Consider the following 72,089-nt stretch of genomic DNA (forward strand, 5'->3'; position numbering starts at 1 on the left):
TATGTCATTTCCCATGTGAAATCCTTTATCATTATTCGTAAAATTTTCCCATGTCATTTCCCAAGTAAAATCCTTTATCATTTTTTCGAAAAATTTTCCAATGTCATTTCCTATGTCATTTCCCATGTCATTTCCCATGTCATTTCCCATGTGAAATCTTTTATTATTTTTTTGAAAAATTTTCCCATATCAATTCCCACGTCAAACCCCATGTCATTTCCCATGTGAAATCCTTCCTCATTTTTTTGACAAATTTTCCAATGTCAAATCCTCTTTCGCCCTATCGAAAATCCCGACATGGGAAAGCATATGGGAATCCACAGAGGAAATGGAATACGATAAAGGATTTCACATGGCAAATGACGTGGGAAATGACATAGGAAATGACATTGGAAAATTTTTCGAAAAAATGATAAAAGATTTCACATGGGAAATGACATGGGAAAATTTTACGAAAAATTATAAAGGATTTCATAGGGAAAGGACATGGGAAATGACATAGGAAATTTCAATATAGATGTTGATCGTCATTATAGTTTCATTGTTTCGCCACCAGATGGTGAAAATATTTTCTCTCACAGTTGAGATCAGTCTGGAATACTATAAAAGCTGAGAGTCTAAGGCAGAAGTAAAGTAAATTTTTTTTTATTTTCAGATGAGTTGCATTATTATTAGGGTAAAAGTGGGTATTACCACGATTTTGACTGCAAGGCAGACTTTGATAAAGCAATAAAATCATACTTTACAGGATATCGGTGTAATTATTTTTTTAAATTGATCTTAAACATTACTTTTTGTTAATAAAAAATTGGCAATGTCGTACAATGTACGTTGTAATGATAGTTAGAAATCGGCCGGTAAATATTTGTACTAAATATTATCGCGCGTCGATAAACAAGTTACCGACCGCGGAGCTCAAAGACGTAGTACCCGATTTCGCCGCGCGGGCCGCATCGACAAAGCTCACTCGCGTGCGCTCAGCCCACCCAGCGGCTATATAAGCTGCGCTCTCGGTGAGGACCGTCACTCTCGTGCTACACGGAGTCCGGGTGGGTCTTACCCACCTGACTTGGAGTTTTACTCCAAGAATCTTTGAAGAGAGTTTTACTCTCGTTCGTCGGGTTTTACTCGTCGAACATATATCGGCTTTCAATGTATATAGTGTAAAGTAAAGTAACAAGTGTATAGTAAAAAATTTTAATTGTAACGTATCAACCTGTAAAGTAATGTAACGAAATGTATAGTAAAGTAACGCAACGAAATGTATAGTAACGTAAATTTGAATTCTTGATGTTTAATAGTAGATTCTCTGTTTTATTACCGTTTTAATCTCCGTTTTTAGATATACTTAGAGTGTTACTCTTTGTATAATTGGAACACGAGTTTTACTCGTGGTTCACCGGTGTATCGCGAATTTTTAGGCAGTAAAGTAACTGATTTATGGCTCATCATAGCGAGTTGAAGCCGATTTTGTTAATGCGCGGCTCAAATATACGACGTTCCCGATTGATGCCGATTTTCAATTTCCGCGGCTCAACATTTATTTTGATAGACGCCGAAAAATTGTTACTCGAAACCGACTTTCGCGATTTACTTGTAATCTCCGTATAACTTTGACATTGTAAATACCGTTGTAAATAAATAATTTGTTATCAGTTTGTAATTAACCAGTTGCTATTGTTATTATTTTTTTGGAATCAAAACGAACCCTGGCTCGGCGAGCTAAAACATTGATTCTTTAAATTACAAACGTTACAACGTTTTACTAAATACAAAACATTTTAAATATTACTGCAGGTGCGTGTATTGCCGCGATACTAAAAACGACAGGAGCCAAATGCCGTGTTCCAAATGCCGCGATGAGTCAATTACCGTATACCGATTGCCGCGATAATTTAAACTTTCTGGTTGTAGAAGCGGTTTGAAGTAATCAAATATAAATGGTTTAAACAATTGTTTATTAATTTATTTATTAAAATTTTTAATAATAATACATAACACTTTTCAGGTTGTAGGATACTTATACTGAATCAGGTACAAATATCAATCACAGAGTATACATTACAAAAGAAATAACAACCTTTAAATTTTTTTATCTCTTTTTATGTTTTTAATTAAAATTTTAAAACGTTATTTATCACTTTTCACATTCTAACTTGGTTAGATGTCAACAACTTATTGGTTAGGTAGGCAGCCATATTGGAATGGGAAACAGTCGCGACAATTGGTGCGCCCTTTTGAAAGCGTATACAATTACCGTGTTGGAAATATAAAAAAGAAAAAAAGTTGAATCTTCATTAATCAAGAAATTTTAATAAGCAGAAACATTATTACATCGAATACAAAAAAAATAACCAGTTTTGAAACATTTATAACAATAAAAAAGACGTTTCATGGAGACCCTTTTATCACACTACAGTGAGCATTTTATTAAACTTTCTGCTCTAACGAGATTTAATAATCGCGGTAATACATGCCATCGCGGTAATACCCACTTTTACCCTATTTGATATTTAATCAAATAATTAAATTTTTTTGTAAACTGCCGCCTGCATAAAGCAGCCAACTAAAAAATTCCCGTTTCCTATATGTAAATCCATGTGAAATCTTAGGTTGAGATTTCAGAGTCTATATGAAATCTTATATGATTTCCTATGCTTAAATCTATTTGTTTTATCATTTGGAAGAATGCACATGAAATCGTATTCCATTTCCCATGTGGATTCCCATATGCTTTCCCATGTGGGTATTTTCGATAAGGCGAAAGAGGATTTGACATGGGAAAATTTTTCAAAAAAATGATAAAGGATTTCACATGGGAAATGATATGGGAAATGACATGGGAAAATTTTTCAAAAAAATGATAAAGGATCTCAATTAGTATTTAACATGATATTTGACGTGGGATTTGACATAGGAAATGACATGGGAAATGAGGAACCTTTTTTTGATATTTTCCTATGCCAATTCCTGTCCCAATTTATATGGGATCCCATATGGGATTTAATGGGATTTTACATAGGATCCCATGTGGTTTCCCATGTGGGGATTTTCAATAGGGATTACTGTAATATTACAACGTTATATTACGAATCTTACATGTAATATTACCTTGATATTGAGGTTATATTACGTGCTTCTTGGGAAGTGTTTTGAGCATGTGTGGTAACAAATAATTTATAATATATTATAACGAAATTATTAAATTAATTAATATTATTAATTAATAACCCCTTTTAATTGTTACAAAAGAAACCCAACATGATAATTGTCAGACGCCAGCCAATTTTTAGATGGAATTGGCAAACCAGAGAAAACACCAAAATAACCCCAGAACTCAAATCAATCAAATGAAATCTCAGAGGAGATTCTGTTGAAAACGAAAGTCGCAAAAAGGGACACGACCCTTGAGACACGACACAACCAAAATTGGACTTACCCACGACGATCAAATATCAGCACCAGCTTCCTCTCGGCAGGTCCTCGTGGTCGATGAAACTCGCCGGTGTCGAGAAAAAGGGCTGATAAATAAAACACTAATTAACACTTCTTTTCTATTTTATTTGAGTCGAACTCAGCTTCGACTCCCTCTCAACACACTACAATTTTTCTCTGAAAACACACAATAGTACTCGAAAACTCAAACGTGGACACACTACAGTACCCCTGTACTCGCTATCGCGTCCATTGACAAAAATCTATTGATTCTCTCTCTCGATCCCTTCGTCTACGCCTCGTTCCATGAGTGGCCGCCGCGATGGCGCCACCTCCTGGACTCCTGCGTTGTCTCTGCTCCAAATCCCCAAAACGCGTGAAACCCAACCCCAGTCAAAAATTGCCTTGTGACGAATTACTTCGTCACAAACACCCCTCCCCTAGGCCGTTACTACTCCCAGCAGTAACGCCTAACCACAACACCAAATCCAAGTCGAAAACATTCTGTCTCTCCGTCGACGAAGCCTCTGTCGTTGATCTCGTTCCCTTTGTCTCATATTACCCTTGTCGAAATTCCTCCTCGAATCTAAAATTATATTATCATTAGTAAAAATTAATGACCTCGTGGGGGAATGTATCGTTTAAGGTCTGAGACATGGATTTTAGGAATACGACGACTCTCGTTATCGCTTAAGACAAAAACCGTAGGTGATAATTTCTCCACGATCTCGAAAGGGCCTTCATATTTCGGTGCGAGTTTTGTCGCGAAATTCTTGGTACCACTCGACAATTTGTGTGATTTACGAAGTACTAAGTCACCCACGTTAAACAACCCCTCACGTCGATTACGGTTATAGTACTCGGTCTGTCGATCACGTTCTTTGTCGATAAATTTCGCTACCAAGTCTCGCAACGCATCCAACCTCTTTACTCTGTCTACCCAATCTTCTGGCGCAATTCTTTTAACCTGATCTCGTGGTTCTACCTCCCGTCGCAAACTTTTAACCGGTCGAGGATGTCTTCCGTAATTCAAAAATGCGGGAGACGTTTTAGTCGCCACCTGTGTCGCAGTATTCATAGCATGGCGAAACTCGTGAACATGAAGATCCCAGTCGCGATGATCATTCCCTATGAAAGTCGCAATCATGGTCTTCAATGTCCGATTACTCCTCTCCACAGGATTAGCTTGCGGGTGGTAGGGTGGTGTGGTGATGTGTTTGACACCATATTCCTGAAGCGTTTCCTTGAGGAACTTGTTGTCGAACTCCTTCCCATTGTCTGTTAATAAAAAGTCAGGGGTTTCCCAGCGAAAGAGGACCAATTCTTCAAATGCTTTGGCCACCGACTTTCCATCAGCTGATCGCAACGGTTTCACCTCAACCCACCTCGAGAAAAGATCTTGGAACACGACAAGATATTTACACCTACTCTTGCTTGGTGGAAACTCCATCGTGTCCGCTGCCACTACAGCCCAAGGTCGCTCAACTATCCTCTGTCCCATTAGTCCTGCCGGTCCTGCTTGTGATGCCTTGTGAAGCTGGCACTGGGGACATCGAATGACATAATGGTGGACATCATTCCAGATTCCTTGCCAGTAATATTCTCTCGCCACTCGATTGTACGTTTTCTCCACCCCCAAATGACCTGCCGACGCCAATCCATGGCCGTCGTGGAGAACTCTCTCTCTGTACTCCTCAGGTACCACCAGTTTCCAACCATCCTCGTCGCCAACAATCGGAAGGAGTAACGGGTCACTCCTATGTCGATAAAGATGATCGTTCTCAATTTTCCATCCAGGAAAACGCTCCGGGAATTGTCGAACCAAATCTCGTCGCTTAAGGTACCATTGATCCATAATGGTATCAAAGGCATCGATCATTTCTTCGTCATCCTCACTCATCCTGGACAATGCATCTGGGACTTGGTTCAATGCACCTCTCCTGTGAATGATTTCAAAGTCCCACACCTGCATTTCCAGGGCCCATCTCGCTAGTCGACCACTCGGGTCTTTCAAGTTTCTGAGCCACTTTAGGGCACTGTGATCTGTGATCACCTTAAACTTGTATCCCTCGATGTACGGTCGCAACTTCTTAATCGCCCACAACAACGCTAAACACTCCTTCTCCGTGACGCTATAATTCCGTTCTGCCCCTGTCAGAACACGGCTGATATACATCACCGGATGTTCACCGTCGTCAAACTCCTGAGTCAACACAGCTCCAATAGCAAAATTACTCGCATCACATTGGATGGTGAATGTCTTACTAAAGTCAGGACGGGCCAACACTGGCGCTGTCGTAAGTTTGTCCTTCAACTTGTCGAAAGCCTCTTGTTGCTCCTCGCCCCATTCCCAGTCTCGACTCTTCTTGAGCAATTTAAGAAGAGGTATCTTGATTTCGCTATCGTTTTGGATAAATCTCGAATACCACCCCACCATGCCCAAAAATCTTCGGAGTTGTTTGACGTTCTTTGGTGCTGGATAGTTTCTCACTGGCTCGGTTTTTTCGGGGTCTGGTCGCAATCCTTCATTGTCGAGAAGATACCCCAAGTAGGTAACCCTAGAGCACCCAAACTCACATTTCTCTGGGTTAACCACAAATCCCGCGTCTGCCAGCTTCTTTAAAACTATCTCCAGCCATTTCACGTGTTCGTCGAAAGTATCTGTCACAATTATTATATCGTCGAGATAACCAAACAGGTGAGGTTCAAATTCCGGTCCGAAAAGAGCATCAATTACTCGTTGAAAAGTCATCGGCGCGTTAGTCAAGCCGAATGGCATTCGTCGATATTGCCACAGTCCTGAGCCGGGGATGGCAAAGGCCGTGTACTTTCTGCTCTCTTCTGCCATTGGAATTTGGTGATATGCCAGTTTCAAATCGATCTTCGACAAGTATCGCGCCTTCCTCAACTTGTCGAGTATGGAGTCTATCGTCGGAATTAAATAGGCTTCCTTGACGGTAACCTTGTTGACATCCCTATAGTCCATACACATTCGAAAATCTCCATTCCCTTTTCTGGCAATCACCGGTGCACTCCTCCAGTCGCTACTTGATGGTTCGATCACGCCTTGCCCATGTAGTTGAATCATGTGTCCTTGAGCCCACGTGATCATAATAGGTGACATGCGTCTCTGTCGATGCTGTACTGGTGTCTCGTCTGTAACCCTTATATGATGTTCTGTCAGATTTGTCACCCCCAGTACGTCAGATTCTGGAAGAACCAATCGGTTCACCATTTCTTGAATGATCTCTCTTTGTTTGTCCGTTAACGCAGAGATTCCAGCGCATTCAGCGTAGATCGACTCATCACTCTCAATCCCATCCTTGACGCCAAAAACATGCCAGTCGCCATTGAACACTCTCCATAACCCCAGTCACAATTGTACCTCCATATTCCAGGCTTTACAGAAATCCACACCCAAAATTATGTCTTGTACTACTGAACTAAGGACCTTGACGCTAAACGGTTGAGAATGGCCATCCACCTCGATGTTCAAATTCAACAATCCAGCTGTCTCAGTTACTCCTCCAATGGCGCTTCTTATCGATGTATTGCAAGGCTGGATGCGGCTCTTATAAGGCTCTGCCACTCTGTCGCTAATCACCGAGATCATCGCTCCAGGGTCGAAAAGTGCCTCATAAGATTTGTCGCCAATGGTCATTCGAAAGAAATAACGATTTTCCATACGACTTCCGTCTACATCCTTGTCGAATAAGGGTTCTGGGTCAGCTGTGCCCGTCACAGCCTCTCCCCTCCCCTGGACTATTGGTACTGACTCCATTTCAGTATCTTTAGTCCCATCTGTCACTAACACGTTTTTGAGTGAATGCTCTCCACTCATTTGGCTTTTTGGTACCTGCGTCACAAATTTAAATGAATTCTTTTCATTTAATTCGTCAGTACCAACACTCTCATCACACTGTGTGAGTGGTCTCTTCCCACTCTGTTGCCCACTACAGGATGCACCCTCGTTGATGGGGAAAAAATTTAACCCTCTTGGTTTACTCTCCTTTTCCCCTGAACCTTCTCCAACCCTGGTCGCTACCCCGTCGTTAAGAATCGGTTTTAAGGATTCTTCAGCGGGTTGGAGGGGGGTACAGACCCGCTCTGTGCCCCCCATTGTCCGTTTCCCAAAGCGGCCCTCACTTGGACGCAATTCGGACAATTAAGGAAATTCACGCCAGGCGCTCGACAAACAAGGCATGACTCGACCTGGACTCTAGCTGGGCACTGTGCCGCGAAATGACCACGCTGTTGACAGACAAAGCATGTCCTCATGGGACATTCCGAAACTTTGTGTCCGACCATTTGACATGTGAAACATGCCCCCACAAATGACTTCGACCCGCCCGTCGCAATTTGTGTTATATGTCCAGTATTTGCAACTCCTTGTTTTGGTGGAAATTGGCGCTTACCTTTCCCAGCGGCCACTGTCGCAAAAGTAGGGTTAGAAGCCCGTATCGGAGTCGCGGATGGCTGAGGACTTGATTGCTTAATTGCATTCACCTCTGTAGTCCCTTTCTCAGAATCGGTCTTCTTTGTCTTCTTCGACTTTTTCCCCTTACTCTTCTTGTCGACCACCTTCTCTACCTCGCTACCCGTCGCTGACTCGTCTTCTAAAGCCGCTATCTTCTTGGTCTCTTTAGAGGAAGATGGCTTTTTCTCATCCTTCTTCGCACCCTTATAAGCCGCGGCGGGAAAACGCATTTTCTCTTTAGGGGGAGGGGGAACGTATCTGTCGTCGAGGTCTTGAACCTTTTCGAACTGTCGCAAATTTCTCTCTAATTTCGAGAGTGATTCTAACCCCGATGAATCAACTTGTTTCCGATAAGTGGGGGTAAGTCCCTTATAAGCAATTTTAACCTGTTCCCTGGTCGACAATGGTTTCCTAAGGTGCCCCATTATCAGTCGCAAACTGGTTATGTAAGAGGATATTTTCTCCCCTTTCGCTTGGGTCCTACTCCTCATCTCGTCGATCACTTCGTCGTCATCAATGGTCGTTAAATACTCTCGTCGAAAAGCTTTTTTGAATGACCTCCACGAACTAATTTCATTACGAATTGTACGGAACCACCTACTCGCATTACCCTTAAAAATGCTGGGGAGTGTTTGGAGGAGATCTTCGTCGCTTATCATGGCGCAATCTCGGCAGTCTTCTATTCTCTCCAGGAATTCTTCGGGATCTTCTCGCTCTTCACCCGAGAACTTGATATCCCAATCTTTAAGAGTCCTATTGATTTGAGTTAATCGAGAAGCTACACGATAGTCACTTCGCCTCTGAGTCCTGTCGCTAACGTCAGTCTCGTTGTCAGTTGAAGAATTGTCGAAAAGTGTCCTCCTAGCATCAACCCGTGGTGTATTTTGGGGGGTATGCCTTCGGCTGGATTCCCTACGTTCTAGACGACTCCCTCCCCTAGTCGAGAATCTGTCACTAACTTCTGATCTCACTCTACTATTGCCGCTACCTAACTCACTGGGTTCACTCTTTACTCCAGAACCCCTTTCTCTCTTTATGTATGTGCGCCTACTGTCACATACTTCCCCACTCCTAATCCTGTTTTCACCTACTGTCCGGGGGGTTGGGTTAGGGATGGTGTTGGGACTCTCTCCTCCTGATTGGTCCTGATTAACAGAAGTTATTTCATCCCCTTCCCCTGTCGCAAATTCTACCGGGTTTTAAGATGGCCGGTGGAAATTGCTATTATCCCCCACATTCTGACCCATTCTAGCCATTAAATGGTTATTAATACGGATCAGCTGTTGTAGTTCTGGACTCAGGGTAAACTTGGCTACAGACTGTCGCAAGCTAATCACCCCGGGCGACATCGTCGCTGAAACCCTCATTGACGGGGCAGAATTCACGGTGGTCGTTGGCGCAGAGTTCATCGAATGAACGGCTGACATTCGTGGTGGGGAATTCGTGGGGATCGACGCTGTGGACATCACCGGTGGTGATTGTGGAAGGGGCGGTGGAGGGGTTGGAAAGTCATCGGTGGTCGGACTTGGTCTGCTGTGCGATGATTCACTTCCCCCCCTTTTTCTAATGGCTCCTTGACTTTGTCGGTCTCCTAAATATCCCAAGTCACGAATCGACCGTGAATTTTTCTCCTCGTCGCTACTCGGATAAAACTCGCCTCCTCTTTTAAGATTTACGTTAGGCAATAAACTCTCTTCCGTGAATGCCTCAAACTGAAAAACTTTGACTGAGTTCCCTTATCGTACTCGTCGCAAAAGGGCACGTCAGTTTCTGGGGGAAGCGCGAGTTTTAATTCTGCCCGAAACAGTCGTTCGCGCAGAACTTGTAAAGAGCCACTAATACATAATTGATTAGTCAACAGGCTCGTTACCACTTGTCCTACCGGCATTCCTAAAATCACTTGCCACAATTCCTTCGCCTGTGGAATTGTTAACAAGAGACGCATTCTTTCTTTGTAGAAATGCATTCGTTCAATTGCCTCTGCCATCTTGAACGCTCGAAAAAAATTTAATTGTCGTAAAACACAAAAAAAATTTTTTTTTTTTTAAAGGGGGCCCGTTCCCTACTAGATACGGCACTGGTCAATAAATAGAAATTCCACTAAATAATCGAGTCGCCACAAAGAAAATTTTTCTCCCTTAAAAATTTTCACGCAATATTGTAAATTAATTTTTGAAGGGCCCGTCGCTCCGTTGACACGGCCCTGGTCAATAATTTTTATACACTTGCTTGACTAGTCGCAAAGGAAAATTTTACTCCCTAAAATTTTTCAGTTATTTTGGAATTCTAGAAATAGGGGTGCCAATTTTATAGGTACGGCCCTGACAATTAAATTCAAGTTAACACAACTTGACTTTTCACAAAAATAAATTGTCGCAAAAATTAAATTAAATAAAATTTATAATTTTTGGGGCCCGCTAACTATTAGTCACGGCACTGGTCACTCGTAAAAATTTACTTTTATAACCGGGTCGTCATTAAGAGAATTTTTCCCATTAAAAATTCTCACGTAAAATGTCAATTAATTTTTGATAGGGCCCGTCGGTCCGTTGACACGGCCCTGGTAAACAAAAAGAAAATTCAACAATTACTTGACTTGTCGTTAAGGAAATTTTACCCACTAAAATTTCCAATTATAATTAAAGAAATTTTTTTTAAGATGACCGTCGCGATAATAATACGGTCCTGGATTAATTTTTGTTTATTTAACAATTCTCTTTTTTAAAAGTCACACTAATCGACACTCAAATTTATTCCACGCGTTTCATTTAAAATTTTCAATTTCTCCACTCATTGAAAATTTTACAAGTCGCAAGATTCCCTACTGCGCAAGTCACAAGTGTTTGAAATTTCTATCTTCTTCCAAGTCGAGAAGCATGGGTCTCAAATTCAAACACCGAGATATCACGTAATACGCATGCGCGACGAATCATATGCTATGGTATAATTAATACGCCGGCCACGTGGGAAGCAATTATTAATAATAAATAAATTTTTCAAAATTTAATCACGCACAAAAATCCAGAAAAATTCACTGATTCCGAGAAAAATCGATTCGTCAAAATCGGTCGAGAAATGTCTCTGAAATTAATTCTTGAAAATTTCTACACGTGACTATGGCGGACGCTATGCATATTAAATTTTCCTGGGAACACTCGAGAAATTTTCTCACTTTATTTGCCCGAACACAACTCCTCAACCATGTCGCAAATTATAAATTTCAGGGCAGAAACAATAAAATTCATTACATGAAAAATTACAATCAGCAACAAAATATTTTCTGTCGAAAATATCAGGTCGAGAAAGTCACAAAAATCAAGTCACAAAAATTTTGTCGTGTCTCAAAGTTTCTCAACGAGGCCCCACGTTGGGCGCCAATTTTTATAACGAAATTATTAAATTAATTAATATTATTAATTAATAACCCCTTTTAATTGTTACAAAAGAAACCCAACATGATAATTGTCAGACGCCAGCCAATTTTTAGATGGAATTGGCAAACCAGAGAAAACACCAAAATAACCCCAGAACTCAAATCAATCAAATGAAATCTCAGAGGAGATTCTGTTGAAAACGAAAGTCGCAAAAAGGGACACGACCCTTGAGACACGACACAACCAAAATTGGACTTACCCACGACGATCAAATATCAGCACCAGCTTCCTCTCGGCAGGTCCTCGTGGTCGATGAAACTCGCCGGTGTCGAGAAAAAGGGCTGATAAATAAAACACTAATTAACACTTCTTTTCTATTTTATTTGAGTCGAACTCAGCTTCGACTCCCTCTCAACACACTACAATTTTTCTCTGAAAACACACAATAGTACTCGAAAACTCAAACGTGGACACACTACAGTACCCCTGTACTCGCTATCGCGTCCATTGACAAAAATCTATTGATTCTCTCTCTCGATCCCTTCGTCTACGCCTCGTTCCATGAGTGGCCGCCGCGATGGCGCCACCTCCTGGACTCCTGCGTTGTCTCTGCTCCAAATCCCCAAAACGCGTGAAACCCAACCCCAGTCAAAAATTGCCTTGTGACGAATTACTTCGTCACAATATATAATATATATAATTTATATACATATATGTCTATATAAATATATGAATATTATTTATTCATATGACTAAAAGATAATAAGCAATATACTTACCTTTCAAAATAGTTTCCATTAATTCAATAGTTAAAAAAACACAATTATCAATTAAGAAACACACTTGGATTAATGAGATGTTCTTTACACTTTTGACAATAATAATGATCTATTTTATAGAAATATCTATTTTTATAGAAAAATAGATATTTCAATACCCAGACAGTAGTTTCGTTAATAGCATAAAACAATGAAAATAATATTTTCTCAATATAAGCCCATTAATACAGCTTAAATTGTTAAGCCGATGTTTAGAATTAAAAGTTCAATTATACCAATTGGAAACATGGTGTCACTAATTCAGTATTTTTACTAGAGCATTTTTAAAACTTGTTAAAACTTGTTGAATTTTATCAGCTTTCCAAACATCTAAATTAGAAACCTCTAACTTTTTTCTAAAATAAAATATCTTCCTTTAAATTCCGTACCGAATTTCCACTTCTCGCACGATAATCGTACCGACATTTTCCGACGATAAGGTAGAATAAAATTTAATTTTATCTAGTTAAAAATTGTTCAAAAAATATAAAAAACATAATTTTTATAGAAAATTTTCTGTAGAATTGGAAGGCAGAAGAATCCTGGAGAATATTTTAACTTTGTAATTTTTTCATGATCAACATTTTAATTCTATATTAAAAAATTTATGTATAATTTTTAAATTGTTACTATACATTATCATTATTTAAAAATTATGCTTAATTTTTCTGTGCTAATAATTCTTTTATCATTTTTTAGTGTTCCGTACCCCAAGGGGGAACCCTATTAATGAGACTAGTGAAGCAAGGCAAGTAACCCCCCCCCCTAGCGGCCACACGAATTTATCTAGAGGGCTGAAATTTGGTACACATATGTATTTTGGCGTGTAGATTACAGGAAAAATATAGCGAATCTTATAGGAATTGATTATCATAGCGTTGTCAACGAAAAACCATGAATTTTTACGAAAAATCCCTAAAAATGACTATGTACCCCCCCCTGGAAACCACATCTTTTCACATAGAGAGCTCTAATTTGGTACATTTATGTATTTTTACTTGAAAATTACAGGAAAAATATAGCGAACATGATTAATAGTACCAACAAATCCATTTGAATATGTTATCTAGCTAATAATTATCTATTAATTTTTTACGTATCACGTTGTTATTCTATTGTAAATGAACATTTAAAATAATATAAATAATATTTCTTACTTCAATTATCCGAGTGCGATTTATTTATGATCATGATTTTTAAAGAAATGTTATTTTAATAAATTGTTTAAATTATTACTTATAAATTATTGTTCATTATAATGAAAAATATTTAAAATTTGTAAAAGAAGGATACTCTAAAACAAAACATTCATTTACTATTTTTTAGGTTACCAACACGTAAATAAAATTTGATTTTTTAAACTCTATTCTGTGCTACCGTAAATTATGTCCGATTGAGAACAATATTCGTATTTTTATAAGTATTATACTTAGAATCATTTTAATGCATAAAATTACTTTTGTTATAAATATTTATTTTTAAAACTTAAAGTGTCCTTCCGACAGTTGAATACTTTGTTTTAGCACACTCTTCAATTATTACAGGTTGCGAAATTACCTTTTTTCTCATTATCTTCTTTTAACCAAGTGCACAACTGTAAAATTTCTTGACGTTTTTCACCATAGTTCCACGTGAGTTCGGTACCAGGTTTTATATCTTTTAGAGCCTTAAAAAAAATTCTCGGTGTCTCATTTATTATCTTCAAAAAAGGTTTTACATTTGGGCAAATAGAATGGTTCATTAGACGCCCTTTATCTTTTGTTTCTTTGGTTGCATCTATAAAATGTTTTTTATTATTAAACATAAAGTCTAATACGTAGGAACCTAACGACTCTTTAATATAGATTTTTTCTCGCTCTTTCATTACTGCGGATGATTTTATTAATTCTCCGACATATTCGATAACAATATCTCCTTTTGCAATAAACATTTTATTAAATAAAGCTCTATTTTTCCCGGATACCTTAGTGTTCCGTACCCCAAGGGGGAACCCTATTAATGAGACTAGTGAAGCAAGGCAAGTAACCCCCCCCCCTAGCGGCCACACGAATTTATCTAGAGGGCTGAAATTTGGTACACATATGTATTTTGGCGTGTAGATTACAGGAAAAATATAGCGAATCTTATAGGAATTGATTATCATAGCGTTGTCAACGAAAAACCATGAATTTTTACGAAAAATCCCTAAAAATGACTATGTACCCCCCCCTGGAAACCACATCTTTTCACATAGAGAGCTCTAATTTGGTACATTTATGTATTTTTACTTGAAAATTACAGGAAAAATATAGCGAACATGATTCGGATCAATTTACATAGCATTGTCAAGGAAAAATCAAAAATTTTGAAAAAAAAGCGTTTAATCCTCCTAGCGCACACACTATTTGACCAAGACAGTTCATATTTGGTATACATACGTATTTTTGCGTATAGATTACAGAAAAAATATAGCGAGTACGATTGGAGTTGATGATCATATTGTTTTTAAGGAAAACTCATATTTTTAGAAAAAATCATGGTTTTTTCGAATAAAAAAAGAAGAAAATTTTATCTTAAGGGATTCAAATTTCTACATTTTTACGTATTTTTACGTGTAGATTACGAAAAAAATATAGCGAGAACGATTGGAGTTGATAATCATAACGTTTTCAAGGAAAAACTGATAATTTTCGTTATATGTGACTATGTGTCTATCTATGTGTTTTTATGCTCATATTACAGGAAAAATTAAGCAAAATTGGAATTTTCCACCTGCCTTCACACTTTAACCCTCTTAAATTTTAGGTTTAAGAGTACGAAACCCTCGGTTTTAATGCGAGTATTACTCGCACGTGTCCGATTTTTTCTATTATAGTGCAGTAGTTTTGCCAAATTGAAGATCGATAACATCGATAAATTCAAGATTTTAATTACTAAAATAAAATTTTAATTTTACAATATTCTGTATGGAAACTTTGAAAAAATAAATATTCTTAGGGTTTACCATCATGGAGCAGATATAGCGGAATACTCGGCGGAATATTTTTCAGCTCTCAGGTCCCGTTAGTGGCCTTTTACATTATATTGTGTTCCGATAATTGCCTTAATATAAAAGAAAATATTTTCGTTTATATTTGTAAGAAATGGATACTTAACGGTACGGTACCAATAAATCTACATAAAATAACTGTCATGTCCTGATAGTGACGTTTTAATGTGTAAAATGACCGAATAAATGCCTTAATATACACAGAATTGAGTAGAACATGTTAATGTTCTATAAGTGCATTTCACTGAGCTTTTCGTGAATTCCATTTAATACAAGTCAATCTGTTTTTTTGTTAGTAATTCATTCCTGTAAAATCTGATTCTTTTATTTTAACAAAAAAATTCGAACTTTACAAGATTGGTATATTTATACTTCCTCACAGTCAAAAATTGAATTTACTTAGAAACATCTACGAATAAAACTATTATTCAACCGTTTTTAGTGCGAAGAATTCGGGACATCAATTTTATCTATTATTTATCTTATTATTTATATACTTATAGGGCATGCCTGAAAGGCAACATTAAATATACGTACCTTTAATATCACTTTCTATTAATCTAACTTTAAATCAAACACTATCATCACTAAAATTACATCCATGTTATTTACACTATTGACAAATGTAATGAAGTTAGTTTTCTAAAACAAAAGAAGATAAACGTGCTTTTAATTTCAAATATTAAATTAAACTTAAATTAAGTACAGTATTATAATTAATACTGCGACCAACTTTCTGCTGAGACTTCACTTCTCCATTTCAATTGACTGTATAAAAAAACAAGTTGTAAATTCAGATGTTCATTACATAAACATTTTGCTTCCTCTTTACGATCAGCAAAAATATTTGCTTCCTCGTGGAGAAAGCATTCCCGAGGCGAAATTTAAGCCCTAATTTACAAGGAGTAAAGTAGAGTTAAACAGACCCTCTTTAGCTTCCTCAACTAGTCGCAAATTTCCCTTTCTTCCACGTTTGGATTTAAAGTAGGGTCTAAAAATTGATTAAAATATTGAAAATTTTGAAATTGCTCTAATTCTATTAATTTTTTGAAAACGCTTCAAAATATGTTAATTCCAGTTTTTAAAGGGTAATTAAAGAAATATTGTGTGAAGAAAAAATTCATTTTGCTTTAATCAAAATAATTAAAAGAGTTTTTTTTTGCATTTTTTTGTACTTTTTTAATCGAACTAGACCCTCTTTAGCTTCCTCAACCAGTCGCAAATTTACCTTTCTTCCACGTTTGGATTCAAAGGAGGGCCCTACGGGAGTCTACAAGATCGTAAAGAGGGCCTATTTAGGTTCTAAGGGAAGATAAAGAGGATTCAAATTTCGCCTCGGGTTAACATTGAAATAAACATACATAAATAATATAATAATATAAACATTTGAGTACCCATACATTTGAGTTAAATTAATAGAATTAATGGAAGTTAAAAAACCAAAAATTCACATTTTAGCTGATATTTCTAAAAATTAATGAAAAATAATATATAATTTATAATTATTTACAATTATATCGATTTGTTTCAATGCAAGGAACACAATTATTTTATATTTAAACTTGAATTTAAATAAATACAAAAATTTTCAGCTAAAATGTGAATTTTTTATTTCTTAACTTTTATTAATTTATTAAATTTACCTCAAGTGTAAACTTTATATATAATAATCGATTCGTTTTCATGCAAGGAATATAATTATTTCATCTATAATCTTAAATTGAAATAATCACAAAATTTTACAGCCAAAATGTGAATTTTTGATTTCTTAAATTTTATTAATTCTTAAAATTTAAATTAAAACTATACTTTATATATACCGATCGATTTGTTTTGACGTAAGGAAAAACTTTGTGCAAGAATCATTCCTAAATTTGTTCAGGAACTGAGGATATGAGAATAATTTAAGAAATCTTATTTATATTTTCTTTGAAAAATTCTAAGCAGTATTTCTATAAGAATTGTAGAGAAATTCAAGACAACTTCCTAAACTCACTACAGAAAGTCTTGAACTTGTTTTAGAATAAATTTTTACGTTTGCGAGAAAAAAAATTTACTCTGGGAGGATACGATCCCACGTCCTCGAGAGTCCAAAAACTCCTCTTTACATCTCTCAGCTACCTTAGCAGCTTATGGTATTATGCATTGGAAACATATTTGACGCAACCAATCCCTGCCTAGTGCTTGGTTACTGTACTGTGTCTTCTAAAACAGTTCAAAAAACTTTCAACACCCAGTGACTGAGATATTCCGATCGCGGCAGTAACAAGAAGTCTTCCAATGTCATAATAAAAATACAAGTATTTTCTTGAATAATTTTTGTATTTTTCTGTAAATTTTGCAGAATTTTTCTCATATCCTCAGTTCCTGAACAAATTTAGGAATGATTCTTGAACAAAGTTTTTCCGTGTGGCGAAAACTTCGATATTCCAAAACTGAATAGGAACAGATAAAACTTTGATAATACAGAAGAATATAACTACAAACATTTAAATTTCAATAATTCTGCAGATTTTTGGTATAATTGATCACAAATTCGATTTCAGATTTTAAATATTCAAAATGGCGGATCCAATATGCCGATTTTTTAAAAATCGATTGTATTTGCTTGTAATTTGTTACTCGAGGGATTTTGAGATCGCTGAACACGAATTCGATGACAGATTTTCAAAATTCAAAATGGATTTAATATGACGAACGATTTTTTTTAATATCGAAGAATTTAACATACTCAGAAAATTGAATGAACGATTACTCAGAGATAAATGAATAATTTTTAAATTTTTAAAATGGGATTTAAAGGGGAAGAATAGCAGTTTCAGACACAATATTGACCTTCTGGAAAAAAATTGTTTTTTGATGTTGCACGTCGAAAACCTTCAGAAAAATGTTGTCTGATTCTTGGAAAGTGAATTGAATCAAATTTTGTTGGCCTGTGTAATTGGAAAAACTTACTGATTATTTGGTAATGTCAAGATCGCAGAGTTCATCTTCCTTATTGTTAAGATGATCCCTGTTTGACTTAGAATAAGCATAACATTATTATTTAATAATTTACTGAAAAGAATAGATCAATCACTCATTAACTACAAAGTATTCCTTAATTCAATGTATTCAATTCAATATAAAAAATATTTACCTGCACATATCTGTACTTACCACTAAATTTTGTAGTCGAAGTGGTCTGTACAGATACTGACAGTAGATATTTATCAAGAACAATATATTCTATAATTATACTTGTTAAATATATTATAAGGAATTATTCCGAGATAATTCCTTAAGTTTATAAACATTATCTACATATATTCATAAAATTTAGATCTAATTATACCAATTCCGAACATACTTATAAAGTTTAGATATTGGTACTGTATCAAAAAATCTATTTAAAATAACTATCAGGTCTCGTTAGAGTAGCCTTTTACTTTATAATATGTTCCGATAAATACCTTGATATAATGCAAAATACTATCATATACATTTAAAACAAATAGACACTTAGTGGTACGGTACCAATAAATATATCTTAAATAACTATCATGTCTCTATAGTGACGTTTTAAAGTATACTATGTCCCAATAATTGTCCTAATATTAAGAAAAATATTTGATTTTCTATTTATAAAAAATGGGCACTTAGTAGTACGGTACCAATAAATCTATATAAAATAATTGTCATGATCCATTAGTGACCTTTTAATGTGTAATATGACCCATTAATTAACGTTGGATAAAAAAAATTGAACATGTCCTGTTAGCACTATTTAAGTCCCGCTAATTCCGATGTGCGAATTTTATCTATTAATTGTAAAATTAAACATTAATAATCAAAATTTTGTATTTTAATCACTTTCTGCCACTTTTTTATCTTATTTTTAACTTAAAAAAATGAGGTTCCATTAATGACCCTTTGCTAAACATATATATATATAATTAATAATGTGTAATTATTTGATGCCTAGAGATTAATTATTTTAGATTGATTAAAGGAAAAAGATATAAACAAAAAAAGTATTAAACATGCATAAACATTTTCAAAATAATACCAGATAACTCGATAATTAATAAATATGAATAAAATCTTCAATCACAAGTTAAGAATTAAAAAATAAATTTGCAGACTAGGAAGATAAAAACCTGAAAAAAACGATAGATTCCTATTTTAAAACCGAAATTATTTTCAAAATGGCGGAGTAATAGCGTGCGCAGAAGAATACGAAAACGCGACTTGCGCACTGTTACTCCTGATTAATATTCACCATTGGAACAAGTGCGAAAATATCGCAATCAAATTTAACCTAAAAACATATTTTATTAGTCTTTATAGCGTGTCATGTAAAAAAACAATTCTACGTTCTTATGCCATGTCAAATTTAGGAGCATTTAATTTCTGCTGCAACCCTTTTAAACTACAGAATCATAGAGTAAAGAATAGTCTCGATGAAAAAACTTCATTGAGCATGTTTAATACTTTTTTTGTTTATATCTTTTTCCTTTAATCAATCTAAAATAATTAATCTCTAGGCATCAAATAATTATACATTATTAATTATATATATATATATATATATATATATATATATATATATATAGTAAAATAGTTCTAAGAATAATTTTAAATACTTTTTAACGTGAATAATTAAAAACGTAAAATTTGAAAATTCGAAAAAAATAGTTCCCATCGTTTTCCCATTATCGGACTAGGCTCAAAATTCGTCAAATTTAGAGCAGTTTTTGTAAAAAAATTTTGAAAAAAATCGATCGATACACACAGGTTCAAAAATGAATTTTTAGTCTTAAATCTCAAAAATCTAATAGAAATTTTTTTCGAAAATACCTTTCAATATTTTTTTTGGAAAGTACGTTTAAAAACAAAAATTTTGATATAAGATTGATCCAATTTGGTCAATTTTTAGCGAAATTACAAGCATTTCAAAAAAAAGTGACGTAATTTTTCAAAAATTGATATCTCCTAAAGGGCTTGATGAAAAAATTTGAAAAAAATCATGAAAGCTAGTCTTCATGAGTACTAAAAGGAAAAAAATTTTCAAAAAGATCTGAGGTGCAAAAGCCAAATGGTCTCCGATTTGGCATGGAATACCTCATATACTTATAACCTATGCTATTTCAGCTTCATATGGCACAGAATGTTTATGTGACCTTGCATCAAGGGTAATCTTGCTGCTATGGACCACAGGATATTTGAGTCCATTACAGCGAGAGTTCAGTGTATATTGCAATATTAGTAATATTTTTATGTAATATTAATGCATTATTATGGTAACATGTGATATTTGAGATAATAAATAATGAATTGAACGGCTCGACTAAAAGCATAAAATATTTAAAAAATGATATACTTTAAGAAAATATGAAAAAATTGATTTTTTCAAAATTTATGACTGCATGCATCTTTTAAAACTAAATAATGTCTATAATAATGTTTTATAAAGAAACTAACATCCAATCATATATTTTTTTCTATATTAAAAATTATTGAGTTAATAAGATTGAAAATTCAGAAAATGTATAATTTTTCCCATTTTTTATAAAAGTTGAAAAAAATTTTTTTCTTTTCATATCTTTTTGCTGAGTTAGCAAAGACATTTCACGTTTAGGTACAAAACGAATGAAGATACATGAAGAAAAATTTTAGTTAGTAGCACTATTGAAGAAGTTAAGTTTATATATTATTACATCATATATTTAATTGTGTTCACACATCGCTTTTCCAATGGGATAGAAAAATTTGTTTCTATTGGCAACAAATTTTAAAAAAAAGATAAAATAAATACATAATACTGTATTCTTTAAAATATTTGGATTAGTAACACTTACAAAAATAAATAAAGTGAAATAATGTGATATAGAAAAAAATTAATGCGACCAACATAATACGTGAGTAAGGAAATAAATAATTATTTTCTTTCACGATGCTCATTACACAGGTAAATTCGTCATATAATTTCAAATAAATATTTACCATAATAATATGTATAAAAATGTGAAGAAATAAGCTGTTATCCAGGGTGTCTAATAAATTGACTAAAAAAAATTTCTTGACTTTTCCCTAACTTTTTCCATGACAATTACTAAAAAGTTATCTCGATTTTACTTTAATTATTAATAACAAAAAATGATTATTATTAAATATTTAATATATTTTTAAACTTGTTTAAACAATATGTTCAAAAATTATTAGTTCAAAAATTTATTATCAATATATTGATAATAATTTTAATTCCTAGGAGAAAAAATTTGCCGGGAAAATTGAGAATTTTTGTCCAGTTCGAGAAACTAAATAAATCAATCTTAGAATGTAATTACAAAAAATAAGATTAAAAAAGTCGGGGAAAATGTTTTAAAAAGTCAGAATTTAAAGAAAAATTGATAGGAGAAGAAAAGTAATAATAATACTAATAATAATTTGAAAAAAAATTTGATGATTTGAAAAATAATAAAAAGCACATAAGTTTTATGTAAAATGAGAGAATAGAAATTTATAGACATACAATGTGGAGAAATTAAGAGGAAATTCAAGAATTTTATAAAATTGTAAAATAGAAGGATAAATTGCGAGAAAAATTGAAAACTTTTGACCACTTTGTAAAAGTAAATAAATATATAAATTTTATAAACTACAAAGAATGAAAATTGAAAGGAAAATAAGCTTGAAATACAAAAAGTTTTTAAATTAAAGAAGAAAATTGAAGAAAACAAAGTTTTATAAGAAATTTAAAAAACAAAGTGTCTTGAACGTCTAAACTTCCGTCTATAGCCACCCGACTTTGTCCGCAGAATGCTTTTGGGCATTTCCGACCCCCCCCCTTCCTCCAAGGTTTCCTTAAAATTTACATGGACGGACAAAATTATCAAAAATTATTTTGTCCGTCTAGTCGGACGAATAGACGCAGGGTTTAAAAAATATTGAGAAATTTTGGAATTTAAAAACTACAAAACTAGTAATAATACTATTGCATTTTGGTAAACGAATCCGCACCCCCAAATTAGTAGAAAATGAATAATTGAGATTTAAAGAGAATTAATCAGAAAATTAATTACACGTGACTACATAACCTATACATATTATGTTTGTCACATTAATTTTTTCCAATTATTGTATTATTACACTTTATATATTTTTATTAATTATTATTTAATATTATTACTCTTGATATACCTAGCAATATATATTTCAACAAAGAATACTACTCTTTATTTCAACTTTTTCATTTTCACCCTATTCATAATTTGAAAGATTTTTTATTTTAATGGGTATTGATAAACGTGCATCATTTATTTAGCAAATATAATTAATTCATTATTATTTAAATGGCAACTTACATTTTGTCGTTCCAATTTTTGGTACCGAAACCACGTTGATAATGGAATTTCTGTTTTTGAATTACATCGCATGTAATTTTTATAGCTGTTAACCTGCAATAAAAAATAAGAAAAATTTTCCAATTTTTAAACTCAACACATTTTTTAAAGAAAAAAAGTGGAATTGCGAAGTATTGAAACTATGTGTTAATAGTTACAATTGAAGGTTATGTTACGAAGTAAATTTCATCTTACCTCGGTGCGATTAATATGCTCATCTTTGGACACTTGTTTCGGCATTTTTCACAGAAATATTAAAATAAAAAAACGTAATTTTAGAAATATTAATTAAAAATGTTAATTGTCAATTAATAGGCATCTCGTTCGCGAATCTATTGTGCGTTGGCCTTCATACCTCCTATTTCTAGTCTTCTTGGGATGAGCTGAGTGCACGTGCTCTGTCGCCATGACAGTCAGTCATTTTTGAAAATTCCATATATCGTTTAAGCACAATTAAAGGGCCGTTTCCTTTCTTCTTCTTCCTTGTTTAAAAGGGCCGTTTCCGAATTGAGTGGGTCAGTTTCCATTATCCCCAGGGTTGGGACCGTATATTACTACGGGTCATGTAGTGGTTTTCTAAGCGTGTATTACAGAGTTTTATACGTCACAAGTTTTATACGTATTTGACGTATATTACAACTTGTGTACTACGCATGAGTTATTCTATATTCTCGTTTGTTTTCATAACCTATACATTCTTACCGGAATGTGCCAACACTTTTTGTCCTTTTCTAACTCACATGTTGTCATGGAAACACGTGCGTTAGAAAAGAACAAAAAAATGTAGATATATCTGGCCACGAGTGTACATTTTATTTAAAATTTAAATATTTTAATATATTTTAACTTTTTATTGTATGGTTTAAAAATGAATAAAGTCGGAAGACCTAGAAGCAAGTTGTGGGAAGAATTAGGTTATCTTCTAAAAAAATTATTATGAATGGAAGAATGTAGCATTATGTGTTAAGTGCAATTCACTTCACATTTTTTTTGTATTAAAAAAATTTAAATATTATAACTAAAACGGCAAAGTTATTTGCAATTATTTTTTAAAAAATATTAAAAAAATAATTTTGTTGTCTACCTATGACCGTTTCCGAATTGGGATATTTAGCGCACTTTTGATAAAGTGTATACTTAAGAATTATGCAGTGTCCTTTTTTTCGCACAGAAAAACAAGGACACTGCATACTTTCCGAGTATACATTTTATCAAAAATGCGCTAAATATTCCAATTCGGAAACGGCCTAATGCATATGCAAAAAATATAAGTTAGACGCACTATTAGATTGTTTAATTTGGGTGGGGGAAATTCCAAAATAGCGATTAAGCTGTGCATAAACAAACATAAGAAATGTATGGGATGTAGTCGATTTTTTTTAATATCTCGCTTAAATGAAATTTTTGGAACCTAAGTGAATTACGATTTTAGTTTATATTTTTAATTTCCTATTTAATGCAATAATAAAGAACGATTTTATTTTTTTAATAAATTTTATTATTGCATTAAATAGGTAATTAAAAATAGAAACAAAAATCCTAATACACTTAGGTTCCAAAATTTCATTTAAGCGAAATATTAAAAAAATTTAACTTTATCCCGTACATTTCTTATGTTTGTTTGTGCACCGCTTTATCGCCATTTTAAATTTAACCCACCTAACTTGAACAACCTAATGAGATTTGTGTGTTTCCAAAAAGTCACTTGTTTTTTAGTACACTATTACACTTCAGTAGTTTAAATATGTTTTATATATTTTATGTTGATATTATATTCGACTAAATGATTTCATTAGTTTTACTAAAAAGCGTAAAGGCATGAGCAGAATAGAAACGTAACCGGAATCGTAACCGCAACTGAAAGAATGAGTTAGAGAATGATAGATATATTGTTTGTCCTTCTCCAACTCTTTATTCCGGTTGCGTTTATGGTTACGATTCCGGTTACGTTTCCATTCTGCTCAGGCCTTAACGCATAACGCTTTGGTCGAGTATGATAGGACCTTTTTATAATAGGAAAAAATCATTGGCAACCATTGCTAAGCAAAAAAAGTCTTTAGCAACCGTTGGTAGACAAAAAATGTTCGTAGATACTTTATGTAAATATTATAATATTAAAAAATTATATTCGTTTAATTGAGATTTATCTTCTTTTACGATTGATATAATATAAAGGCGCTTGTATACCTCACCGATCCCGAGTATACTTCTGTTGTGTACTATTGGAGTAAAAGAAACAAAAGATATTTCTGTCTCTTTTACTCCAATGGTACACGACACAAGTATACTCGAGATAGGTGAGGTATACAAACGCCTTAACGTATAAGAATGAGAGAAATAAAAAATGTTCTTATTTCTCACACTCTTATACGTTATATTATAGATAGGTAGCTTCGCTAACATACCCTCATACCCTGATGCTGACTCTACATTGGCTGCGCAAACGTGTACGTGAACGTGCTGACGTCACAATGTTATTCAAATGGGTGACGTCACACGTTTACGTTCACGTACACGTTTGCGCAGCCAATGTAAAGTCACCCTGAAAGTCTAATGCTGACTCTACATTGGCTGCGCAAACGTGTACGTGAACGTGAACGTGCTGACGTCACAATGTTATTCAAATGGGTGACGTCAGCACGTTCACGTTCACGTACACGTTTACGCAGCCAATGTAGAGTCAGCATAAGGCCCTTTCCAGAATGGAGCTAAACGCAACGCAGACGCGACGCAGCGCAATGCTAAGCAAATGTGGATGCGTCGCGTTTGCGTTGCGTTTAGCTCCATTTTGGAAAGGGCCTAAGCAAAATAGTTTCGTCAAAGACGTTCGTGAACATAAAACATGAGTTAGAAAAGGACAGAGATATATTCGTATCCTTTTCTATAGCATGCGTCTCGTTCGCGTATCTATTGTGCGTTGACCTTAACAATAAGTCGGGTACGCAAGTTTTTCAACGCACAATTAAAGACGGTTACGGGAACTTACATAACCCCTATACGACTTTTGTAACCGGCTTAGTTTTGCTTACGCCTATAGTTCCAATGTAAAGGCTAAGGCCGTCTCCGAATTGGGATTTTTAACAAATTTTTGATAAAGTGTATATTCGGAAAGTATGCAGTGTCTTTTTTTATTTTCATATTTCCCGAGTATACACTTTACTAAAAGTGCGCTAAAAATCCAAATTCAAAAACGGCCCTAAAAATTCCAATTTGGAAACGGCCTAAAGGCGCATTCAGACCTCTCGGCTGCCTGCCTGCTGCAGTGGCCATAGTAACATAATGGGAGTGAGTGAAACAGACGAAAAATTTAAATTTTCTGCTTTACTCACTCTTATCATGTTACCATAGTAACTATAGCAGGCAGGCAGCCGAGAGGTCTGAATACGCTTTAAGGCATAATAGAAACGTAACCGTAATCGCAATCGTAAAATGAAAAAATAGTTAGAGAAGGATAGTCATATATTATTGTTTTTCTTTTACTAATTCTTCCGTTTGCGATTACGATTCCGGTTACGTTTCTATTATGCTTACGCCTGAAAGCTGTAGCTCACAATCAGACAGTAAACCTCCATCTTGAATTTTCCCCCATCCATCTTGAATAACCTAAAATGTTTGCCTTGGTGAATCAAAATCACGTGACTGTGTCACATTGCCGCGAACCAAAGTAATACCTCTTGTTTAAAGTCGTAGCACGTGTTGTTTTTCAAAGAATTGATAAGAAAACTGGAACCTTCTCTGAGGTCGGCTTTTTATATTTTCGTGAGTTTTGTGGGCAAATTGCATTGGAAAATTATGTGGTAAGTTCAACTTTTATTTTAATACTATTCTGCCAGAATTTAAGTCATGTATGTAAATTTTCACATCGTTATGAGATTAAAATTAAAAGCGTTGGTGGAAATTTATGTCGATTCAAGATCAATATAAAAATATAAGTTTATTGTAAAATGGTTAATTGTGAATTTTGTTCGTTATTTTAAAACATCTTTATATGACCATTAGTGGTATTTGTTCATAAATTATAATCATCAATTTACAAGTGTAAAAACCGGTTCAGATTCACTTTATTTAAATAGCGAATTTTCAAATTCAAAAAATATTAATTTAAAGTTCACAAATAGTCTTATCTAATAAACACTTTGCTTTCTCATTGGAGGTTTCTTTACTTTTAAAACATACAAATTTAATAATAATATAAAGTTACCAGAAGCAAATATAATTTAATTAATAAAAGATAAACAAATCAATGTCGTCTCAAGGTGTATATATTATTTGTTTTTGTTCGGAAATTCTTTCAGATAATGGCTTCTTCAATGCGTCGTGACTCAATAAATAAAGAATTTACACACGCCTGTGTTTTATTTGCTAAAGATAATAGTATAAATACGATATCAATTTCAGATATTGAAGGATTACATCCTAAAGATAAAAATGATTTTGATAGGGAATTAAAATATAAATTATTTTTAAATTCGGAAGAGCAGTACACCTACGTTTATGTTCTACGCTTAGGTAGTAAGTATATTGATAAATTAATATATTTATTATCAGAAGAATTTACAAAATACAATATCAATATAATAATACATGTATACCTCTTTGTTATATCAGAAAACAGTTGACACTACTAGTGTGTTCTTTAGATAAATAGTGGTTCAAGGTGACATTCTGTATTTAAGTTTAAATTTGATTAAGGAAGAATGGGATGGACAGTCGGAACAAAAGTTAGTCCGACTGTGTTTTTTGTATTTTTACAGATTTTAATTTTAATCATAAATGTGCTCTGGTCAAAAGTTTCAGAATTTAATTTTGAATATTTTAAACAATTAAAAATTGCAATTAAATAAAAATTAAAAATTTTTTTTCATAGGTAAAGATTTTGGTAATATAACCTAAAAATGTAGAAACGTTTCCGATGAAAAAAAATTTGTAATTTTTATTTAATTGCAATTATTAATTGTTTAAAATATTCAAAATTAAATTCTGAAACTTTTGACCAGAGCACATTTATGATTAAAATTATCGTTTTCTGTAAAAATACAAAAAACACAGTCGGACTAACTTTTGTTCCGACTGTCCATCCCATTCTTCCTTAAGGAATCATAAATAAATATTTAAATTATAATAAAATTTACAGAATTTGCATAAATAAATTGAATTAAAACGGATGAATTGAATGTAATAAAATTTTAATTAAGTTATACTTAAATTAATTTATAAGTAAAAGGCAGTATTAAATTTTGTATATTTAGAGACATATAACAGAGCTTATATAAATTATTTTTTAAAATCTTTTAAAAATATATACTTTCATTGAGATCAGATTTTATTTGTTTAAATGAATTTTTTAAAATATTAATTTCTACATGTTTTATTTTTTAAGAAATATACACTTAAGCTATAATTTAATAGTAAAAGCATTGAATATTTATATTATTATTATTATTGTTATCGAGGAAATAGTAAATAATAGTGCATCGGGTTTAAAATAATTTAATCATAATTAAATGGGGGTATGTTAATTAAGTTTTATGTATTTTCATAATATAATTTTTTGATTTAAAAACAATTTTTTTATTCTATTTAAAAACTAATTAATATATTACATTAAAAAGATAAAAAAAGTTTATATAAACTCAAAGAAAATAATTTTACAACTTTTTCTGTCAATTGAAATATTAGTTTGCCTCAAAATAAAAAGAAATTGGTTTTTATTTTTAGAAATTGTTTTCATAAAATTAATTTAAACGATCATTTCATATAAATTACAGTTTTTTATGTAAAGGACAGAAATTTAAATTTCATTTATTCAAATGATTGTAACTCACAATAAAATCATGTGTAAAAAATTTTTTTAACTTAAAATAAATTCTTATAGGCAGCATTGAAGATTTGTCCGCTCAGAACAAAAAAAAAAGGTTAATCATCCCAAATGCAAGGAAAAGAAGCTTTCTAAAAGATTCATCAAAGAATAAATCGGTAATTCACATTCTAACTAATAATTACATTTAATACTGTTTATTTTTTTTTTTATAATTTGATATTATAAATTTACTCGAAAATCTACCCTTTTATAAAAAAATACAAAAACTGCACATTTATTTGTTATTAATATATTAATTATTATTATTTTGTATTTAATTAAAAAAAGCATTGTATGTAATTTTCTGCTGCTATTTTTTAAAAAAGTAAATCACTATTGAGTTATGTTACTTTGTTAAAAAACTTTTTCAGAACATATAATGCATATAATATAATGCATACTTTTTATAGTAACTTTCAATAGACAAATTAAGAAAAACGTGTAAGCTCTTTACAATTTTTGGTTGTTTACAAAAAATGAGGAATTTAAATAAATTCAAATAATATTCGTTGTAAAATATTAATCTTATATATTACTTCTTTGCGATATTACTTTTAAATAATTTTTAATTACTTTGCTTAAAAAAACGAAATTAGTAGAAAATTAAATGAAAATAGTTATTGACGATGTTTTCAACTATTGACATATTATACAATAATCCCTTATAACATTCGTTTTCAGATGTGCCAATTATTTGTGTCTAATTTATAAAGAACTTTTTTCTTCACTAAAGTCACTTAATTTTTGTTATTTAAAAAATAATTAATAAAATATGTAAATTTATATGAATATGAAAAATGAAATAATCCTAAAAAGTGCGATTTTTGTGAATTTCCATTTTTTATAAAGTAACTATTCTGCCGTGTTAAACAAAAAGGCGGATCTAATATGGCGGACAATATTTTAAAAATTACTTGTGTTTGCTTAAAAATTAGTACTTGTGGGTTTTTAGGGTAGTTGATTACGAATTCGATGTTAGTTTTTCGAAATTCAAAATGGTGGAACCAACCTGGTGGACTTTTTTTCAAAAATCGTTTGGATTCGCTTAATAGTTAGTATTCATGTGTTTTAGGGGTCGCTGATTACAGATTCAATGTTAGTTTTTCAAAATTCGAAATGGCAGATCCAATATGGCAAGCTTTTCAAAAATCATTCGGATTCGCTTAATAATTAGTATTCATGTGTTTTAGGGGTCGCTGATTACAAATTCAATGTTAGCTTTTCAAAATTCGAAATGGCAGATCCAATATGGCGAGCTTCTTTTCAAAAATCGTTCGGATTCGCTTAATAATTAGTATTCATGGGTTTTTGGGGTCGCTGATTACGAATCCGATCTTAGTTTTTCAAAATTCAAAATAGCGGATCCAATATGGCGATTATAAAAAGTTATTAATTTTTTATTTTATATACACCATGTTGAATTCTGAAAATTTGACATCATATTCGTCATCAGCGAATCAAAAAACCCCTAGATACCAAATTTTATAAAAAATTAATAACTTTTTAAAATTTTGACCGCCATATTGAATCCGCCATTTTTAATTTTGAAATATTATTATTATTATGTTATAAGATAGACATAAAGATAAGTAATTATTAGAACGGGTTCAACACAGAATGGCGTATCGCAGTATTTTAGTTCCTTGTAAATTAATAGTGATTTTTTAAGTAATTAAAAAAAAATTCAGTCTTATGGATGAACCTAATTGAGAGGCCGCGTTCAATTACAACCTCTACGCTCGTCCGGTCTTTTTCAAGTGAGTCAAACTGGTCAAAAAGTGTAAAAATGTTAATTTTTAAAATACATTACCTTACAGAAAATAAAAAAATATCTATTTTAATTAATTTTTTTGCAAAAAACAATAAAAATTTCATTCTCTAATTGAATTAATTTTTATAACATAAATAATAGTTTTTATTAACATTTTTCAAAAATCTTTTTACGAATGAATTTGAACATTTCTGGAAGACTTCTTTGATTAGTACACTGAAGACTTCATCCATCGGACATGTTGGTGTCACAAAGCGGTAAAACGTAAGGGGGAAGAAGTAGGCGTGGCAACACTCAGGAAATAATATTCAGGAGTGTCTGTTTTAAGTGTACCACCATAAGTGAAAACTATTTCCTTTATGTAATATACGTTCTGTGTGAGAGCCGCCATCGTCGCGTTAAGCACGAACTCCATCGACTGGACTAAGACTCGAGCCGTCCAGTGGATGGAGTCTCCAGTGTATATTAAGGGAAAGCACCACCCCCAATTTGGACCCACTTAAATTTAAATTATTAAATGAGGTAATATTTTTTTCTTGCATCATTTGGGTCCTGAAAACATATAATGTGGTCAAAAAAAGAAAAATTTAATTTTTAACCATTTTAGAATTTTTATTTTTTGAAAAAATTAATATTTTTGAAAATCCATGCAAGAGATTCTTAAGATTCATTAAAAAAATAGTGGAAAAAAATTGGCGATGAAAAATAGTCAAAATTGTAAAAAATGATAGATATTTAAAATATTAATTTTTTTAAGACTTTAATTTCTAAAATGTTCATAAATTAAAATGTTATTTTTTGGACCATACTGTATGTTTTTAAGAACCAAATAATGCAAGAAAAAAATAGAACCTCGTTTAATAATGTAAATTAAAGTGGGTCAAAATTGGGGGTGGTGCCTCCCCTTAAACTAATGCCTCAAGAAAAGTTCTAACAATTTTAAAACTCTCTGCAGACTTTTTTGTCATTGAAACTAGGAAAACCTAATTACCGACCACTATCAATTTGCAATTGACAATAATTAAACAATAAAAGTGTTTTTTAATTTTTTTATGATTTCATTGGCTTTATTAGACTGTAATACGTGGATATATTTAGTTTGAATCAAATAATTAATAATTATCGGAGATACGTTGTGAAAAAAGAAATGAAAAAGATGTTTTCCGATTTTTTTGTATTTATCAACAAAAATATTAGACAAAGAAGAAAAATTCATAATGAAAAAAGTTGTTCTTTTTAATTTTCTGTAAGGTAATACATTTTGAAAATTTAAATTTTGCGTTTAAAATTTTTACATTTTTAACTAACTTGTCTCGCTCGATAACGACCTGCCGAGCGTAGCGGTTATTGTTGTACGCGCCCTGGCGGATTCGATTTACCTAAAATCGACCCAGCTGGGTCGAATCTAAGTCGAATCTAAGTCGAATTTAGGTAATTATCAAAAAAAAGCTTTAAATTGATGAAAATTTATAAAAATTAGTATTGTGAGGTTAAATGAACATTCATAGAGTTAATTTTTGTAAGAATTTTAATTATTAACGTGATAAATAATAAATAATTACTTGATATGTGCAAGTGGTAACTGTAGATTTTAACTCGTTGTCAGTTTTCATAATATTTTCAGAAATTAGTGTAAAATGTGTGAAAAAATAATTTATATTTAATAGAAATTGCAAATTTTATTAAATTATTTTATTATTTAACAATCACATTTCATAATAATTGCAATTTAATTAAAAAATAACAGTTTTCTTAAAAGTGACAAGAACTCTATTATACCGACCACACACGGAACAGCGGAACGCGCGCCAAGATTTGAAAAGAGTTACAAATTTTAAACATTCATTAAATAGAAAATATGCAATTTTTTTCTTTATTTATAAAAAAAACTTTAGAATTTTGTTAAAATAATAAAAATTAAGCTGATATATTTTTCTTAAATTTTTACTTATAACTTTTTAAAAAATTCTTAAATAAAAGATCAAAAAATTTAGTTAAATTTGTATTTTGCCATCATAATTTTTTAACAAAAATATAATTTTTTAGACATAAAAATAAGAAAAATTTACATTAAAACTTATTTAAGAATTACATTTTTTTAACAAAATTCTTTTTTTTTTAAAAAAAAAAGTTGCAGATTTTTTATTTCATATTCACAATTCTTTAATGAAATTGTTTTTTAATACAAGTTATAAAAAAATTAATCATTTATTTATACTAATGCTAATAATCACTAATTTTAAGTAATAGGATAGCTGGAAATTTGTGCTCCCTGCATGCTGCTGCCATCTAACGGCGTCTGCAACTAATATAGGGCGATAGTTAAAAGTAAAGAAATAGTGATTATTAGTATTAATATAAGTAAATTGGTATAAATAAATGATTAATTCGGCATTTCTGAGAAAATTTTTATAAAATGATTATCTTTTATGGTTAATCAAATATATTTAATTAATGAAATTAAGATAATAATGAAATAGTTGTAATTAACAATTTGAATTTTCCCGCCAGAAGATCATGTGCATTCATATTCGCGCACTTTTACCGTGTGTGGTCGGTATAATAGAGTTCTTGTCACTTTTAAGAAAACTGTTATTTTTTAATTAAATTGCAATTATTATGAAATGTGATTGTTAAATAATAAAATAATTTAATAAAATTTGCAATTTCTATTAAATATAAATTATTTTTTCACACATTTTACACTAATTTCTGAAAATATTATGAAAACTGACAACGAGTTAAAATCTACAGTTACCACTTGCACATATCAAGTAATTATTTATTATTTATCACGTTAATAATTAAAATTCTTACAAAAATTAACTCTATGAATGTTCATTTAATCTCACAATACTAATTTTTATAAATTTTCATCAATTTAAAGCTTTTTTTTGATAATTACCTAAATTCGACTTAGATTCGACTTAGATTCGACCCAGCTGGGTCGATTTTAGGTAAATCGAATCCGCCAGGGATAGGGCTCGTTGCATGCGGAATTACGTTAGCTTTCAATTAGTAGCTCCTGAATTGCAATAACTTTATTTATTAATAAAATATTTTATATTTTATTAACTATAATTAATAAATTAATATCTCGAAAATAACAAAAAAGGATATCTCAATATTTTTTGTAGTGGAAATACACATGTATAATTTTGAAAAGAAATGTTTAAAAAAGACTGATTTTGAAAAAATGTCAAAAAAATTTTGATTTTCAAAAAAATGGTGAAATTTTGAATTTAGAAAAATTTTTTTTGCACCATTCGAAAGAGTAGGAAAAAACCTTTTGAAAACATATGGGTCAAAATTTCTTTCATCTTTCTGTTTAAATGTTACAAGTCGTCAAAAATTCATTGTTTAAATTTTTCCTACCTCTCCTACAGTTTTTAAAAAAACATTTCAATACTTCGTAGATAAAGTACTCATAGGACTAAACTATGTGCAAGTTACAGCCCAATCCGATTAACCTAATCTTTAATTTGTTTTAAGATTAAGAAATCTATACAAAAGAGTCTTAACTCGATAAAAATAATAATCGAAAGGGTAGGTAGAGCAACTCTAATCATTAGATTCTTAGAAATTCGTAAATAGGTAAGATTTAATCAAAAGAGAACATTTTTGTAATACCTAGTAAAAAATAAAAGATACCAGAAATGCGATACCAGAACGAATCTGTGAGCATCTCGGATACGAGCACTTTTGGTATCCGAAATGATCTGAAGATTGTAAACGCACTGAAACGGACGAATTTTGTAGGGCTTTTAATTAAGAAAAAGCAATTATATGGATGCAGAAACAATGGAAAATTAAATTAAAAACAAAAATGAATGATTATTTATTAATGAAACGTACATTTAAACAAAAAATAATTATTCTCATCAATTCAAATCTCTGCATTAAAAACATTGTAAAAACAGTGTAATATTGGTCATTTTACCATGATATTCGGAAAATGTGGTTTTCTACCTTACCGACACTAGATATTAATTTAACACTGGTTTTTCGATTTTTCAATTTTAAAAGCAATCCAAAAGTATTTAATTAAAAGGAGGAAAAAAAATTAAAAATAAGCACTAAATTATGTTTAATAATGTTTTAAATACTTTTGGATTGCTTTTAAAATTAAAAAATCAAAAAACCCGTGTTAAATTAATATCTAGTGTTGGTAAGGTAGAAAACAATATTTTTCGAATTGCATCGTAAAATCCCTGGCGGATTCGATTTACCTAAAATCGACCCAGCTGGGTCGAATCTAAGTCGAATCTAAGTCGAATTTAGGTAATTATCAAAAAAAAGCTTTAAATTGATGAAAATTTATAAAAATTAGTATTGTGAGGTTAAATGAACATTCATAGAGTTAATTTTTGTAAGAATTTTAATTATTAACGTGATAAATAATAAATAATTACTTGATATGTGCAAGTGGTATCTGTAGATTTTAACTCGTTGTCAGTTTTCATAATATTTTCAGAAATTAGTGTAAAATGTGTGAAAAAATAATTTATATTTAATAGAAATTGCAAATTTTATTAAATTATTTTATTATTTAACAATCACATTTCATAATAATTGCAATTTAATTAAAAAATAACAGTTTTCTTAAAAGTGACAAGAACTCTATTATACCGACCACACACGGTAAAAGTGCGCGAATATGAATGCACATGATCTTCTGGCGGGAAAATTCAAATTGTTAATTACAACTATTTCATTATTATCTTAATTTCATTAATTAAATATATTTGATTAACCATAAAAGATAATCATTTTATAAAAATTTTCTCAGAAATGCCGAATTAATCATTTATTTATACCAATTTACTTATATTAATACTAATAATCACTATTTCTTTACTTTTAACTATCGCCCTATATTAGTTGCAGACGCCGTTAGATGGCAGCAGCATGCAGGGAGCACAAATTTCCAGCTATCCTATTACTTAAAATTAGTGATTATTAGCATTAGTATAAATAAATGATTAATTTTTTTATAACTTGTATTAAAAAACAATTTCATTAAAGAATTGTGAATATGAAATAAAAAATCTGCAACTTTTTTTTTTAAAAAAAAAAGAATTTTGTTAAAAAAATGTAATTCTTAAATAAGTTTTAATGTAAATTTTTCTTATTTTTATGTCTAAAAAATTATATTTTTGTTAAAAAATTATGATGGCAAAATACAAATTTAACTAAATTTTTTGATCTTTTATTTAAGAATTTTTTAAAAAGTTATAAGTAAAAATTTAAGAAAAATATATCAGCTTAATTTTTATTATTTTAACAAAATTCTAAAGTTTTTTTTATAAATAAAGAAAAAAATTGCATATTTTCTATTTAATGAATGTTTAAAATTTGTAACTCTTTTCAAATCTTGGCGCGCGTTCCGCTGTTCCGTGTGTGGTCGGTATAATAGAGTTCTTGTCACTTTTAAGAAAACTGTTATTTTTTAATTAAATTGCAATTATTATGAAATGTGATTGTTAAATAATAAAATAATTTAATAAAATTTGCAATTTCTATTAAATATAAATTATTTTTTCACACATTTTACACTAATTTCTGAAAATATTATGAAAACTGACAACGAGTTAAAATCTACAGATACCACTTGCACATATCAAGTAATTATTTATTATTTATCACGTTAATAATTAAAATTCTTACAAAAATTAACTCTATGAATGTTCATTTAACCTCACAATACTAATTTTTATAAATTTTCATCAATTTAAAGCTTTTTTTTGATAATTACCTAAATTCGACTTAGATTCGACTTAGATTCGACCCAGCTGGGTCGATTTTAGGTAAATCGAATCCGCCAGGGCGGCCTCTCAATTGTGAAATAAAATTTTTAGTATTATTATATTTTTACTAGTCATAGTTTCTAGAGTAAAGATTATAGTGAAAAATCCATACTGAAAAAAACCCACACATGAAACATCAGATGTGCAATCTACGGTAAAACTGTTGTACTATGGGCTGAGGGCAACTGTTATCCTGATTTAGTGCGTCAGAAGCACTGAAAGGGACATTAGACCCACTGAAGGGGACATAGGTTGCACCAAACTGGGATAACTGATGTCCGTTTTTAAAGTAGAAATTTTTTTTAACTAACCAGTACAACCGGTGCACTAAAAAATTTTCCATGCAGGATTTCATGAAATGAAGTTCCCTTGTACGATCTAGCCTAATTATATTTTCAATTTATTTGCAGAAAAGCAGAAAGCAGTTATTTAAAGAAAAAGATGATTTCCCTGTGAGAGAAAAAATGTTAATAGAGGTCGAAAAATTATCATTTCTTCAGATGAATCTGATTCAGAATTAATAGGTACAATTCTTTTTAATTGAAAATAAATAGGGGACAGTGGGGTAAAGCGGGACGTCGTGTAAGGCGGAAAAAATCAAATATTTATTAGGCAATTTACATTTGGATAAGATTGCTTTAATTTTTGTGTAAATTTTTAAATATTTGAAAAGTTATTTTGTTATTAAAATTTTTAATTTATTTTATAAACATTACTCATGTTTATTCAATGAAGATAAAGGAAAATTTTATCCGCCTTACCCCTTGTTTCCCCTATAATTAGTTTGTGTAATAATTTTATATCATATCAGGAATGTTTTGATCGTCTGAAATATTTTGAATGTGAAATGTTCTAAAAAACTATAAAAACTTTATTTTATAATTTTAGTAAAAATAATGATGCACCCAAGAAAAAGTAATCTTAAATCTAGGGGATTCCTCTTAATTTGATACATATTTTCCTCTTTTATTTGATATCAAAAGTAATATTCATCAAATGATTGGATTTTCCTCTCGAAAAAATCCTCTCACAAGAAGAGTAATACTCATATTTTTACATGTCAAAAGAAACTGAAATACAGAAGTCTTTATTGTATTATGAGTAAATAATGGTTACGAATTAATAACAAAGCAAAGTTTTGACACATTGAATTAAATGTTAACATTAACAAAATCTTAAAAAAATTTCCTAGGTATTTCATATCAAAAACACCAATAAGAAGTATTTAATTTGAATCAATTAATAAATGTTATACCATAGATAAATATTTAAATTAAAAAAAAATTAAATCAATATAGATTACTGTAATATCAAATTATTTAATGCTTTTTAAGGAAACATTAACGAAAAAAATATTCCATGTTTTTGAGTTGTGCATTAATACATTAAATTTCATTGCAGTTGTAATAAACAAAAGAGCTCAATGAAATAATTTTAAAAAATTAGTATGTAACAATAATCATGAGTTAACATTTTTTATATTTATCTGCATAGAACGCATGATATATTCACATCTACTTCTTGGTAAAATCAAATTTTACTCACTATGCAATGAGGATCGATATATTTAAGGTAGTTTACATTTTCGCGTTTTACAATTGATAAAATTCATATAACTATTATTTTATGACAAAGGCACAACTATCAAACAGGAAAAGAGATTGATAGATACCATTATTTTTTTTCTTTTCCTTCCTTAAAATCTTTTAAATTTAATTCAAGAAAAAAACATTAAAGGAATCATTTTGTCATTCTTCCATTAAAATTTTACATTCTAATTGAATATTCTTTGTTTTGAGAGGAAATGTTGAGAAGATATTAGAAGAGGAAATTTCCTCTAAATATAAAATTACTTTTTTTGGGTGTGAAATTATTAAAATTGCAAATGGTTTTTATATATAATTGTGATCTGGACATTAAAAAGAGGGCATATGAGAACAAGAATAAGATTTCGAGAAAAACGCTCTTAAAGTTAACAAGTTAATATTGATACTCCTTCACACTTGTATGGCTTGAAACTCATTACTTGAGTGTTTTTTTAGTGGCTGATTACGCATACGGTGTTAGTTTTTCAGAATTGAAAATAGCGGACATAGAAATTTAAAACTTATAGAGTTCACTTAAAACTGTCTACACGTAGGTTTTCAGGGTTGTTTATTTCTAAACTGGCATCAGTTTTTTTATTCAAAATTCCGGACCAATATTGCAGATTTTTTTCAAATGTTAAGAATTTCTACTAATTTTTAGTAAAATATTACTATTTGATTTAGTAGTTTTAAATTTTTTGATTAAAGTTTTAGTAAAAGTGACTAAAAATTAGTGAAAATTCTTACTAATTAAAGTTAGTAGCTCATTTTTCACTAATTCAGATAGCAGATTTTTCAAAAATTTGTATTTTCCGTAAAAGTCCTCATTCTTAAATTTTATTTTTAGTATAATTTTTAAGAAATTATGACATTTTGGTACACACCATGTGAAAGAGCGTCTCAAAGTCTATGAGAATCGGCAAAAAAGTGGAAAATGATTTTTTGACACCTAAGCCTCCTTTTCACTGTCCAGGTAATAAATTTTATTTTTATTTTGCTTTATATATATATATCTTACTTATTTTCTAATTTTTTAAAGACGAAGAAATTTCTAATGGTGATACTACTGATGAGGAGAGTGATATTGTTCCATCACCTATAGAGAAGGAAAATAGTGGCAGAAGAAACAGACGTCTGAAAGGTTTAAGTAAGTTAAACCATAATATTTACGATTCTGTGAGTCAAAAAATATTTTATTTAATAATATATTTAAGGAATATTTCCGTTTAAACAATTGTTAAATAATTGATCGTGTTTTCTCACTAAAAAACATACCAAAATTCATTGCTCAATCCTTAACCAGAAATTTTCCTATATCAAATCATACATCAATTTTTTTTCGATTCTTGAATAAAAAATTATTACAAATAATCTGACATGAAATCATATTGAAAATCCTCACGTGAGATCATATATATGATTGATTTGAACATAAGAAATCATATAGGATTTCATGTAGATTCTGAAATATCTATATCTAAGATTTCACATAGAATTATATAAAGGAAACAATATAGGATTTCATATAGGAATTTTCAGTTGGCAGACGGCAGTTTATAAAAATTAAAAATTATTTAATTAAAAATCAAATAATATTACTGCAATTCATCTGAAAAGAATAGAAATTGTGCTTTGCAATACACCTTCTGAGTTAGAGTCTCAGCTTTTATAGTATTCAAGACTGATTTCAACTGTGAGAAAAAAAAATTAGCACCATCTGGCGGCGTAAAAGTGGAACTATGATGATATACATCTATATTTGAATTTCCCATATAATTTCCTATATAATTTCCGACATAATTTCTTATATAATTTCCGACTTGGTATCTTAGATGGACAATTAAAACAATGAAATCCACACATGACATCCCACATAAATTCCTATGTGATGAATTCTTACATGAAATCCTATATAGGATCCTATATAGGATTTTATATATGATCCTACATAGGATTTTACATGGATTTTTATATATATATTTCCATGTAAAATCTTATGTAGGATCATATATAAAATCCTATATAAGATCCTAGATAGGATTTCATGTAAGAATTCATCACATAGGAATTTATGTGGGATGTCATGTGTGAATTTCATTGTTTTAATTGTCCATCTAAGATACCAAGTCGGAAATTATATAAGAAATTATGTCGGAAATTATATAGGAAATTATATGGGAAATTCAAATATAGATGTATATCATCATAGTTCCACTTTTACGCCGCCAGATGGTGCTAATTTTTTTTTCTCACAGTTGAAATCAGTCTTGAATACTATAAAAGCTGAGACTCTAACTCAGAAGGTGTATTGCAAAGCACAATTTCTATTCTTTTCAGATGAATTGCAGTAATATTATTTGATTTTTAATTAAATAATTTTTAATTTTTATAAACTGCCGTCTGCCAACTGAAAATTCCTATATGAAATCCTATATTGTTTCCTTTATATAATTCTATGTGAAATCTTAGATATAGATATTTCAGAATCTACATGAAATCCTATATGATTTCTTATGTTCAAATCAATCATACATATGATCTCACGTGAGGATTTTCAATATGATTTCATGTCAGATTATTTGTAATAATTTTTTATTCAAGAATCGAAAAAAGATTTGATGTATGATTTGATATAGGAAAATTTTTTGGTTAAGGATTGAGCAATGAATTTTGGTATGTTTTTTAGTGAGAAAACACGAAGAAAATTGACATAAGAAATTGAAGGAAAAAATGTGACCAGAAAAAATTGTAGGATTTCACATAGGAATTTACATAATTTATTACCTAAGAATACGTTTATAAGAATTTACATCGAATCCTACTTCAAATCATGTCTCAATTTCCTATATGATTTTTCATAGGATCCTATATAGTTTCTTACATGACACATAGGATTTTTTGTGCATTTTAATATATGAATTTATGTGAGATCCTATATAAGATCCTATATGAGAATTTTCAGTAGGGGACAGATTTTGGGAAAAATATCACACGAAATATAGTATTATTTGCTCTTTCTTCGTTTGTATTTCGACCATCTTTTTTAAATAGGGATACTTTATAATTTATTTTTAAGGTCAACATAATCAGCGACAATTAACTACACCACTTGCAAGTGTAACTACAGGAAGTAATGATAGTAGTACAACACCAATGGGCAGTGAAACTACAGTAAACGGAGAAACTCCAAGAGGTGGAGAAACTTCAAGAGGTACGGAATCTCCAAGAAATAATGTAACTTTAAGAGGTACAGAAATTCCAAGAGTTACTGAAACCGAAACAGGTAGAGAAACTCCAACAGGTAGAATAACTCCAAGAGGTAGAATAACTCCAAGAGGTAGAATAACTCCAAGAGATAGAATAACTCCAAGAGGTAGAATAACTCCAAGAGGTAGAGTAACTCCAAGAGGTAGAGTAACTCCAAGAGGTAGAGTAACTACAAGAGGTAGAGTAACTCCAAGAGATAGAGTAACTACAAGAGGTAGACTAACTCCAAGAGGTAGAGTAACTCCAAGTGGTAGAGTAACTCCAAGTGGTAGAGATGCTACTATTCCAAAGCGTTATGTAGTAGACGAGAATGAAAAGGTATGATTTTCTTTTTTACTTTATACCCAAGTAGCACGATATATCAACCAGATGTCACGGTGATATCACCGGGGAATGTCACCGTGACATCAGGAAAATGTCAAAATGTCCGCCTTACGGTGATATCACACGGTGACATCGAGGTGATATCATGGTGATATCATGTTGATATTTTACAGGGACTTAAAATTTTTAATAATTTAAAAAATAATAATAAATAAAAAAAAATAAAAATAATAAAAAAAAAGAATAATAATTTTTTAAAAATTTTAAGTCTCTGTAAAATATCAACATGATATCACGGTGATATCACCATGATATCACCGTGATATGACTGTGATATCACCTTGATGTCACCATGATATCACCTCGATGTCACCGTGTGATATCACCGTAAGGCGGACATTTTGACATTTTCCTGATGTCACGGTGATATCACCGTGACATCTGGTTGATATATCGTGCTACTTGGGTAATTCCTACACTGAGAAAAGTTTTGCACAGATTCTGTACTAAACACACGTTCAGACGGTGTAACTAACCTTTCGAGCAACATCGGTTCCTAAATTATAACGCATCTGCGCTTTTTGTGAACCGATACTTTACTAAATCATTTGTTCCATAAGTTAGTTCAAAATCCGTACTCGATTGACGCTGCTGTTCATTTTTAGTACTGTGTCTGCAAATAATCGAGGTACAATATCTGTCCTTCAAAAAATTCAGATGCTGAGCTTAATTTCTCACAATGTGCATTTATTATAATGATGCCCTCTTAAAATTTTTAGTCGATCTGAGTGATAGTTTTCGAGATATATAAGTTATAGTGGGTGGCGCAACCACTGTAACGTATAGCGCTATCGTGGCTTTAAACGTGTATTTCTCAAAATAATGTTTTTTACGGTAGACACGCTACAAAAAAAAGAAAGATATTGCCTTAAATCTTTTTGCATATTGTTTGGCACACTTGTCCGCAGTTACTTAACTACGATGAACTGAATCGGTAACCCCCTTCCTTCCGACGCTAGATTTAAGTACGAAAAAACGTTGTTTTTTCGAATTTTTGATTAAAACGCCCGCCATTTTTTTATTTTTTAGTAAAAACCCTAGTTTAAAAAGTCACCACATATGTATATTTTAAGAATATTTTTGATTTTTTAATTTCCAATGATTAAAAATGGCGGAATCGTGTCTACCGCAAAACGCTTTTTTTGGTGTGAACTTCACCACACTATAAAAAACGTTTAATTCAATAATTTAAATGTAAGGAATTTTTTTTAAATACTTAAATTTTAATAATTAAAAAGATTTATACCGATATTTTAAAAAATAAAAAAAATATTGCAAAAAACAAAAATGTTCATTTTTTGCCTTTTTTGTGAGAAACCCCCCTTAAAAACATAGAACGGTACGCTATTTATTAGACGTGAAACATCCAAAACACGTTTTTTTAGTATCCCATGTATGACCCTTTACAGGGTCCTTTGAAGATGCGATTTATTTAATTATATATTACTTCCAGGTTTATCTTGGCGGTGGAAATTTTATAGATGAGGATACGTGGCAATTAATGCTTTTAAAAAATGATTCGAAATTTGTTCGAGATATTACTGAAATTTTGTGGGGCAAAAACGTCCTTCAAAAAAGGTGTTTAAAACAAAAAAAAAGTAGTAACCAAGATGCAGAAGGAGAAAATGAACTGAAAGTTTTAACTCCTGACAAGTATCAATTAGTGAAAGGTATATATGAATGTATATATATGGGCGATTTCAAGTGAGATTTCCGTCGACCCTTTAAATTAGGCCAAATATATTTTTTTCTTGTTCTGTAGTGAAAAAAAAGAGATAAGTATTTTTTTATTTTTTTCAATTTTCGAGTTATGAATTCTCAAAATTTCAGTTTTTTCAATGTAAACCTATTTTCAATGGGTAATAACTCGAAAAAAATGGATTTTTTTCATTTTTGCTAAGAGAAGAAAAGTTTCAGTTTTTCTTTTAATTTTCAAAAAACTTTTCAAAAACTTTTTTACAAAATGTTAGTTTTTCCAGGCATGTTTTAAAAAAAAATATTTAAAAAAATCATATCCAACTTAAAAAAAAAATTTGTTAAAAAAAATTGTTATTTTTTTAATAAAAAATAAAAAAAGAATTTTCGTTAACATTATTGAAAAGTAAAAGAAAAACTGAAACTTTTCTTCTCTTAGCAAAAATTGAAAAAATCCATTTTTTTCGAGTTATCAGCCATTGAAATTAGGTCTACATTGAAAAAACTGAAATTTTGAGAATGCATAAATCAAAAATTTTGCAGGAAAAAAAATAAAAATATACTTATCTCTTTTTTTCACTACAGAACAAAAAAAAAATATATTTGGCTGAATTTAAAAGGTCGACGGAAATCTCACGTGAAATCGCCCATATAAATCTATATCTATATCTATATTTTCAGTATATTTTTCTCCTTAACCTGATGTGATAGAGACTTTTATATAGACTTAAATTAAAGCTTATATCTTACACTTTAAGATTCATATGCGTAAGATAAAAGAATTTTAATTTTGAAAAAAATTATGTTCGAATCACTCAAAAAGATTATTGGGGTCATTATCTCCATTTTTCAAAAAAAAATTTATTATGCGCATATTGGTCTTAAAATGTATGTTTTACACTTTAATTTCAGCCTATATAGAAGTCTCTAGCACGTCAGGTTATGGATAAAAAAAAATAAAAACCCACAAACACACATTTTTTGTGATCTTTACCCAAATTTTTTGTTGTCTTGCGCATACGGGTCTTACAGTGATTAATTTAAGTTTTAATGTAGGCCTATATAGAAGTCTCTAGCACGTTAGGTTAAGGAGAAAAAAATACTAAAAAAAATTTAAGCCTATATAGAAGTATGTAGCACGTCGTGTTAATGAGTAAAAAATAATGAAAATCATCAAAAACACTGTTCTTGGAAATTTTACCCCCTCTTTACTTAAAATCCTGACGTGATACGAAACTTTGGAACCCGGGGTCGTGTTCAGCACACAAAAATACATTGGAAACCACTCCGACAACTGAAAAAAGTCTTATTTTGTAGATCTGTGATTATTAATTAAAGTTATATTATCAGTGCGTGTGAAAATTCAAATTACTCTCTCAAAGACCGTTTTCTGGTTAATAACGTTATATATTTAATTGATTAAAATATATTCTATACAGAGAAAATTTACTTTGTAAGTTTATTCAAAAAAGTTCAGTGAAACTCGAACAGAGATTATGTTTTTGAACTGTTCGTACAAATTTATCAAAATGTCACAATGTACCATTTTTGCTCAGCTTTTCCCTACTAGTAAATCATATATAAGTTCCAACAAGGAATTCTATAAGGATCCCACATGAATTCTTATAGGATTCTTCATAGAAACCTATGTAGATTAACATCCATGAACACTCCTATAAGAATAACATTGGCTGTTCTATATGATTACTGTATAGTATTCTATAAGAGTATAAATATATATGTATAGTAGAGTGGTGTGAAAAAGACAGGGAAAAAAAAGCCATTTGGGTTCTTTATTAAAACTATTGAACAGTTTTATCAGCCATTTAGAATATAAATTCAATTAGGTAATACGCAACTTTTGATTCTAGTTTGCCCATCGTATTTATAATATTACGGTTTTTATTGTAAAATTTAGTTTAGTGGTCTTTCAGATACAAAATTTTTGTGAACTTTCCGAACATATTACGACTCGTTCAAGTGGATGAAAAATAAAAGTAAACGTTTGTACATAAAGAGAAAACTATTCTTAACACGTATGTGATGTAGATTTTTTTTTAAATTGTTTTAATTTTGAGATTTATTATATACCTGTGGGATACAAAATCCCATTAAATATTTATTTGTTTTCTGGTATTCGTAACCTCGTCTTTTTTTAACCTCGGAAACAGATAAATTTTCTCTTATATTTTATATTTTTGTTACATTAGATTTAATAGTAATATTCTTCAAAATTTATTAAAATAATATTATTTGTTATATAAATGAAGAAAAAAATTGAAAAAACAAAAAATGGTAATATATTTTGCCCGAATCGCAAAGTGGTTTTTTTACCCCACCAGTGGTGTAAAAAAGCTACTTGCAGTGCACTGGTAAAAGTTACATAACTTTATCCTTTCATAGAATTTAAAGATTGTCCGACCAATATTTTAAAGCTGAAGAACTAAACTTTCAGAACCAATTGGATTTTCGAAAAAAAAATAAATACCACACAACACCGAAACTTTCCTAAAAATATATTAAATATTTACTTGCAAACTTCGCAGTATTTAATTGAAAAGTTTAGTGAAAATTGCCAAAGATTTAAATGTCCCACTTAAATAAATGTTTCGCCTAAAAGTTTACTGAAAATTTGAATTAAATTTTCGTGAAAGTTTCTTAGCGAAATTTGACTGAATATTTAAATTAAATTTTCGTGAAATTTTTGTCGGGAAAATTGACTGAACATTTAAATTAAATGTTCGTGAAATTTTTGTCGGGAAAATTGACTGAACATTTAAATTATATAATGATGAAATGTTTTTTTTTTAAACATATTTTTAAAAATAAAAAAAAGATTTTGAAAAATTATTACTTATGAATATTGTAGGAAATTGAAATAAATACAAAAAAATCATATTAAATAGAAATAGAACAAATGAAATAAACAGTTATATGAATATGAACACATTTATTAAACAGAATATTCATAGCTTGATTTCACGAATTTAAATGTTCAGTCAATTTTCCCGACAAAAAATTTACGAAAATTTAATTTAAATATTCAGTCAAATTTCGCTAAGAAACTTTCACGAAAATTTAATTCAAATTTTCAGTAAACTTTTAGGCGAAACATTTATTTAAGTGGGACATTTAAATCTTTAGGCAATTTTCACTAAACTTTTCAATTAAATACTGCGAAGTTTGCAAGTAAATATTTAATATATTTTTAGAAAAGTTTAGGTGCTGTGTGGGACATTATCTTGCTGTAAGCTTCCCTTGATTTTAAACCTAAGATTCGTTAGCTTGCAGTGTAAACTTCAGGTGAGGTTAAGGTGAGCTGCAAATGTTCACTTTACCGTAATCTGCAGTGTAAGATTGTAGTCAGCTTACAGTTAATCTTAGTATAACCTTACTCTAAGCTTCCCGTAAACTTTCTGTAAGCATCGTGTAAGCTTAATGTAAGCTTCCATGTAAGATTACTGTAAGCCTCATGTAAACTTCCTTTAAGCTTACACTACTGTTGATGAATATTATAGATAGTAATAGTAATTAGAGAAATATTATAATAAGATTAACTGTAAGCTGAATACAATCTTACACTGCAGCTTACAGTAGAGAGGACATTTGCAGCTTACCTTAACCTCACCTGAAGTTTACGCTGTAAGCTAACGAATCTTAGGTTTAAACTCAAGAGAAGCTTACAGCAAGATATTGTACTGTGTGGGTATCGATTTTACATATTAAAAAGAAAAAAAAATGGCTTTTTCATCCCACTCTACTATATATATATAATATAATTATAATATAAATAATAATCTGTCTTTATTATTTTTTCAGATGCATTGAAGTATAAATTAAAAAATAAAAATAAAATTTCACCAGGAAGGCGAGCAATGCGGATGAAAAAAATTTGGTATCACATGTCCCAGAAATTAAATGATGTGAAACGAAAGAAACAATAGAAACAATAGAAGTTAATTATTTTACATTATTTTTATTATGTTTATTTCTTTATAATACGATTTTATTACTCGTAATGTTAAGGAGGTTCTACAATAGATGCAAAAGGCAAGTTCAAGTCCAAAAAAACCATGAGTCCAAAAGAGATAGATTGTCTAGCTATCTCTCTTGTACTCATGGTTCTCTCGAATTTGCACTTGCCTTTTGCACCTATTGTAGAACCTCCTTTATAGACTTCACATTTTACTTGCTTCAATGTTATATTGTTGTGAAATTGAAGTAAAAAATTAAACAACTTTTTCGTATATTTAAAAATATTATTACTTTTATTTTTATAATATGTTTCATTTGAATAAATATTTTAAGACACTATCAGCAATTGACTAATTATTTTTTGTTTCAACTTTTAAATTAACATATATACCTATATAAATTTAATAAATTAAAACTAATTATTATAAATACATTTTTAAGTTTATCATTAAAATTAATTGGAAATTTCTAAATTTAAAAAAAAAATTTCCACTATTCTTTTTGTTTCCTACGTATTTTTCTATTAGGATCCAACGTAGTTTCCTACGTAGGATACTATCCCAAATTCCTAAGTAGTTTCCTACCTAGGATCCTACGCTGATTCCTATATAGTTTCCTGAGTAGTTTCCACATTAGGTTCTTATTACTTTCCTATTAGGATCTGACGCAGGATCCTATGTAGGAAACTACTTAGGAATTTTTAATAGGGTACCTGCCCTAAAAGTGACGGCCTTATAACCACATTCGCCTAAAACAATAAACAAATAAAAAAAAGTATTATACGGGATAAAATTCCTGTAGCGAACTACGTTAAAAAAAAGTTGATCGGAGCGGGCTCTAAATTACACATAGTTTAGTCCTAGGGGTAAGTAATTTAACCATGATGTGTTGTTAGGATTTCTCAAAAACTATCGGAGAGAGAGGGTGTTGAATTTTTTTGAAAAATTTAAACAGTGAATTTTTGAACAAGACTTGTAAGTTTTAAACAGAAAGATGAAAAAAAATTTGCCCTATATGTTTTCGAAAATTTTTTTTCTGTTTTTTCGAATGGTGCAAAAATATTTTCAAAAAATTTAAATTTTGACCCTTTTTTTGAAAATTAAAACTTTTTTCGAATTTTTTTTAAGTTTGGTCCTTTTTTTTTATTTATTTTTTTGAAAGCTGAAAATGTGTATTTTTACCACAAAAAATATTGATATGTCCTTTTTTCTTATTTGAGAGATATTAATTAATTAATTAATTAATTTTAATAAAAAATGAAATATTTCACAAATAAATAAAGTGATTGCAAACCTGAAGTTACCAATTGAAAGCTGACGTAATTCCACATCCAACGAGCCATACATGAACTATTTCGGATTAGAAGTTTTTTTTAAACAATTGTCATGTTAGCCAATTGTTTATATTAACAATATACTAATCCAAATTACTTTATATAGGGCTCGTTGGATTCGAAATTATGTCAACTTTCATTTAGTAACGTCAGAATTACGATAACTTTATTTGTTCATTAAATACACCATTTTTATTAACCATAACAGTTAATTAATTAACTAAAAATTATAAATACTACATAAGTAAATAAAAATATTTTGACATTTATGTTTTCCAAATGTTTTTTGTGCTCTTTTGATTGGTGAAAAAAATTTCAAAAAATTTAAAATTTGACCCTTTTTCTGAAAATTAAAAATTTTGTTGACTGTTCTTTAAGTTCGGTCCTTTTTAGATTTTTCATTTATTTTTTTTAAAGTTAAATATGTGTATTTTTACCTCAAAAAATATTGAGATGTTCTTTTTTGCTATTTTCGAGATATTAGTTAATTAATTAATTAATTAATGTTAATAAAAATATATATACATAATTCCAAATCCAACGAGCCCTATATAAAGTACTTTGAGTTAGTATATTGTTAATAAACAATTGGCTAACATAGCAATTATTTTTAAAAAAAATCCTCTAATCCAAACACGGTGGGTAGGAAGCGACGATAGGTTGAACAAAAGTGTCAAGAAAAACTGAAAGTGGGGTTGTATTTATGGATGATTGTAGGTGAAAAATCCGTTTAGAATGAAATCCTAGCTGCTCCTATTTCAAAGTTATCCACATTTTAATTTTTTTAATAGGATCAATTTTTGAAAAATAGAAAAGGCGCGAACATTTCTTTGTGTTTGTGTGTGTACGTGTAGACATATGTTCACATACGATTTCCACACTTGTAGCCAAATATAGCATCCTTTGTAATTTCCCAATTATAAAATAATAAATATTAAGTGTTGAAAGTCACTAGTAGACGTGGCAAATAACACAGCCCCACAAAAAAAGAGTGTCGTGCGCGGCAGACCAGACTAGTCATTTCACATGTATTTTGACGCGCTAAACACGAATCCGAAGTCCGTTTTGCTCCATCACGTCAGGATTTTTTTCTAACCTCCAAAAACCTGTCGGATTTTGAGCGGTAGGCTATTTTTTTAAAAAATTGATGGATTTACTTCAAAATTGGTATCTAAAGGTTTTTTGGGTCGCTGATGAAGAATTTGAAGTTATATTTTCAAAATTCAAAATGGCGGCTCCAATATGGCGGACGAATTTTGTAAAAATTGATGGATTTACTTCAAACTTGGTATCTAGGGGTTTTTTGGGTCGCTGATTACGAATCTAAAGTTAGATTTTCAAAATTTAAAATGGCGGCTCCAATATGGCGGACGATATCGACCCTTCAAAGGGTCGAATTCCGCCCTTACACACGAAACTAGGAGCAATTAAACAGTTTGTCAAAGCCTTAGATAAAAAAGGAAACTGTTTCAAATACCTGGAACAAAAGTTTCCAAAAATCTCTGATGCGAAACTAAAAGAAGGGGTTTTCGACGGACCTTGTATTCGCAAATTGTTAAAAGATGAGCAATTTATCACCAAGATGAATAAAAAGGAGAAAGCCGCATGGCTTAGTTTCAAAGCAGTTGTCGAAAATTTTCTGAGTAATCACAAGAGTGAAAATTGGGAGCAAATAGTTAGTGATATGATTAAAAACTTTGGTAAGTTAGGATGCTTAATGAGCATAAAGTTGCATTACTTAGACTCGCATCGGGATCAATTCCCTGAAAATTTGAGAGATTACAGTGAAGAACAAGGAGAACGATTCCATCAAGATCTGAAAGATTTTGAGCGTCGTTATCAAGGAAGATGGGATGTAAATATGATGGCCAACTACTGTTGGATGCTGAAAAGGGATATTGTACATGGAGGCACCAATTTGAAAAGAAAACCATTACACAGATCCTTTGAGGACAAAAGAGTGCGCTACCATAAAAAGACGTAAATACCTTACTTATGTATATAAGAATTTCCATTTCTAGTTTTGAAAATCTAACTTCAGATTCGTAATCAGCGACCCAAAAAACCCCTAGATACCAAGTTTGAAGTAAATCCATCAATTTTTACAAAATTCGTCCGCCATATTGGAGCCGCCATTTTAAATTTTGAAAATCTAACTTCAGATTCGTAATCAGCGACCCAAAAAACCCATAGATACCAAGTTTGAAGTAAATCCATCAATTTTTACAAAATTTGTCCGCCATATTGGAGCCGCCATTTTGAATTTTGAAAATCTAACTTCAAATTCGTCATCAGCGACTCAAAAAACCCCTAGATACCAATTTTGAAGTAAATCCATCAATTTTTTAAAAAAATAGCCTACCTCTCAAAATCCGACAGGTTTTTGGAGGTTAGAAAAAAATCCTGACGTGATGGAGCAAAACGGACTTCGGATTCGTGTTCAGCGCGTCAAAATACATGGGAAATGACTAGTCTGGTCTGCCGCGCACGACACTTTTTTTTGTGGGGCTGTGTTATTTGCCACGTCTACTAGTGACTTTCAACACTTAATATTTATTATTTTATAATTGGGAAATTACAAAGGATGCTATATTTGGCTACAAGTGTGGAAATCGTATGTGAACATATGTCTACACGTACACACACAAACACAAAGAAATGTTCGCGCCTTTTCTATTTTTCAAAAATTGATCCTATTAAAAAAATTAAAACGTGGATAACTTTGAAATAGGAGCAGCTAGGATTTCATTCTAAACGGATTTTTCACCTACAATCATCCATAAATACAACCCCACTTTCAGTTTTTCTTGACACTTTTGTTCAACCTATCGTCGCTTCCTGCCCACCGTGCAAAATAGTCAATATAGGGCTCGTTGGATGCGGAATTACGTCAACTTTCAATTGGAATTAAAAGAAATATAAATTCACATATTTCTGTCCTATACGAGAAATTAAAGAAAGCATGTTTCCTGAATTAAAAAGAATAATTATTTTTAATTCTATTCTATTCCAGCCCCCAAATCCATATCCTAGATTCACTACTGTCAATGAATTACCATTTATTATTTTGGAACTAAAGTACGCAAAGTAAGTTAAATAAATAAATAACCCTACCGTAGATGAAGAAGGTATGAATGTGGGAGGCACGAAACACGGAGCGGCGTTTAATCCCTAAAATATAAATAAAATTTACTTTTATTTATAAACCAGAATTTATTTATTGACAAGAAAAATATAAGTAAAGTATAAGTAATAATTAAAAAAAAATTCCTTTTATAAACTCAAATTTGTCTTTAAAAAAATTAAATTACCTGTCCTAAAAGTGGCGGTCTTAGAATCATATTCGCCTGAAACATTAAATCAAAAAAATTAGTTTTTATATATACATACATTTTCATGTACTATTATAAATATACACTTATTTCTTTCATTAATGTAATTATTACCAACCCTAATAAATCAAAGATTATTTTAATATAATACGAAGTTAATCCGACAATATACAACTAGTGAATGTGAAGTTAGTCCGATTACATCCGAAACTTATTTACTTTATGTAACTAGTTAATTCGAACATGCACTGAGAGAATCAATTGATTGCGATTATCTTTTCGTTAGTAAGAGTATTTTAGCTAATTTATATTAGTTACTTTTGCCATGTAATTAGTCAGCTTAACCATTTTGTTAGTAAGGTAACCATTTAAATAGTTATTCCAAGAAAATAGTTAAACTAACTAATAAAACAGTTATGCCAATCAATAAAAATAGTAACCACAACTAATAAATTAGCAGTAGTATAGTTTACTAACTAAAAATGGTAACACTAATCAATCATTTCTCTCAGTGTGGACGTCCTAGAAGTATCCGAAAATTTAGATATTACTAAGATATTCTCAGGACATCCACAGAGATATTTTAATATAAATAAATAATAAATAAACAAATATTTAATATAAAGTTATTCCGATCAAACACAACTAATAAATACAAAATTATTCAGAAACATGTTTATGGTTATGTGACTGTTAAGTCCGTAAAGTTAGTTTATTTGTAAGTTTTCTCGTAAAATACTGAATGGATTGAGATGAAATTTCATAGAGAAGTACTAAATATGATAAAGAATGGTTGTCAAGTGCGAAAATGTTGACATATTGTTAAATAATTATTATAAAACACTTAAAAATAGTTAGAAAATGTAGAGTTAACAGTGTCAACCATTCTTTATTATATTTTAAATTCCTCCACAAAATTTCAGCTCAATCCATTCAGCATTTTACGTAAAAAGTTACACCAAAATTAACATTACAGATTTAATTGTCACATTACCATATGGTTACAATTGTATAATGCGAAATCTGTTCTATTAACCTTAACTATTTTGAGATAAATTTTACTTTGAGACAAGATAATTTTTTTTGAATAATTCATAAGATATTTTTTTGTTTTTTAAAACTAATCATCAAAACAATTTCTTTTTATTTTTAACCAGTAAATTTTCAACTTTAAACCTACTTTCAAATTCAAAAAACCTTAATTATATTTTTTAAAAAAGTTATTTAAAAAATAATTCATTACAATTTTAATTGACATATGTATATTTTACAATTTCTATAAAAATTAATAATATAATTAAATTTTTTTATCAATAGTAATTCAAAATTTAAAAAAATGTATACATTATGTTTTAGAAATATGTAACTCTTACATGATTAATGAGATCAACAAAAAAGTATAAAAAATGTAATTAATTTCACTTTTTCATCTCGTAAAATATTAATTAAAATTTATATACATAAACATAAGAACCTTATAAACATCCTTATATCTTTTTTGAAGCTACAATTCTTCATCTCTTCAATTAAAGAAGTCTCAAAATCGCCAAATGTAACTTGCTAAAGAAAAAATATGACTGGTATCATTAAAATAATAATTACATACTCTATTTCCTTCTAGAAAAAAAATCGATTGAAAACAATACGAAAGAAATGTCTATTTTCCCCAATCGCATTTCTCAAACGTGTTAATTGAGGACAAATGATTTTCTTATTATTTTCAATCGTTTTCAATAGTTCTCTATAGATTATATTACATGCACTATTGTTTGGCGGGAGTTTTTGAAAATTTGAAAAAGTGTAAAGGCGCATTCAGACCTCTCGGCTGCCTGCCTGCCTGCTGCAGTTACCATAGTAACATAATGGGAGTGCGTGAAACGGACGAAAAATTTAAATTTTCTGCTTCACTCACTCTTATCATGTTACCATGGTAACTACAGCAGGCAGGCAGGCAGCCGAGAGGTCTGAATGCGCCTTAACTAATTAAACAGTCTAGAAAAATATCATTTTTTCAAAGAATATTCTCCTAACTAAAGAATTAAAATATTTATCAATTATAAGTTATTATTTAATTTATTTTTGAATGAAACTGCACAAGACGAAATGTTTATAATTTATCGAGAAAATGTTTAAAAAATAATTTTTGACAAATACATCAAGTATTGTTTTAAATTAAAATTTTTATTAATTGCTAAAGATTTTTTTTATTGTCAGTCAATATTGAATTTTTTTTAAATAATTGACTATTAAAAGATCCACAACAATTATAAGATTCGTCGAAATAATTAAATTTTAAGTGATTTGAAATAGAAAATTTTGAAAATATTTTAATTAATAAGAAACTTTGTACAAATATAACGGATTTAACATCCGTTTCTAACACTACATAAGTTTGTAAAGTATTTTAATTTCAAATTTTTAGAAAAAATTGAAATTTCAAAGAGTATCCATCAAATTTTTTAATAAAAAATAAATTTGTTCAAAAATTTATGATAATATTTGCAAAAAGTTTTAGATAAAATTTTTATAAATACAAAAATTACAGAATATAATAGAAGTAATTCAATTTTGGAGCAGTTAGAATTGAAAGGCTTTGAAAATATAAAATACAATTTTTGAAAATATTTCATTGCTGGACACCCAAAATTTAAAAAAACTAAAATTTTTTTTCTAAAAAATGAAAAATATTAATAATTTAAAAATGTAAGAAATAGAATTTTTTCTTATAGGGGAGAGTGGTGCAAAACCGAGTAGGCGGGTACATATATCTTTTATATTACAACTAACATCATTTTAATTATATAACCACTATATAACAATTTATTTATTATATTTTATGCGACTTTTAAATTTTAGGTAAAAAAAATCCATTTTTTATCAAAAGTAAATCGCTGATAAAACTTTTTGTGTCGATATATTCGTTTCGGTAAGTATAATATCCTTTTTAGCATTTATTTACGAGTAATTTTCATTAAAAGTACTTGTTAAATTATTAACAATAAGCTGAGAATTTTACATTTTGTTAAAATTTGCAGTACGGGGCAAAACCGAGTACCAAACGGTGGGACAAAATCGGATATATTCGTTGTTTTCGAAATCGATTTTTAACTTTCGATATATCAATTATTTAACATATCGATAAATAAACGATAAAAAATTAATAAAAATATAGGAAAAATTTCGTTTTAAAATATTTAATTGCTGTTATTCATTATTAATGTAATATATTTAAATTGAATTTTTTAAATATTAATTATTTTCTATATTGTAAGTGATATGTAATAATAATTGAACAAAAAGTTAAAGAATATTCCATGATTTATATATTTTCTTGATAGTATTGCATTTTTTTGAAAAACCTGGTTTAAATTGATTAAAATTTTTTTTCATACAATCGACTTTATTTTCTCACCTATTTATTTATTTTTATATTTTAAAAGTAATGTATTTATTTATTTAGAAAGTTGACAGGTCATTAACAATACATACGCACGAACGAAACAAACTATATATATATATATATATAAATCCAACCTTATTTAATACTTTTCTTATTTTATTCTTATTATTAACTATGTGTGCATGTACGTATATCGTTCTCCCCGATTGCACCCGATTAAAAACAATTGCAAAAGTATAACTTATTTTACGCGATTAAAAACAATTCGAATCAATTAAAATAATATATAATCCAATTGTAAACAATTAAAAAGCAATACTCAATCGTTCTGAATCGTGTAGAATTAAATTTTTTTCTAGAAGGGTTATAAAATAGAGACAATATAATTTACAAATAAGTGTCAAATTAAAAAAATCTGATATACTTAGCTTTTTTTAAATAGTTTATTGTATTTTTAATTTTTTATATTAGTTTATTATTCAAATATACTTACATTATTATTTGTATTTGATTCTGCCATTTAAACAAATGAATGTGACCGGACACTACAAATAATTTTCTCAAATGAATGTTTAAAAACAAATCATAGTGAATATGTACAAGGTTGAGTCACACACCACATAAAAACCTAAAGGCTCACGCACAATAGTTTCGCGAAAGTCGTTCGCGAACGAGATGCATGCTATATAAAGGCCTTTCTCCAATAGGAACCTAAACTTTTGCGTTGCGTGACTGACGCGTTGATTTTAGCATTGGTTGCCAATAGCAACCGACGTAATGCATACGCAACGCAAGAGTTTAGGATCCTATTGGAGAAAGGCCTTAAAAGGATACGAATATATCTCTGTCCTTTTCTTCTCAGCGGAAAACGGAAGCCATGAAAGTGACAGATATAGTGATATTTTTTGTATCTTTTTCTTACATAATGTTTTAATCCAACACGTATTTTTACGTTGACATAGTACGAAACATTATTTAATAGAGATGTCACATTTCGGAGGTTTTTCTTTGTATTGATAAACTCATGTAATGGTATATGCACAACACTTCACAAAAGTTATTCTTGTGCATTTAGTTCACAACTATTGTGTGTTGACCTTAAAGGCCTTTCTCCAATAGGATCTTAAACTCTTGCGTTGCGTATGCATTGCGTCGGTTGCTATTGGCAACCAATGCTAAAATCAACGCGTCAGTCACGCAACGCAAAAGTTTAGGTTCCTATTGGAGAAAGGCCTTAAAAATATGTAAGACATAAGCACGGTCGTATATGTATACAGGTCCTAAAGCTCCCATACATGGGGCGAACGTCAGATAGCGTGACCAAAAGTTTCTCGAATAGGCCGCAATAAAGACGAGGGCGTGATGATCGAGTGGTTGTTACGAGCACAGATGTGAATTAATCGCGCAAACGCGATTTCTGCTCGTTGATTCGTTGAGTTCAGTATTTGGTTAAATCCTGGAAAGGAACCGGGAAATTTCAAATAATAACACAAGAAATTCCGTGAATAAACGGAATGGGAAACCAAAAGAGGAAGAAAATATATATATAAATATATTTTATTCTTCGTCAAATGTAAAACCCATTTAAATTTATTAACTTCTAAAAGGCTTAAAGATACAAAAATGCTAGGAGCTTTTAAGAAGCTTTACCGGCTAAGTCGAAGTCTAGATTAGAACTGAAAAATATAGAGTCTCACGATGGGTTGGGCCTCATGCTTTTCTGTCCATAGTGATGAAGATGCGCATGCTCAGCATCACAGGCCCAAACACACACATACATATATACACTAAGTAACTGCACTCCGTGCTTATTCTACACATATAACAAATCTCATCCTTGTACATATACACAGTACTTACGAACATTATTTTACTGTTAGTGAATTAGCAATTATATTTATTATAATACTTTCGATTAATATTAATGATGTTATGTAAACGCAGATAATTTACAACTTATTAATATTATGTAGAAAGTAGAGTGTAACATATATTTTAGTTAATAATTATTTACAGACATATCATTCAACAATAAAGTTATTTATTTAGATTAATATATATATATAACATACAATAATATATTATATATAATATACAACACATAATATACATTAATACATAATTAATATAAAAATTAGTATACAATACATAATATATAATCAATACACAATTAATATATAATACATAGTACAATCATATCTGTAGCAGTTCTATCATTTATTATAGAATATTAAATAATTAATATATATATATATATATATATATTCGTTTTTATATAAAATGCATATTTATCCTTATAATATATATAAAAAGTGTGAAATCTGGAATTTCCAAATACGTGATTTTACCATGAGAAAAAGGATAAAATGCGCTTTGGTCAACAGATGGGTTTTTATTACTTTACCTCCAAAGAGGGTCTACTTGAAAATTGAAAGACAATTTTTTATGACATCTTTGGGTTTTTTCCCTTTAGTTTATGGTTAACAATTGTACTAGAGTTTTAAGAACATATTATCTCCCAAGTGACAATAGGTAAATTTATATCGCCGAAAATATGTTTTGAAGCTTAGTAATTTTTTGTAACGATATTCTTAAAGACATATTGGATGTCTGCAAGACATATGCTTTTTATCTTTGTTATATTTCAGCTATTGATAGGGAGATATTTGAAGTAGTAAATATTTTAGAACATATTTATAAAGTTTAATGCCAACGGTTCCTCTCAATCTATGAACGAGTTATAATAATTTTAAATCAAAAATTAATATTATATTTTGCCGCGACATTTAATCGCATGTCGATTAATATCGAATTACGATTCGAGCGAGATAATAGTCGCTCGTCACACCTTCCCCCTTAAGAAAAAGGAAATTATACGTCATTCGCAACAATTATACTTGTAGAAAATAAACTAATTCTTTTGTTTTTATTTATTTATTTTTTTGTTTTTTGTTTTTTATTTATTTATTTATTTTTTTTTATTTAAATTTTTTTTTTTTTTTTTTTTTTTTTTTATATATATAATAAAAGAGATAAGTTTTACGTAATATCTTTCCGCGAATTGCGCGACTAACAAAGCTTACGTGAGTACGCCTTAAGGTTCTTTATACATTGTAAACCGGGCTTGAGCGGTTTGGTTATGAAGTTGACTATCACTAGATGTGTAGTTCATGTTTGTCAATGTTTACATTGTGTGCATCGACGTGATTGTTTTGAGAAATAGTTGAAAATATAATCACAATTAATTGTGAAGGAGTTTAATGTGCAAAATTTTGAAAGGGATAGAGCAAGTCCAAGTTGCTCATTACACACTCCCCTCCCAAAAAGGAATTGTGATTAGATTGTTGACAACATATTGTCATTCATGTCATTTACGCAAATGAAATGACATGTCTTCATTTGGTAACTATTCTCGGGTTTAAAGTACAATTTAAATTGTATTTGTTTGATTTTTAAAGCAATTAAATAAAGGTAAGATTTATTTAATTTTTAAACGACTTTATCAAAATAGTTTGAGTGTTTGCGGTCGAAGGAGGTTAGTATGCACAACTTTAGTTTTACCTCTTTTCATTTCGAGTTCAACATTACTATTATCAAAAACTTTATTGATTTTAAATGGACCGGCGTAATTTGAATCTAATTTTGACGTTCTGTCATTTCTAAGAAGATAAACGAAATCGCCTTCTTCATATGTTTGTGAATTTAGTTTTTGATCATAGTAACGTTTAGAACGTTCTTTTGCAGCATGTAGCCTTTCTTTACATGTTGCTTGTGTTTCAGATAATTTGTCGCCTAACGTTTTTACAAATAGATGATAAGTGAGTGGAACTTCCTGTTTTGCAAATTCAGAGGGAATGCGGGCCTTTTTCCCGAAGATGAGTTCGTGGGGAGTGAAACCTGTCGCTTCATGTTGTGCAGTGTTATAGGAAAACATTGCGTAAGGTAACCATCTGTCCCAATTTGTTTTTTGACAATAATTCTTTAAATATTGCACTAAAACATGATGGCTTCTTTCCAGAGACCCTAAGGACTGTGGATGGAATGCTGTCGAACGAATTTTTCTGATTTTGAAGATTTTGCAAAACTGATTCAGGACTTCATTATTAAATTCTGAACCTTGATCAGAATGTATTATTTTTGGACAGCCGAAACGAGCGATAAATCGTTCAGCGATAGCATTTGCAACGCTAATGGAATCGGATCGACGTAAAGGGATTGCATCGCAATACTTCGTGAGGTTATCTTGTATTGTGAGAATACAAGTATTGCCTCTTTCTGTTGGTGGTTTAAAGGGACCGACTATGTCAATCTGTATTTTTTCGAATGCTTCTGAAGGAGTATCCGTTATGGACATAGGTTGTTTTGTTTTAATTCGAATTAATTTGTTTAACTTGCAATCTTCGCATGCACGTACGAAGTTGCGAACTGACTCGCGCATATTAGGCCAAAAGAAATTATCACGAATTCTTTTGAGAGTTTTGGTAACACCTTTGTGTCCACCTGTTGTTGATTCATGATTTTCACGAATAATATTATTATATTCAGTTTCAACCGGTAATTCTATATCACCTAAACAAACTGTAATTTGGTATTCGTTATTTCCAAAGATATTTTGAATCACAGATTGGACTGAAGGCCATGAAACTTGGTTAAGGCCGTTTCCAATTTGTGAAATACTAACTGAAGTGATTTTAATTTCATCCATAGCCCTTTTTAAACCTTCAAGAGCCAATGTGACGTCAGCTAAAAACGGTTTAGAATCAAAATTTTGTTTTACAATTAGATTAAAAAGAGTAAAACCTTCATACATGTGAGCAAAGACATTGCCTATGAAACAATCTTCTGACTTTTCGTTTAATAATTCATCGACATTAATTTTATTTTCATTAATTAGTTCTCTAGCAGTTTCTGTCGTAAGTTTTCTGTCTGCAGGAATAAATAATACGAGATTATCATTTCTCATATATAATTTATCTTTTGAAAATTTTATGCAAGAAAAATTAGGACTAGAAGGTCGAGAGTTGTCTTGAGTGTCATTTTGTTCGTTGTCATCTGTATCTGTACTTGTAGATGGAACTGCACCATCGATAGGAAAACAATTGAAAAGGGGTCTCGAAACTAATTTCTCTGATTTGAGAGAAAAATAATCTTTATTTTTTACAGTCAATATAAGTTTTTCTCTACATGGCTTCGTTAATGTTTTTCCGACCTCGACAAGTTTCGTGGTTGTTAAGTTATTTACAACATCTTCGTCGCTTGAAAATTCGTCGTTATCTGTGAAGTCGGAATCCTCGTGTACGCCTTCACTCTTACCATGACCCGATGCAGACGGCAGTCTGCCATCAGCGTCATTTAAAATTGTGCAATTCTCGTGATTCTGTTCATCCATTACATCGTTGACACAGCCATCACAATCTTGAGAATTGCGTCCCCGTCCAAGTCTTCCTCGACTGTCAGGAGAATTAATCAAATTTGTTTTCTGACTCCGTGCGAGTACCTGCGCCCCGACCACGTAGTCATTATTGAAAACGTTAATTCGAGAAGGAACACAAGTTCTGTCTGTGAACCAACCTCGAATTTGACCAGGTTCAGAGAATATATCTGAGCCAAGGTCGATGTAGGGTACATGCTGCGTTTCGAGCCTTCTTTTCTTAAAGATACCCTCTCCACATGTACCCCCGGTTTGAGTGACAGGGATACCCCCAACGATTCCGGCCTCACAGTTAAGCGTTTCATCACTAATATGTGATCTTTTCCTAATAAATTTCTCCTTCGTCAGTTCGTCCTCGCGAATGTGGAAGCAGTCAGTGTCGACCTCATTATTATTTTCCGTATTTTGGAAGGATAGGTTAGGATGCACAGGTGACGAAGTCACCTCGTGCACAGGGTGCGAATTCAATTCTAGTGGATCCACTTCGTCATTCATAAGTAAGGTGTCATTGATTGTCGACACTTCCCCCTCCGGCATGTCCCAAGGATTACGTGACAAGGCGTCGGCGTTAGTATTTTCAACACCCTTTTTATAGACAATAGAAGGTTGATATTCGCTCAACCGTGCACGCCATCGAAAGATTCTCGAGTTTGGATTTTTCATATTCTGAAGCCATATAAGAGGTTTATGATCAGTTTCGATTTTAAAGGATCGACCGAACAAATATGGTCGAAATGTCTCTACAGAAAAAAGCATAGCGAGAAACTCCTTTTCAATCGTTGAATAATTTATTTCCGCATCGTTTAGGGTACGAGAAGCATAAGCGATGGGAAGAACCTTGCCATTAAAGTTTTGGCTTAATACGCCTCCAATACCATATTGAGAAGCGTCGGTGGATAAAATAAAATCTTTAGAAAAGTCAGGATATTGAAGCAAGGGTTCTGTACACAAGATATCTTTTAATTTATTAAAAGCTTCGTCCTGAGCTTCCGTCCAATGGAACTTGACATCGTTCTTCAAAAGAAAGGTTAAGGGTTTAGCTATGATAGAAAATTTCGGAATGAACCTTCGATAATAACCAGCCAATCCTAAGAATTGTTTAATATTCTTAGGATTTTTAGGTCGAGGAAATTTTCTAACTGCTTCTACCTTTTTGGGATCAGGTTTTACACCGTCCTGCGTAATAATGTGACCAAGGTAGTTAACCTCCTTGCGTAGAAAAATACATTTTTCGGGTTGCAGGGTAAGATTTGCCTGATCGAGTCGGTCGAAAAGTTTCAAGATTTTTTCAGTATGGGTTTCGAGAGATTCTGCGTATATCACCACATCGTCCATATAAACGAATAATTCTACATTTTGTAGTCCTATCAAGACTTTGTCAACAAGCCTCTGAAAAGTGGAGGGGGCATTTTTCAAACCGAAAGGCATCCTGTTGAAATGGTAGTGCCCGAAAGGAGTCGAGAAAGCAGTTTTAGCCTTTGATTCAGGATCCATGGGGATCTGATGGAATCCCATGGCCAAATCCAAGACTGAAAAATATTGAGCACCCCCCAATTGATCGAGAATGTGAGTGATATTAGGGAGGGGATAAGAATCTTTTATCGTTTTGTCATTTAATTTACGGAAGTCAATGACCATGCGCCATCGTCTTTTACCATCTGGACCGGGTTTTTTAGGCACGATCCATACTGGCGAATTGTTAGGGGAGTCGGAATCTTCAATAATATTATTGTCTAATAATTCCTGCGTTTGTTGCAAAACTTCTTTGTTTAAGGCTTCGGGGTGTCTATATTGTTTTTGAAATATAGGTACGTCGTCAGTGGTGACGATTTTGTGAGTGACTGAATTAGTAGCTCCTAAAACGTCGCCCTTGAGATAAAATAAATGAGAATATTTTTTTATGGGATGGAAAAGGCTCTCCTTTTCTTGCTCGTTTAATCCAAAGAAATCAAATGTTTTTATCAATTTTTGAAACCTAGCATTCTGAGCATCGTTTTTGGCTGAACTGTTAGGTTCGACAATGCAGACATCAACCTCTTCAATTTTGACAGGTGGAATAGACAATTCAACATCGTGCAGTGTAGTGTTAATTGCAAATATCTTTACTTTGCCGTTTATCGACCTGACGAGATTTTCACCGATGAAAATACCTTGTCCTGCATTTAATTTTGGTAAATAACCTTCAGAAATGTCATTATTTGCAGTTATTAGAGACACTAATTTTCTTGTACGCGCTGGTAAAATAAAAGTAGAAGGTTTATTATTTTCCGTTGTCGGGAATTGAAGAGTGATATTTTCATTGTCGAACTTTAAACATGCTGAATTTTTCCTAAGGAATTCGGCTCCGATAATCCCGCCATGTTTTATAGGGAAAGTGTCGTGAACTATGTGGAATTTAGCTGTTCTACCTAAAATATTTAATTCTACACTTCCTAGAGTTTCGTATGACCCTTGACCGATTCCCGTTAATTGAAAAGTTTCGTTTCTATTTATGTTTTTTATTCCCTTAAAGGTTGAATTTTTTATCAAATTTAATTCGCTCCCTGTGTCTACTAAAAAGGAGATTTTATTCCCTTTAAATTGTTTATTACAAATAGAAACAGTTGGTCCGTTATTTAGATCGTTTTTATCGATAGTAAGCACCGATCGCTTTATGGGTTTGAGGGTGGAGTGCTCACAGTTGTGCTGGTTCTGTGAGCACTTTGAGAGTTTAAAAATGCTTCATTTTTTTCCTTTAACGCGGTACAAAGTTTTTCTAAATCGTCAATTTTCTTTCGAAAACAATTCTCGGTAGAATGACCGGGTTTTTTACAAAAATCGCAATTTTCTCTTTTAATAGATTGGTTGTTTTTTCCTTTTCCGTTGTTACCGTTTTTGTTATTCTCGTTATTTTGACGTTTATTGTTATTATTGTTACCGCCATTATTAGACTTATTTTTACTCCCGTTATTACCGCCATTTTGATTTTTATCATTATTATTATCATTTTTAATGTTATTTTTATTGTCATTGTTTTTGTTCTTATTTGGGCAATTGCGCGAAATATGCCCTTCCTCGTCACAAGTGTAACAAGTAGTAGTTTTTGACTCTTTCTTTTCGTCATTAATTTGGAGAACCTGTTTTTGTTTTTTCGCGAGTGGTTCCTGGTGGGAAGGACTTTTCGTGGTGCCAGTGTCAGAATTTGCAACTGAATCGGGTTGGAAACTTCGCTTCTTGAGTCGAACAACGTGATGTTCCGCCTCAAGTGCGATTTCCACAGCTCGTTGCAAATTCGTTGGACTTTGCATTTTTACACGAAGTTCTAAGTGAGGGAGAAGACCGCGAATGAAGGAGCAAGTGACATGATGGTCATACTCTTGCAGTCTCGATGTTAATCCAGAGGGTAGGGTTTGTTTCCTAGCAATTTCTATCATTTTTGCGAGATATTTACGAGCCCTCGAGGAGTATAAGTGTATAGATTCTCCAGAATTCTGTTCCAACGAGGCAATGTCCACATACAAACTAGACAGATCATCTGAAATTGTGAACGCCCTCTCCAGAGTGTCTAACAATTCGTGCAATGTGTCGATTTGTATGTGAGCAATATAAATTTGTGCATTTCCCTGAACCTTTTTCAACACTTGTTTGAGAAGCATGGAGCGAATATGGGGAGGGATTTTTTCCTCAGCATGTTTACACTCCCTAATAAATTTGCTAACGGGAATGTTAGAGCCATCAAATATAGGGATGTATTCAGAAATTGCTTGAAGAGCCATTATATCATAAGGGTTTGCGATATTAAATCTTTGAATTGGATTTACATCGCAAAGGTTTGACCCTGTACCGTTGGATTTAGTTTCATTTAACTTGTCTGATTTACGAACGATATTAGCAATTTCGATAATATCATCCTTGTTAAATCGCGAAAACATGCTCCTAGATTGAGAAGGACCCTTCGACATGGCAGTATTTGCTTCGTTGTGAGCCCTAATATTATCTATAGTTAAGGAAGGTTCACATTCGTCAACATTATTATTTTCAGAAGATTCAACTTCGTACATGCCGTCAACGATCACATCTTGATTAATGGGGCTTTCTTCCCAGCCCTTATTATTTCCCATTTTGTAAAGTTTAGATTATTATTTTATCGAATTAAACTTAATTTAGTTGGAATTTAATTAATTTAAATATTAATTTAAATATATTATTTAAATATATTATTAAATATACTTAAATATATAAATAAAAAGTAAATTAAATATAATATAATTTAACAATAGTGCAATTATTATCAATATTCCTGATAAAAAGCAAATTTACAAATATTTGTTAAATTTTGGGAAATATTATGCGATCGAATTCGGGCATTACAATAAAACTTATAATTAATCAAACCTTTGTTTCAGTGCACTGTTGAAGCACCTCACACACAAGAAACAGATTTTTGATTTTCGGAAATGACCATTATTCTCATTGAGAATTCACTCCCGCACAACACAACACAAATTCAGTAGGTCAGGAAAAAATGTTGACTGGTTGTAGACAAGGAAGAAGAATCTCAGGATCTCCGGGGAATTTGTTTTCACTGGTCCAACAACAGCATCCAATGCAGTATAAAAATTGACACATTTAAATGTCGGGTTAACTAATTATTTATTTTTAATTAGTAATTAAATTTCCACTTCTTTCAATTTAAATTAACAAATTGTCATTTAATTGTGAATTATTATTTCATAATCAATAAAAATAAACTGTCCTAAAACTGTCTCTCTTTATTGTATCTTTTATTGAAGGAAAATTAAAATTTCACTAAATATATGTATATATTTCTTTTCTTATAATTTAGAAAAGAAATTAATTTCCGATGGAAGAAGTAAATTTGTAAAATTTACAAATGTTTATAAATGAAGTTTATCATAAACTGACACTTTAAAAATTCTTTAATGAAAGGTAATTATTAGCACTTGTTCACAATAGCTGAGTTCAAAAATGTCACTTCAAGATGCACAATATTTTTAAAGTTTTCACTTAAATTTGAATTTCCGTACCAGATCCCGGACGAGCCCCCAATTTATGTTACGAGCACAGATGTGAATTAATCGCGCAAACGCGATTTCTGCTCGTTGATTCGTTGAGTTCAGTATTTGGTTAAATCCTGGAAAGGAACCGGGAAATTTCAAATAATAACACAAGAAATTCCGTGAATAAACGGAATGGGAAACCAAAAGAGGAAGAAAATATATATATAAATATATTTTATTCTTCGTCAAATGTAAAACCCATTTAAATTTATTAACTTCTAAAAGGCTTAAAGATACAAAAATGCTAGGAGCTTTTAAGAAGCTTTACCGGCTAAGTCGAAGTCTAGATTAGAACTGAAAAATATAGAGTCTCACGATGGGTTGGGCCTCATGCTTTTCTGTCCATAGTGATGAAGATGCGCATGCTCAGCATCACAGGCCCAAACACACACATACATATATACACTAAGTAACTGCACTCCGTGCTTATTCTACACATATAACAAATCTCATCCTTGTACATATACACAGTACTTACGAACATTATTTTACTGTTAGTGAATTAGCAATTATATTTATTATAATACTTTCGATTAATATTAATGATGTTATGTAAACGCAGATAATTTACAACTTATTAATATTATGTAGAAAGTAGAGTGTAACATATATTTTAGTTAATAATTATTTACAGACATATCATTCAACAATAAAGTTATTTATTTAGATTAATATATATATATATAACATACAATAATATATTATATATAATATACAACACATAATATACATTCCCACATAGCACCATATTTTGCAGGAAGCTAACAGATAACTAACAGTGTTAAGTTCGGAAATTAAGACGGTTAGTTTCCCGTTAGCTTCCCTGTAGCTCTATATGTCCCCCGCTATTAACTTATCCGTGATAGCTTCCAAAAAGTTATCGTAGTAAGTTTTCTTAAAGAGTGCAAAGAAATGTTTGTGAAATATTAAATTGTTATTTAACAAGAAGTTTGCTTATTAAGTTTCTTTAAAACTATTTCCGGTAAGTATTCTAAAGATTTTAATGCAAATTTCCATGTAATTAAAAAAGAAAGTTTCTATTGAATTTCATTCAGTACAATTAAAAAAAAATTATTTATTTGTACACCTGTGCTTCTGTCACCCTGCTTTTATTAAATCTCTAATAATAACGGAGAAATTTTTGGAAATAAATTTGGAGGGACTGGGGATTGAACCCGGGTTCGCCGCGCAGAAACTCAGACCCTAACCACTAACCTAATCGACCAACTGAGGGGAAATAAGTTTTGTGTCCTCTTGAGGTGCAAGTGATCTCATTGGTTGACACATGGTTGCCAACCTAAATGGCGGGTGAATTTAAATTTTTTAAAAAAATGAAAAAACAACTCAATTTATTAAAAAAATATTAATTATTGAAATTTTATTTCTATTTATTAAATTACCAATTTGATAAAATTTAATAATATTTCTCGACAAAAATTTACAATTTCTATTTTCAAAAAATTATTCAACTTCTTAAACATGGTTTATTATTTAAAAATTGATGATTAAAAAAAATTAATTTTAAAACTTTTCATTATTAAAAAAATATTAATAATAAATTTAGTTTATAATAATAATATTATTGTTTATTGTTAATATCAATATTATTAATAATAATAAATTAATTTTTTTATTATTATAATTATTATTTTAAATAAATAATAAAATTAATATTAATAACAAAAATACAGTAAAAACTATATATTATTATATATTTAAAGCGAAAAAAAAAAGTAATTTTTGAAGCCGAATAATAGAATTAATTACTTAATTAACAATTTTAATTTGTATTTTATAATAAAACTCGAAAAAATTAATTGTTCTTATATTATTTTCGATAACTTCCGTGATTTGTTTAATTTCAACAATCATGTTTAATTTATACATATTTCGTCATATAGACATAGAAATTGAAAAAATTATTTTCGAGATTCTTTTTTTTTAATTTTCTCGCATGTTTAAAATAAAGGTTAACAAAAATTCTTCAACAGTTTCAAGGTGAACAAACAATTTTTGGTAGAAAAGAAATTTATTTAAAAAATTTTTAAACGAATATAACACAGAATTATTAAACACACTTTAATATTATTGGCTTTTAAAGTCATTTCAACAAACAAAATTGCACATTGGCAAACACATTCTTTCAGCGTAATTTTCTCGACATGAAAAACAAGATACTTTGATATTAAGGAACTTAATAAAGTAATTTTTAACATTAATAATAATAATTTATACTTTACACACACATATTTCCCGCAAAATTTTCGATGCTTTCCATCTGGTCATAATAATTAAAAACGCGTATTAAAAAAAAAAAACGATTATCCTAAATTTTTAATCTCACTGTAGAATTCTAATCTACAAAGAATTCTACAAAACAATGCAAGTAAGTCTATTTGAGTGCCGTTAATTGCACTATACATATATATTAAATGTTCTTTTCTTGACAAATAAACTTTTAACCACTTCGTAAAATATTTTGAAGAAATAAAAAATAATTATTATTAGCCAGCGACTCGTTCGGATTTCTTTACAGTTAAATTTCTTTAATAATGCAACTAAACTCGAAATTCTTTTTACTTATCTTCAAATGTCAAATTAATCTGCATTCATTTAAAATAAAATGAATTAAAACTTTTTGGAATCCATTGCTAAAAAATTATTTTTTGTTTAACGGCGAAAATACCGCCAAAATATTCGAAAATTTTTTATACTTAAAAAATAAAATTAATTTGATATTTGAAAATAATGTTTCTCTTTTTTATTTAAACACGATATAAAGTTTTTTTAAATTTCTTTTCATTTTTCGATATCTACTCATTTCCCGTGTCCTCCTCATCCGCATCCACATCCGAACTTGAATCCTCTTCGCTCCCTTCTAATTCAAGTCTCTCCTCCTCTTCCCTTCTACGTTGCCTTTCTAATTTCTCTCTGAAATAAATAATAATTTAAAATTTAGTAAATAAGACATTGCAAATAATATTAAAAAGATGAAAATAAGTCTTGTAAAAATTGTGACATACTGTAAGCGCTTATCATTGCCTTTGCAATTATTTAGCCATCTTGCTGTAGCTTGGTCGATCTCACGCCGCGTGAATTTTCTATTTTCAAACATTGCGTTAGTCGCTCCTAGTTAGAAAAACCAAAGTGAAAAGTTTTATTTATCGTAGTTTAACTAAGTAAAATTTTGTGATATTAATTTTCACTATTACAAATAAATTTGTGTTCAGTTTAACAGTGCAATTTAACTGTGAAAGGTTTTCAAAATTTTATTTTCTATTATTTAATAACCATATGCGATGTTGAACGGTGTAGAATTTAATGATATAGATAATATTTGACATTTATGAAATCCTTCATGTTTATTGTTTATTTATTTGTTGTTTATTTATATATTTATGATATATATTTATTGTTTATTTCAATGAAAATCATTTAAATGCAGAACTCGAATTTTTCGGACTAAAATTTTGATAGATTGATTTTAAAAAAATAATTAAATTGGTAACAATATTATTTTGAATTTATCACTCGGCAGCACTTAATAGATATCAATTACTCCGAGTCAAATGGTGAACGTTTGAAAATAGGTAAAAAAAAGTTAAAAAGTGATAATCTGTGATCCTTGCAATAAAAAAGAGTATTTAAATGAATACTCACTGTGTATTACTTTATTCAAGCGTAAATCCTTGAAAGGCGGCTTCTTCCCAGATCTGCCTTGAAAACTGTAAATTTGTCCAGCTTTATAATCTAAAAGCTGATTCAGCATTTTGTTGACAGTGACATAGATATTACAACTGAATCCAAGCAATGCTAAAGCATTAGTCTAAACAGATAAAATTAATACATATTTATCCTACTAGTGCTCATCTTTAATAAATTTAAATTTTGAGAAGAAACACGAACCACTTTTGAAAAGAAGCGTTGAGATTTTAATTTTTTCTCGACAGCCGTAACTTCTTGTTTATTTTTAGCAGGAAATATTTCCAAATCTTTATCTTTGTTATCGAAATTTACGTATTCTGTTGTTCCACCTTCTACGTTTCCAGGACGTGATCTTACCATTAACTTTACTTCGTTTATGGATTGTAAAATAAGTTTTGTAGACCTGTCGACTGTAATAACATAATAAGCATTAATTTAATGCTATTACAGAAATATCAAAATTAAAGAAAAAAAACGAATAAAAACGCATTGAAAAAATATGTAATAAAAAATTGTGTTATTTAAAATAAACCTCTTGAATTCTCGCTTCTTACTGGCCTAGAGGTATCTCCAAGTTGATTTACTGTATTTACTGGATTACCGTGATGTTGGTAAGTGTTTACTCTCAGAACTTCATCTACACTGCCATTTGTTTCTATGAACAGTTTATATAAAATCATTGGTTATTTTAATTATTGAAAACTTTCTTTCAATCGCGAATTCTAAGAACTTTACTTTTCTTTAATTTGTTTTAATACAACTATTTGCGACTAAAATGTAAAAAAAATTTCATGTTCAATTTTCTAAAGTTTACTTAATTTTTAAATTAGATTTAAATTCATTAATTTAATAATAGTTTTTCTTTAAATTCATTAAAAATTAAATATTTGAATAAATACTATTAAAAATTTTAATAAACTACATGCAAATTATGGATTCTTTACAGTAAAAATTACAATTACATAAAATTTAAAAAAATTGAATTTTTATTTCCTTAAAGTTGAAGAAATTGAATCTTGTATTCATTAAAATCCAAAATAATTAAATTAACAGTTGAATTATAAGTAAGTAGTAATTTTAAATAATTGAATTTTTAATTCATCAACATTTGGAAGGATTGAGTTTCTCATTGATCATGGTTCGGATTACATTTTCAATTTAAGTATGTTCAAATTAATATAACATTTGCTTGATCAAATTCTGAAATAATTAAATTATTTTTTAATTAAAACGACATAAACTAAATTTATCATCTACTAAAATTTCTAAGAATTAAATTTCTAATTGATAAAAGTATGGAGCGTCATTGTTTTATTTGTAATCATTTAAAGTAATTAAACTTTAATTTTGAAATTTGTGAAGAATTAAATTTTTCAAAGATTAACATTTGAAATAACTTAATTTGTATGGTTAAAAAATTTTTCCATTTTAAAATTTAGACTTTAAAAATGCAAAAAAAAGATAAATTAACAAAATATGTGAATATAGGTAACAATTGAAAAAAATTGGTAAAGAAAGGTGAATATGTATCACTGTGAAAATGTATTGAGCACTATGAAGTTATTATTAAGTGACAATGTTTTAAAATGTACCATCAGTAATTTCCACGGTTCTTGATGTACCGGGAACAGGTTCTGGTTGATGTGAAATGTGCACTGAATTAGCAGATTGTTGAAGTGATTTTAATTTGAGTTCTCTAGCGGCGTTATTAGAAATAGTTTCTAATCTATTAACACCTTCTTGAGAAAGTACTTCGGCTGGAGATGAATCTGTAAAAAATCATATAAAATAATAAGTATTTTCTTCAAAATAATTTTTAAAAAAATACATATTATTATTGACAATTATAATACATGAATTCTCGTTGAATCATTTTAAATATTTATCGCACGATGCTTAAAAACTCTAAAAAAAATTTCTTTTTCTGTCCTCTGATTTTTCTTTAATCGATTTATATTATTTCCTTTTTTTAATACTTATACAAAATAAAATCACGTAATAAATAATATGAAATGTATATGAATCAGTTTGTATTATTCGTCTGAAAATTTTTAAATAAGAGAGGTGACATCTATCACGGACACATTAACAATTGATTACTTATCCTTGGTTTGGATAAGGTTGAAATTAGTGACTTGGTTCGCCTACTTAAATTTCTAAAAATTATTTAAGTGGATGATCTCTGCAAAAATGGATCGTCTCGCACCACTGGGCTATGGTCCCAAAACCTTTCTATTGCTGGTAGGATGCTCTATCAAATGAGCTACGGAGAGATCCGACACACTTGTTTCTGTATTTTTTTTATATGTATTTTAAAGAACTAATAAAATTTTTAAAATAATGTCTCCTTTATGAAGTCAATATGTTTACTTTTCTTATTAGAGATTCAAGAAAATTTAAATGCCAAATTTTTTTCAATTTTTTTTCACATATGGGCGAATCTTTAGAACCTTTAACATTTGAGTTCTAATTAAAAAAAATTGTGTGTGCACACATTTGATATTCATGATATTTCATCTTCGACAAAAATAAATTTCATTTTTATTAGAGTACAACTTAAGCTCAACTTAAGTAAATTATTTTTTAATATCATAAAAACATAATCACACATGAAAAAAATAATAATAAACAAGTATTACGATTAATAAAGACAAAATGACAGCGAAGAATATTAATGAATATTAATTTTTCTATCATTCTGATTGGCCAGATTTTTTTGAAAAAATTTCGGGGTTGTGAATATAACCATAAAAAACATTATCAGTATCAGGGTGACCGTTTTTTCACACACAAAAATTCCCGGTCATTTCCTGGTAATTTCCCTGTCATGAATTATTTTTCCCGGTCATAATGAAAAATTCTTAAAACAAATTATTTCATGAAAGTATAGTAAATATTGACAGTTTATCAATAAACATATTTTACAACATAAACCATTTTTATAAAAGAAAAAAAAATTTCTAATT

The 72,089-nt window shown here is 30.4% G+C and overlaps 1 protein-coding gene across 3 annotated transcripts; it reads left to right on the top strand.

The window, feature by feature from the left end:
* Window positions 1-26,086: 26,086 nt before the first annotated feature.
* LOC127282329 (uncharacterized) lies at window positions 26,087-46,965 on the top strand. Of its 3 annotated transcripts, XM_051306500.1 has the most exons (9): window positions 26,087-26,314; window positions 26,813-27,029; window positions 28,393-28,493; window positions 36,366-36,479; window positions 38,581-38,688; window positions 40,618-40,914; window positions 40,951-41,126; window positions 42,646-42,862; window positions 46,707-46,965. In XM_051306500.1, exons 6-9 carry the CDS (start codon window positions 40,695-40,697, stop codon window positions 46,829-46,831), a joined length of 738 nt encoding a protein of 245 aa, XP_051162457.1. In that variant the 5' UTR covers window positions 26,087-26,314; window positions 26,813-27,029; window positions 28,393-28,493; window positions 36,366-36,479; window positions 38,581-38,688; window positions 40,618-40,694; the 3' UTR covers window positions 46,832-46,965. The 3 variants fall into 3 exon arrangements, with proteins under 3 accessions (XP_051162457.1, XP_051162455.1, XP_051162456.1); XM_051306498.1 differs by having other exon boundaries at window positions 40,618-41,126; XM_051306499.1 differs by lacking the exon at window positions 26,813-27,029 and having other exon boundaries at window positions 40,618-41,126.
* The last annotated feature ends 25,124 nt before the right edge of the window (window positions 46,966-72,089 follow it).

This window comes from Leptopilina boulardi, unplaced genomic scaffold, assembly GCF_019393585.1.
Source record: "Leptopilina boulardi isolate dan_hultmark-lab unplaced genomic scaffold, ZJU_Lbou_2.1 LbouV2_298, whole genome shotgun sequence".
Classification (NCBI taxonomy): Eukaryota; Metazoa; Arthropoda; class Insecta; order Hymenoptera; family Figitidae; genus Leptopilina; species Leptopilina boulardi.

What these genes read in the sequence shown, in the direction of transcription:
- LOC127282329 (XM_051306498.1), top strand. Translation starts at nt 40,695, where the DNA reads ATGGGCAGTGAAACTACAGTAAACGGAGAAACTCCAAGAGGTGGAGAA. An exon ending in TAGTAGACGAGAATGAAAAG is followed by an intron (nt 41,127 to 42,645) that starts GTATGATTTTCT and finishes TATTACTTCCAG; the next exon opens with GTTTATCTTGGCGGTGGAAA. An exon ending in CAAGTATCAATTAGTGAAAG is followed by an intron (nt 42,863 to 46,706) that starts GTATATATGAAT and finishes TTATTTTTTCAG; the next exon opens with ATGCATTGAAGTATAAATTA.